The following is a 72,089-nucleotide window of genomic DNA, read 5'->3' as shown; positions in this document are numbered from 1 at the left end:
CAAGTCAATCCTGAAACTGTGCTTATTAATGATTGTTAACTGTGCACAATCTGTTTATGGGTGAAATGACAAAAGATCAGTGGAAAATGTTCAAATAAAAATTTGATGTGATATAGAACTTGCTTATACCCCTAGGTGGCATGACTTCTACTTGCCGAAAAAAGACATCCATGGACAAAAGAGACAAAAGAGTTAAGAAACAGCTGTTTCTCTATAAGTGACTCTATTGGCCAGATTTTCACTATTGAGGCGAGTAGCCCAATTCGGGAAACTTCCTGACTCAGTAGATCCAAATTGGTAGAAAGTGCCCCATCAGGTCCAGTTTTCATTCCTGGGGCTCAGGTGCAGGATAGACCGGGGCCTACCATCCCTGGAAGCAGATCAGAGACAGCGACTTTAGATTGTTCCTTGCTCTTCTCCGTTACTGATCTAAACCTTATGATGCAATGATCACTCTTGCCCAGGCGTTCACCAACATATAATTAGACCTCTTGGCCCAACTCATTTCTTAGTACCAGATCCAGCAATACCTCCTTCCTCATTTGTCCAAGAACATATTGGTCAAGGAAGTTCTCCTAAATACATTTCATAAATTCATCCCCCTCCGTACCCTTTACTCTAACATTATCCCAATTAATATTTGGGTAACTCAAATACTCTTATATCACCTCTTTATAGTCCTCACATGCCTCTGTGATTTCCATGCTGATTTGCTCCTCTATTTCTCTCTCACTATTTGGAGACCAATAAAATACCCCCAGTAGTATGATCATACCTTTCTCCTCAACTCTACCTAAATAGATTCTGCCCTTGCTCCCTGAAGGACATCCTTCCTTTCCAACACTACAATGCCCTCCATAATCAGTACCACCACCCACCTCCCTCCTTTCCTTCCCTATCTTTTCTCAACACTTCATCCCATAATTGCTACCACATCATATTCCTGAATAGCTATTTGTGCTTGTAGTTCACAAATCTTATTCACCACACTTTGTGCATATACAAGCACTCTAAACCTGTCCTTGCATTCCTCATCCTTAGTTTTCTATTGTTTAATATGACATTACTTCCTTTTTTAGCACTGTTTGGAGTAATGAAAACCAAACAAAGGATAATACCAAAGTTCAAATCCTACATAAGGAAAATTAAGCTATCAAAATCAAAAATGAAACCCTGAGGTTGGGAAAAAATGATCTAGTGGAGGAAACGGGAATCAGCTATGTAAACATAACCAAGAAAAGGGACATAATGTTGTTCTAAAAGGGAAAGAAAAGGAAACCAGTAAAAATAGATAATCATCAATGACAATGCTGGGAATTGAAATTTGTAAATTCCCTACCTTCTATTTCAAGGAGAGGCTTTGTACTGAATTCTTTCAATTTTATCTCAGGTTCAAATTCTTCCTTTATTTCACTTCTTGAGTCTTGTACATTATTATTAAAGAATTGCACTTTTGAAGCTATCCATTCAGAGGTCGGATCATTGCTATTAAAGAGTACATTTTTAATCCAAATGGCGGGTAGTCAAAACGTTGTTGTAAGATGTTGGATACTATTTGGTTGTTCTTAATTAAGTCTTCATAGTCTTAAGTAAGTTAACTGTATGTACTTATTAAATACAAGAACTGTGTGTATATATATATATATATATACAGTAAAGGGTTCAAGCTGAGAGTAGTCTCCATGCTTGCTTGTGCACACAGCTCTGTCCAACACTAGACTGACCCCTAGGTGTGGGTCATGTATTCTCTTACAACACTGTGTGGGCGATACTGCACTCAGTCCTATGTTAACCCTAAATATGCCAGACCCTTATACTTCATCTACCCCCAAGTCATTACCCAATGTATTTCAAGTTATTCTAGTTTACCCCATGTATTTATATCATTATTACTACCCCACCTCCCCCATTCAAGTCTCTGAGTTCACAGATTCAGGAGTCCGGAGGAGTTGTAACTCTTCCATATTTTGTTTGCACAACTGTTGGGGGGTTGGTGGGCTCTGTCATGGCAAGTAAATTCTGATAATTTGGAGGTTGTTCTGGCATTTGGGTATATTCCTCCATGTCTCTCCACTGTACTGAGTGCAATAGGTTGAGGAGGGGACTTCTCTTGTTTCACCTGACTGTACCCACTGACCAAGGACCCACTAGGACTGAGATTGGTTATCGTTCTTCCTGATGATAGTACCGTCCCTCTTGAGGTCTTTAACCCAGACCTTGTCATCCTTTCGTAGTAGTGGCAAGTACCTGGTGCGGTACCTTATGTTGTAGAAGCGTGTTTCCGCCTATAGAACTGCTTTCTTGCTTGGATGTCTCGGTAATCCTTGGTTACCAACCCTAGTTTTAATTTTTTTCAGCAGGATTGAAAGTTGGGTGCGAAGTTTCCTGCCTATCAGGAAGTTTGGATGGAGCCAAGCCGCATTGTAACAGGGTGGACCAGTAGGTTAGCAGTTCTGAGGGAAAGTCCTTATTTTTTTAAGGAGGGCTTATACACCAATGTGCACCCCTCTTTCGGCCTTGCCATTTGACTGTGGGTATCTCAGGGAGCTAGCACAGTGGTAGAAGCCGGATGTGGTGGTGAAGTGCGCAAAGTACTCATTTGAAAATTGTGGACTGTTGTCAGACATGATCCCATATGGAATGCCGTAGCTCAGGAACATCTTTCAGGGTTTTAACTACTGCGTCTGTGGTTGCTGTGTACAGTTGATTCACCTCAACTCATCTGGAAAAATAATCCACCACTATAAGGAACCGTTTGCTGTTGAAGACAAACAAGTCAATGCCCAGCCTCTCTCATGGCCTGGTAGAGAACTGTGTAGGGATGGGGGACTCTCTTTGGTCCTGCCTGTGCAACAGTTTGCTATGGTGTCCTCAGTCATCCTGGAAATGCCTGTTTGGCTTTTACCTTGGATGTATTGCGTCTCTTAAGCAAACCTCATGAGGCGCAAGTGAACCTATGGGTTCTGGGAAGCATCTTTGCTACCTCCTTCTCATTCAGTAATGAGACTAGTGGCTTATGGTCTGTTTTGATTGTGACCTAGAGGCCAATGATGTGGTCTGAAAACTTCTCACATGCCTCTGTGGCTGCGAGGGCTTCCTTTTCCATGACAGCTTATCTTGCCTCCATGTCCGACAGCCCTCTGGAAGTGTAGTACACCGGTTGGCGACTTCCATCCAGTTGTTCCTGGAACATGACTGCTCCAAGACCTGTGGATGAAGCATCCGCTGCTATGGTGGTGGACATGGATGGATTGTAATGGGCCAGAATGTCATTGGAGAGCAGCATTGCCTTGAAGTGACCGAATGCTTGCTCTTCATGTGAGTCCTAGCATCATGCCTGGTCTTTAAGCAGCTGCCTCAAAGTTTCTGTGAACTGTACCAAATATGGTAAAATTTTTGCCAGCTGGTTCACCATCCCCAAGAGTCACTGGAGGTCTGGAATCGAGGATAGAGTTGGGAACTTGCTAATAGGTTTAGTTTTCTGTGGATCCACCATGATGCCTTTATTGCTGATGATGTGGCCCTGGAAATGAATTGATGACCATAACACTGGCTCCCATGTCCAATTTCAAGTTTGTGAGATGTTCATTAACCGAAATGTCCACATTTCAAAAGGAAAATCCAGGATCTTTGACTGCACCCAAGGCTGTGTGTCCTCTTGGTGTGCAGTCTCAACCTCATGGGTGGAATCGTCCCAGATTTGCACTAAGTGCGGTAGCAGGCGGGAAAAATGACACTTTACCTGGTCAGCTGCAATGGCGCTTTTCACGCTGTATCGTCCTAAACCTGCTGCATTAATTATGCACTCCTGGGAAACACTCCATTTCCATGGTAGGCGGGCTCCAATTCACCTGTTTGCCATCACCTCACCACCTTATCATGCCAGGCACCATGTTTAAAGTACAGCCGCACTCAGTGCTTCCAGCCCAGGACTGCAGCAAAGACGACATGGCCTCGAAAGAAGTTTGCAGCCCTCGAGGCCTTTTGGACACCATGGAGGTCGACTGTGATGTCCTCCACCCCCCGGTCTGGCTGCAGGAGGGGCAGCTACATTACCACTCCGGCGTGATAGGCAATGGCAGTGGTGATCAGTGCCAATGCTGCACAGAATAGGCTGGCCATTCAAGCAGATAGAAAATGAATGATCTCATTCCTGCTGCCAGGGTATGGCAACCATCTCATCACTCTAAACTCACACTCAAGCCCATCACACATTGACTGGCATCTCACTCACTCCCAGTTCAAGGGACATCACCACCCATTCTCACACACACCCTCACATGTCCATCTGGCCTCAATTCCTCTGGAGATTGCCCTCACTATCTTGAGGCCACTTGCACAGATCTCTTCCTAAAATGGATCTGTGCTGCACATGGAGTTCAGACTGCCTAACAATCTGAATAGCTTTCTCAAGGGTTAGATCTTCTTTCGCTTGCAGTATGTCTGAGACTACATCATTCACTACTCCTACAACTATTCTATCCCTGATAAATTGAGATTTAGGTCTCTGTATTTGCAGCCTTCAGCCTTCCTGTACAGATCATTAATGAATGAGTTGACAGGTTCTCCTGGTTGTGGGACACACTTATTAAATCTAGCCCTTCCAAGGATTTTGTTACTTCTTAGGTTAAAATAAACATCAAATGATTTTTGTACATCTTCAAATTTAGCTGATGATTCGTTGATTCCTTGTCTAGTAGGAATGTTGTCAGCTATTGGGCCTATCAAATAAAGCAGTGTGTTAACCTATTCAATTGATAAGTCCAAATTGATCTGGACAAGTGGATTTCTGATTCATGGTTAAAAATTCTAAAATGTAGGTTCAGCTTTAAGAAGTTACTGAAATTCAAGATGGTGCCACCACTCATTTGAAGACAAACAGTTTCCCACACTTGCAGGTTTTGGCAGGCACCCGCTGTAATGGCATTCATGCTCAGCCTTGAAAAAGTTTTAAATAATCGCTGCTTGGATTGACTAGCTGCGGACCTTCTCGTTTTCAGCACTATGCTTTAGGATTGCGAAAGCTTTACATCCTGATCTTTGCTGGTCTTTAAAGCTGATTCTTTAGTCACAATTCTTCCAAAGTAATTAACTAAACATTTTTTTTTCTTTCCAGAGCAAGCTCCGGAGCCACGTTTTCAGGCATCATCTGAGGAATCTGATTTTTCCAACAGAGTTTTTAAGTAGCAATTTCTGACACTGAACTATTTAAACTTTTCTCAGCACTTTATCCTGGAATTTAAAAGTTTCAGCTCACCCCGTTAGGTCTGCTGACTCTGTACACTGGGAATTTAAGCTGGACTCCCAAGAAATTCCATGGAGTCTTCTGCTACAGTGAGGAATTTTTAAATGTCTACCTTCAGCTTGCAATCCTTTCTTTGGAGCTTTTCCCTGGTAATTTTCTACTGCGCATCTGCATCAGGTCAGGATGCTTTTTTAAATTTTTCTTTAGTCTTGCAGGATTTTAGTTTTTCTCTGCATTTTTTGCATGGTTTTTGGTTTTTGGTTTTTGCATTAACTGTCATTGTGTTATAGAGTGTTGGATATCTTTTGGTAGGTCTTAATGAAATCTTTGTATTTTTAAGTAGATTAATTGTATGTATTTATTAACTATAAAAACTATGTACATCTATGAAGGGCTCAAGCTAGGAATTGTCTCCATGCTTGTCTTTGCACATGGCTCTGACCAACATTGGACTGACGCCTAGTTGCGGGCCATATGTTCTCTTAAATTACTTTGTGAGCAGTGCTGTACTCAGTCCCATGTTAACCCTATATGTGCCAGACCGTTATACTACAAATATAGGCTATTAATTTGCTTCCACTCGACATTGAAGTGGTCCTTTCCCCCCAAAAATACACATATTTAAACCTAATAAAAATAATCCCTTGCATGTTCATCTGCTTTGCTTGAAATTGTATAAGCTGCTCTATTGCTGCATTGCTGTTTGGTATCTAACTAATTTCTTTCTCAATGTTATGGAAACAGCCTCTACACTGATCAAACCACTCACGTTATTTATGGACCACCCAAAAATTTCAAATTTTTCTCTCTCTTTCAAGTTATTTCAAGAACGTTCACAGCCCTTTTTACAATGGAACATTTTGGGCAGTATTTAATGGAGGCAACAGGGAGAGCCCTGTGTTGTCTCTTTTCAGGAAGGCTGGCCGAATTAAGTACCAATCAGGCACTTAACTGGGCAGCAACAGTCATTTCACTTCCCATAATCAAGGACCTTGGGGGATGGGGGGGGTTGTTGGGGGAGGGGGGGTGTGGTGGAAGACCCACTTGCTGAGAGCTGCCAGTCAATCAGAGGCTGCCAACATCATTAGGGAGGTGTTGGCTGCTGCCAGTTATATATTCATCTGAGTCCTAGGATCACTAATGGACCCAGACACAGGTGAGTGATGGCAATGGGAGGGGGTGGAGGGGTTGCAGGGAACAGGTGAAAGGTGTCAGCAGCAAGGGCAAGGGGAATGGTTCCTTCTCAATGTCAGTCCCTTGATCAGGCACTGAGTGCCTTTGAAGGAGGGATCCACCCAGGACCTGGCAAGAAACCCCAACAGGGGTGGCTTTTTGGGATTCCCGCATGATAAATCCCCCGCCTGCCATTGGGTGAATACTAATGGTGGCTGGGTAAGGCCTTTAAATGTTCCCCACCCAACACCCTCCTGCCTGATTGATAGTCATGGGGGATGGCATTAAATTCCACCTTTTAAGTAATCATGTCAGTATTGCTTCCCTATCAAGTTATTCAGCTGATGGATTTTCTTTACCTTGGCTATTCTATTTTTGGAATTTCTGTTTCTTTCTGTAATTTATGTTCTTTGTCCCACTCAGATTCAGAAATTATTTGTCTATGCTTTGAATGGAAGCTTTCATGACTGTGTTTATTTTTTTTCTAACCCCATTGATTATTCCAGCTGAGTATGTGGGTCCACCTCTTTTCTGCTCCTGGTAGGGAAGAGGAGATGTGAGCAGGTGGTCTGTGGAATATCCAACACAACTAACATTTTTTGCCTCTAAGCCGCTTCTCCCTCATTCTGAAATGTCTTCCTTAACATTGCGGTGTAACTATGTTTTAACTTTTGTTTTCTTTGCGACTCTTTTCAATTCCCAGAAATCTAATTATCTACTTTTGTGCCAACTTTCCTTCACATTGTGAAACCTCATTGTATCCCTATTGTTGTTTGAATTTTTATAAAGGGTTCCTGTTTCCTCTAGATTATTGTTTTTCCAACCATAGGGATTGACCTTCCAATTACAAGGCCTATTTTCTTTTTGTAGGATTTGAATTTTGGCTGTATACCTTGTTTATTCCCCATGACTTGAAACAGTAGAATAAGCTTCTTTTTTCAGCTTCTCCAATTTTACTTGGGGCCACCACAATGCTGAATAATTACCCTCTCCATTCCTCTTGCCAGTCACTCATTCTTCTCCAAATCCTGCTGTGTTTAATTTTCTCCCCACCACATCTTTCCATCTGGTCTTAGGCCTTCATCTTCTCCTTCCTGGGAGTTCCATCTTCATCATTCTCCCCACCACATACCCTCTCTCTCTCTGCAACAGATGACCATACCATGTCAATCTCTTCTTGGCTACTTTCTTCAATGACTGCACAATCTTCACTGAGTAACAATGTTACTGGTTCTTGAGCTTATTCTTTATCGTCACTCCACACATCCATCTTTGTATCTGCATCTCATCTGTATCCAGTTGTCGTTCCTCTCTTCTTGATGTTAGCCCAAGATTCTGCACTATATAATAAGGCTGATCTCACAGCGGTCCTGTAGGTTTTTTCTTTCATTTTCTGTGATACTTTTCTATCACACAACACCCCAATGCACTTCTTCCAATTACTCCAACCGGAGCTAATCCGTTGCTTAATTTCCATTCCCATACTCCCACCTTCTGCCACCACTGACCCCAGATACTCACTTTCTCCAGGTATTCACCCATAATCTTTACACCTTCACCCCGATCCTCTTCCCTAGGCTCAAACTGACAGTCCATCTTCATACCCCGGTCTTCCAATGCTTTTCTCCAGTTCTCCAGATACGCATTCATGTTCTCACCCTCCCCACCGCATAGTTCAATGTCATCTAAAAAGTATATTTGACCATGGCACTCCCTTTCTCAATCACTCAGTTTGAACCTTCATGATAGGTTCTGGAAAGGGAAGGGGCTCAGTGCTGATCCTTAGTGTAATCCAACTTTGTCTTTGAAAATCTCACTCTCCCCCACATTGTTTCTTACTCATGACAAGTACTCCTTGTGCTTGTCTTGAAATAGCCAGGGATTCCACGAATTCTAGCACATTTTCAGACTTCCTCTATATGTACCCAGTCAGAAATCTTCTCTAGATCAATGAATACAGTCTTAATGTTGTATTGGCCTTCCCAATATTTCTCCAATACCTGTCTCAAAACAAAAATGCCATTGGTGGTGCTTCTGTGCTTGAATCCAAACTGACCTTTATGGATTTACATGATTTTCTCTGCCTTTGATCTCAGCCATGACTCTCTCCCACATCTTGAAGGTATGTGTATAGGAGTTTAATTCCTTGGTAGTTTTTGTAATCTTGAATCATAAAGGAACAATCTTGGCCTCTCTCAAACAAGCCTCTCTTCCATCTAGTAAAGATGCAAGGTATCTTATCTAGCATATGAAACATAAAATATCAAACTGCTGCTAATTTAGCAATTCCTTCTATCTAATCCTTCATTTTTGCCACGATTCTTACTGTTCTGCTAGAGCCTGAAAATACCCTAAGTTCGAGTAGGGCCTGTATGTAAAGGAGTGGAGAGTGTTAGGGAGGGATTTCTACTTGTTCACTGCCTTCAGATCATTTACTCAGGAGGATAGAGTTGATGTTTACGGTTTGTACTTGCTAAAGAAATAGACTTTGGTTTCAGACATTTAAGATGATTAAAGTTTGGGCATCATGCAAGTAGATGGTGTGGTTGAGTTGATGGGGTCCACTTGTACAAGCTGACAAGAGTGAAATTGGATCTCTTCCATAAAAGATTTATTTTTGCCCCCAGTGTTTATCAACCTTTGGAGCAAAATTCCAGAGGAGGGTGGTGGAGAATTCTTCATTGCAGTGATTCAAGAAGGCATTAGATGGATTGTAAGAAAATAATGTGATCACAGCATTATTTTACATGCTGTTGATGGAACATTTGAAGTTGTTCAGAAGTTAGCTTCTCTATGGAGCTTCAGCAGAGACTATGCCAGTTTAAGAAATTCTTGAAGCAAGAAGAGCACGGGAGGAAATGTGGGAGAGTAATGTACCCCTTGCATTCATGGATGATGTTTTCCAACTGGTTCACCCATGTAACTACTGCTTGCAATATATTGCCATTGTATATTTTTAGTTGAGTAGGGTTATTAAGTTTGTTGAATGTAGCATTTTCCCAAATATTACTACCCATAACGCATCAAGAACTCCATATCAGGAATAATGCAGTTCAGATACAGGGTACAATTTAATTTACTCTGCCCCCAGAATGTATCTAAAGTCCAACTGCTGAATATTTCCAGCATTATCTGTTTTCATTTCAGACAAGACCCTCCTATTGCATCAGTTTGACCTTTCCCATTCAACAGTGCCCTTGACAGACTGAATATTTTGTTCATTGAACGGGGAAGAGCCTCAAGGTTGACACTGGAGAAACAAAGGAGCTCTTCTTTCTTAAAAAAACAAGCAAATGGCAAGACTCTAAAGCAGATATTGTTTTAAATAGGGAGTAACTGTTCACTTGTCAACATGACCAGTTCCATTCTTTAGAAAAATCAGCTTAATAGAGTTATAAAAAAAATTATGATTTTTGTGAATGAACCTCAAGTAACTTAATTTGGGGGTCACTTTGGGTTTAGAATTTGGTTAGGATCGTACTCTTAGTTGAAATTATAATGATGAATGTATTCAACAAAATAAATAAATGAACCAAAAAGGCTCTAGAAATGCTAAACAGTCTTTGACTTTGGTAACCAGGGAGATCACTATAGAAGTATGAGATTTAGCAAATGTTAGGAGACCCAGAGAAACCTATTAGCAGGAAAGTTAAGAATCAAGGATAATATGTCTAGAGTTCAAATGGTATTTTGAATTATATCAAGACATTTTGAACTATTAGGGGACTTTGAAGACTATATGTGATAGAATCACCCTTTATATTTGTCACAAATACCTTTTTAACTGGTAATTGAAACGTCAGGTCATCTAATGTACTTAGCTTGCGCAGAACAACAACGTATATTTATTTAGCACCTTTATTGTAATAAAACTTCCCAACGCATTTTACAGAGGCATGATGAAACAAATAATATTTTGAGCCAGAGAAGGAGGTAATAAAAAGAGAAGATTCTGAAAAAACTAAACAGGTCTGGCAGCATCCATGGAGAGAGAAACATAGTTAACATTTCGAGACCAATATCACTCTTCTTCGGATGTCCCGGTTGAAAATAGACAGATTTGCAGGTCACAAAAAATTTCGCAGGCAGCGATAATGCATTGCCACTGACTGGAAGATCTGGGTCAATAAGCAGGGAAAAAAATCAACAGGCAATTGGTGAAGTTTGAGTTATTTGAATATAGTTAGCACAGATTAATGAATGTGTGTGCGCGTGTGTGCATGCATGTGACTTAATTAAATTAAAGATAGCTGGTCTGAAGACTTTGATGTATCAGAAGAGAAGTTAGGTTTGAAATGTTAAATAAGTAAACATGACTGAAATTTTATAATGTGAGGTGTGAAGGAAAATTTGCATTTTTAGATAAACCAGAGTAATTTAAATTTCAAAGGAGAGAGTGAAATGTTACACTTAGCCAGAAGAAGCCAAACAGTGTGTTTATTTTTCCCAAAGCTTGCTGATAAAATTGGTACTATGGAAGATCTTTATTATTAGAAAGGTAAAATCCAAAGACATATTGGAACAATGGGATTCACATTAAAAAGGGAGAAACATGTATGAAGGAGATGAGGTTATGTGTAAGGAAAAGGAATTCTAAGATCTAACAAGTGTGAAAAGCTCCAGCCTCTATGTACCAAGCTGCTTCCTATAGGAACCAAAGCTAAGAGAATTCACTATGAATATCCCTATCCAGGGTATCATGTGCTTTGCCTGGGTCCGTTAAAATCTATTTTGTTTTTACTGTTGCCTTAACAGAGGTGTAACTGGAGTTAGATTAATTAGGGGAACTAGTAGTTATCATAGTAGCAATTTATAGGCCTCTGTATGTGCTTAAAATTACTTCTTTATTAATAAATGTTTAATTTAGTTTTGTAAAAATCCTCTAAGACTCAGTGGACTTATTACTACTGAATTCAAGGCATGCATCACGAAATAAAAATACAAATTGCAAAACAGTTGTGTGACATAACAAAATTGAGGGCTCTTTGTGGGATATATTTGAAATTCCTTGCTGGTTTGGAGCTGGTGAATCTTATGGTTATGAGTATGAGAAGCACTTTGAATTCAGGAGTTGGTGTAAGGTTTTTTGTTTAAAGTGGTGAGACTGCAATATGGCTTTGGCAGTTGCTAAGATTTGTCTGGGCATTGAAGTTAGAACTTTGGCTGGTTTACAAAAGGCAAATAAAGCTAAGTTAAGGGAATTGGCAGATAAGTTACAATTAGAATTACCTGCAGGTGTAAGGAAATCAGACATAATTGAAGGTATAGCAGAGTATTTGAAACTGGAAGGGAAACCTGAGAGACTGAGTTCTCCAAGGGGTGGGTTGTTGGAAGAGGCTCAAATTCAGTTGCAAATAAAAAAATTGGAATTAGAGGCAGCAGAAAAAGAAAAGGAAAGAGCAAGAAGTAGAAATGCAAGATTCTAAAATTGATTTTCCTCTAATTAAATTGGATAACGAGGGGGTACTTGAAAATTTAAATGTGTAATACTGAGTTACCTTCCAGACAAGTGTCAAAGTGTTTTGGAGAAGCTATTGCAGTCAAACAAATCTATTTGTGTGAATAAACTGGGGAGGACAAATTTAGCTATACATGATGTATGTGTAGAAGTTTCATCTTAAGGCAACATTCTTATAGATTAGATTCAGCAAAGTTATCACAAGTACAGAAAGAAATTGAATTCATGCTTCAAATGACATAATTGAGTCTAGTCGCAGTACCTGGAATTTGTCTATTGTGCTGTACTGAAATCGGATGGAACACAAAGACTGTGTGTGGACTATCGAAAGGTGAATATGGTGACAAAATCAGATTCATATCCTATAACACAGTTGGAAGACTGCATTGAGAAAGTGTAGGAGGAAAGAATTTACATTCCTGAGGCACTGGGGACCAATTCTGGGGAAGATGGGACTGTAGAAGCTGGATGGATTGCACCTCAGCAGGACCAAGACCAATATCCTCGCAGTGGTTTTTGCTAGCAGTGTGTGGAAGGGTTTAAACTAGAGTGGCAGGAGGATGGGAACCTGAATGGGGAGACGCAGGGAGGGAAACAAAGATAGGAATGGAAGACAGTAAAGTAGAAAGCAAAAGTGGATTGCAGAGGAAACAAGGGCTAGCAGCAAATAGGGCCATAGTACAAAAAAAATGTGTGAAAATGTTAAAAAGACAAGTCTAAAGGCACTGTATCTGAATGCATGGAGCATTCACAGTTAGGTAAACAAATTAACAGTTCAAAGAGATGTAAACATCTATGATATGATTGCAGTTACGGAGGCCTGGCTGCAGGATGACCAAGGCTGGGAACTGAATATCCAAGGATATTCAATATTTAGGCAAAAAGGGAAAGGAGTTGGGGTGGCGTTGCTAATTAAGGATGAAATCAGTGCAATAGAGAGAAAGGATATTGGCTCAGAAAATCTAGATGTAGAATCAGTCTGGATGGAGTTAAGAGGCAACAAGGGGCAGAAAACATTAGTGGGAGTTGTCTATAGGCCTCCAAACAGTAGTGGTAAGGTAGGGGATGGCATTAAACAGGAACTTAGAGATGCATGTAACAAGAATTCTCCAGTAATCATGGGTGACTTTAATCTATATATAGACTAGGCAAACCAAATTAGCAACATACAGTGGCAGATGAATTCTTGGAGTGTGTACTAGATGTTTTTTTAGACCAGTATGCCGAGGAACCAACTAGGGAACAGGCTATCCTAGATTTGGTATTGTGCAATGAGAAGGGATTAATTAATAATCTTGTTGTGCGGGGTCCTTTAGGGAACATTGACCATAACATGATAGAATTCATTTGGATGGAAAGGAAGTAGTCCAAACCAAAACTAGGGTCCTAAATCTAAAGAAAGGAACCTACGAAGGTATGAGTGGTGAGTTGACTATGATAGATTGGGGAACTTCATTAAAAGGCATGATGGTGGATAGGCAATGGCTAATATTTAAGGAACAAATGCATGCATTACAACAGTTATACATTCCTTTCTGGTGCAAAAACACAACAGGAAAAGTAGACCAACAATGGCTAACAAAAGAAATTAGGGATAGTATTAGATCCAAAGAGGAGTTATACACAGTTGCTTGAAAATGTAGCAAACCTGATGATTGGGAACAGTTTAGAATTCAGCAAAGGAGGACAAGAGATTGATTAAGAGAGTATGAGTGTAAATTTGCAAGGAACGTAAAAGTGGACTGTAATAGCTTCCATAATTAAGTAAAAAAAAAATCAGTGAAGATAAATGTAGGTCTCTTATAATCCAAAATGGGAGAATTTGTAATAGAGAACAAGGAAATGGCAGAGCAATTAAACAACTACTTTAGCTCTGTCTTCACACAGGAAGACATAAGTAACTTCCCAGGAATTTAAGGAAATCAAGGGTCTAGTGAGAAGGAGGAATTTAAGGAAAATAGTGTTACAAAGAAAGTAGTGCAGGAGAGATTAATGGGACTGAAAGCTGATAAATCCACAGGGCCTGTTAACTTACATCCCAGGGTACTGAAGGAGTTGGCCATGGAGATAATGGATACATTGGTTGTCATCTACCAAAATTCTATAGATTCTGGAACAGTCCCAGCAGATTGGAGGTTGGAAAATGTAACCCCACTATTTAAAAGAGGAGGGAGGGGGAAAACAGGGAATTACAGACCGGTTGGCCTAAAATCAGTAGTAGGGAAAATTCTAGAGTCTATTATAAAGGATGAGATAACAGGACATTTAGAAAATATCTCAGGGTTTGACAAAGTCAACATGGATTTATGAAAGGGAAATCATGTTTGGCAAACCTACTGAAATTTTTTTGAAGATGTAACTAGCAGAATAGATAAGGGAGAACCAGTGGATGTGGTGTATTTGGATTTTCAAAAAGCTTTTGATAAAGTCCCATATAAGAGGTTAGTGTGCAAAATTAAAGGGATTGGGATCAGGGGTAATACATTGGCATGGATTGAAAATTGGCAACAGGCAGGAAACAGAGAGTAGGAATAAATGGGTCTTTTTCGGAGTGGCAGGTGATGACTAGTGGGGTACTGCAGGGATCAATGTTTGGTCCCCAGCTATTCACAGTGGGCAGCATCTTCTGGTCGGAGAGTGGGGGCGGGCCCCACTCGCCGACTTGTAAATTGATGCGAGGATACGTAGGGCGTGCATCCCGATGTCACCATGCATCATTTAGATTTTCAGTTTGGCGGGCCGCAGCTGAATCAGCTGCACGCCCGCCGAATTGTCAACAGCCTATTAAGGCCATTAAAAAAGTAATTAAGATGACTAATGGACCTGCCCATCCAACCTTAAGGTTGGCGGGCAGGCTGGGAGCCCAGGCGGGCTTTGGAAAAAACATGAAACCACAGGACCAACAGTTTTGAGGAAGAAAGAGGTTTTAAGCAGTATGTAAAAGGAAAAAGGTTGAGAGGTTTGAGGAGGAAATTCCAGAAGTTACGTTTTCAGCTGTTTGGACACTAATTGCTTGTGCTGAGGCAAATGAAATGACAGATGCACAAGGACAGATCCACCAGAGGTGACAGCCCAGTGGTATACAGTGGGAGGGAGTGACATCAGAGTCCTCAAACTTGACTCAGCATGCCATGAAGTCTCATGGCATCAGGTCAAACATGGGCTATGAAACCTCCTGTTGATCACTATCTAACACCCTCATTCAACTGATGAATCAGTACTCCTCCATGTTGAACATCACTTAGAAGCAGCACTGAGGGCAGCAAAGATAGAGATTATATTCTGGGTTTGGTAGCACCACTACTGAATGAGTCCTGAAGGACATATCTGCCAGACTGAGCCTGCGGCAGGTCGTGAGGGAACCAACAAGAGGGAAAATTTACTTGACCTTGCCCTCACCAATCCACCTGGTGCAGATGCATCTGCCCATGACTATATTGGTAGGCGTTACCATCGCACAATCCTAGTGGAGACAACATCTCATGCTCAAATTGAGAACATCCTCCATCATGTTGTGTGGCATGACCCCTGTGTTAAATGGAATAGACTCAGAACTGATCTAGCAGCTCAAAACTGGTGGAAGTAGTGGCATAGTGGTATTGTCACTGGACTAGTATTCCAGAGCCCCAGTCCTCTGGGGACCTGGGTTTGAATCCCATGGCAGATGGTGAAATTTGAATCCAAAAAATCTGGAGTTAAAAGTCTGATGATAGCCATGAAGCCATTATCGATTGTTGTAAAAACCCATCTGGTTCACTAATGTCCTTTAGAGAAGAAAATCTGCTGTCCTTACTTCGTCTGGCCTAAATGGGCATCACTGCAGCCCTCCTCCAGCCTTATGACCTCTGAGAACATTGTGTTCCTTCCATTCTGGCAATTTTGTTTTATTCTTTCATGTACACCCTACTACCCACCACCACCACCACACACACACACACACAAGCACACACACCCCCCCCCGCCCCCAACCACCTCTTCACCCTAGCCACCATTTTTCCTCCTTCCAAGTGCTGCTGGGGAGTACTACCTGATCCCACTCTTGGGACTGTGTACTATGAGAGGATAGGGAATTCACAGTCTCAGAATAATTTCCACCCACAGTGCACAGTTGACTCCTGGGATGAAGGGGTTCTCTTATGAGAAAAGGTTGAGCTGTTGGGCCTATACTTGGAGTTTAGCAAAATGAGAGGTCACCTTATTGCAACATAAGATTCTGAGAGGGCTTGACAAGGTAGATCCTGAGAGGATGTTTCCCTTCATGGGGGAATCTAGAACTAGAAGGCACAGTTTAAGACAGAAATGAGAAGGAATTTCTTCTCTGAAGGCTGTTGGTGTTGACATTCTTTCCCCCAGCGAGCAGAGGAGGTTAGGTCATTGATTGTATTCAAAGTTTAGTTAGACAGATTTTTGATTTGCAAGAGAGTCAAGGGTTATGGTGGGCAGGCGGGAAAGTAGAGTTAAGCTTGCAATCAGATCAGCCATGATCTTATTGAACGGTGGAGAAGCTCAAGGGGCCAAATGGCCCATTCCCCTCCTATTTCTTATGATCTTAGCTTTTAAAATAATACCTTCTAAGAACTATATGCGCAAGAGTGGCAAGACGGGAAATGGAGAGGAGACTAAGAGACAGACTCAGAGACAGAAATAGTAATAGTAACTGGATTCTCCCAAAAATGTCTTGTAAGTAAGCTGAATTTCTGTAAATACATTCCTAGGAAGCAGCTGAAATCTTAATTTCCTCCTTTAATTCTTTATTAAGGGATTGTCTCAAAGTTTAAAGCTGGTGTAGGTTTAGGAATAAATGATGCCTGACCCAGCTTGCCAAACCATCTTGTGCTCAGCAGTTTGGGTCAAAATGAATTCATCTACTAATCCTGGATCAGGTTACCTTCAAAAGGCTACAAATCAATTAACTCTTTCTTGTCAAATCACCAAAGAAGATGGCAGTCCCCAATTCAGGCACTAAATGCTATGTAGGGATTACAAATCACAATTTAAATTTGGGTACATAATCACTTAAGGGTTATGGACATATTGGTGAGTTTACTTTAAAAGCAAATCCTTAGTTATCTAAGAAGTTAACAGCTTTGAATATCTATCAAATAGCTCAAGTTTATGTACTTAATTATACAAGGTGCCGGATTCCCTGTCCCTGGCTAAAAAGTGGGGGGTTGGAATGAGCCCTCCCAGGACAACATTAGCAGCCCTGCAGTCAATTTATTACCACTAATAGTACGGAGGTGGGACTTCTGCCCTTCTGGTCAAGAGATCCCAACCTGGAGAGCTGCCAGTCAATCAGAGGCCAGCAGCTTTCTAGCACTTTGTGTGTGCGGTGCTGGATCATTTTAATATGGTTGGGTCCAGGCTGGCAGGCCCTAGTCAGGGGTTAAAGGGGGCAGGGGTTTAAGAGGGCATGGAAGGAGGGCAACTTGGTGGGGTCCTTCGATGGTCCCCTCTGCCCACCACCAGCCCATGCAGGGAAACCTGCCAGGCTGGCAACTTGGTGTGGTCCTCTCCCATCACCTGTTAACTCCTGATGGTAGCCAAGATTGCCCACTTAAGGATTCCAATATGGCCACTGGCAGGCAGGTCACCTGATGCCACCCGCACCACTGGTATAATTACGATAGAGGCTGGGCAGGAGATTTAACGAGCCCCCCTCTTTCAAATGTGTCAGAGGGGGGAGCATTAAATCCATCCCTATGTGTGTGTTTAACAATATCATAAACTTCTACAACTTCATTGTCATAATCTTCCTTTCTTTCGATGCAGCCTAATTTAAAGAATTGAGACGATGAATCTCTTCATAGCAATGTTATCTTTTTCACTTGGATCTTCAGTTTCAACTGAAGCCATTTTACAAGTGATGACGTCTGAGTTGGCCTTCCTTCCAACAATTTCAGCCTCAGAATACTCGAAATTAAAGGACTCTCTCAAGTTTACCTGTAACAATCACGTGAGCACAATTTAGTGACACTGTCCTGAAAGATCCCTTATTCTGCCACTGAGACCTCTCTCACCTGCTAGGTAAAATTCTTACTAAAGGAAAATAGATGAAATCTGAATAAAACAGAGAGATTAAGAAAGGCTGTTACATTTGGCAAAAACAAAGAAAAATTACTTGCGAGTGACTCATGTTTCTGAATGACTTACCACATGTTCATCCCCAACAAGGCAGTACTGGATTTCCAGATTTGTTGCCCTATTCTTAAACACCCCATTTCCCTTAAGCATTACTTTCAATAAGTGTGGAGCACAGAGGGGGCGTGAAAGAGTATTTCGTTAACAGAGTGCTAAAGTCAGGAATTTGGTAAAGTGAGAATTTCTGATAAAGTATTTCTTCTCAGTTTAGCATTTAGAATTTGGCCTAGATCTTTAAAAACAGCACAGAGTTGTTGGGCTGGCATCTGAGCTGCAGACATTGTGGGGCATCAGAGAGGGGAGAGTTACCTGGACACTTCATTCCAGGAGGCAACCACAGCTCATGGGTTCAGTAGAACTTTAGAGTTGGTCAACGTTCAAGGACAGGAGAGTGAGGCAGTGAGTCAGACAGGTATGGGAATCCATGATGCAGTGATGGAGGAGCCTCAGCCCTTGACTTTGATAAATAGATATGAGGTGTGGATGAGAACAAGGACTGCAGAGTGATGGGCAAACTGTCAATAGCAATTTGATGCTAACTTAGTGTCATCTGCAAACTTTTGATTCACTCCCCAGCACTTGGTTCAACAACTGAACTCCATTTTTTTTTATTCATTCATGGGATGTGGGCTTCACTGACTGGGCCAGTATTTATTCCCCATCCCTAGTTGCCCTTGAGAAGGTGGTGGTGAGCTGCCTTCTTGAACCATTGCAGTCCATGTGGTGTAGGTACACCCGCAGTGCTGTTAGGAAGGGAGTTCCAGGATTTTGACCCAGCAACAGTGAAGGAACAGCAATATATTTCCAAGTCAGGATGGTGAGCGACTTGGAGGGGAACTTCCAAGTGGTGGTGTTCCCATTTATCTGCTGTCCTTGTCCTTCTTGGTGGTAGTGGTCGTGGGTTTGGAAGGTGCTTGGAAGGCAAATTTCAAAGGTAACTACAGGTACTTTGGCATATTTAAGTGACACTATTCCTACAGCCCGCACCTAAAATGTTAACTTACCAGACTTGGGGATATACAGGGCACAATTTAAAAAGAATGCAGGTGACATGAAATTCTGAGCTGCAGTAAATATTGAGGATAAGCAGACTTCAGGAAGGCATAGTCATGGTGAAATGGCAGACACATGGCAGTTACAGTTTAACACTGTGAAGTAGTACAGTTTGGTAGGATGAATAAGGAGAGATAATATGAACTAAATATTGGTATTTTAATGAGTGTCCAGACACAGAGACAAATCTTTGAATGTGGCAGAACAAGCGGATAAGGCTTTTAAAAAAGCATTTGGCTCCTTCCCTTTTTTCATGTGGGAATAGAATACGAAAGCAAGCAAGTTATGTGAAACTACTGGTTAGGTCTCAGATGGAATATTCTGTTCAGTCCAGAGCACCACACTTTAGGAAGGATGTCAAGGGCTGAGAGAAGGTGCAAAAGGGGTTTACTAGAAAGGCAGCAGGAATGAGGGGCTTCAGTTATGTGGAGGGACTGGAGAAGCTGATGTTTTTCTCCTTAGAGTAGAAATAGTTCAGAGAAAACCTGATAGTTTGTTGAGAATCAAGAAGAATTTTGATAAATAGGCAGAAATTGTTTCCATTTGGCAGAAAGGCCATTAATCACAAGGACAAAGATTCAAGGTGTTCGGCAAAAGAATCAGAGGCCACACAAGAAAGCTTTTTCCCCACACGGAGTTGTTGTGATGTGGAATGCGCAGGGTGGTGGAAGCAGATTCAATAGTAACTTTCAGAAGAGAATTAATTGGGTTGAGATATCCGCGTTTGGGAGGGGCTTACGTCAGTTTTAAGTTGCTGGTCATCTTTTTTGCGAGTTTTTTATGTTGGTTTATTTGATCCTTTCGTAAAATGCTTCCCGCATTGGTGAAAGAGAGTTGCGAAAGCAAACTAAATGTATAAGTAGCCGGAATTCTGTGGCCAATGTTTATGATGACCGACCATACGAGTTAGTTCGGCTGGGAAACAGCCTGAGGAAGGAGCAACCAATGAAAGTAAGGGGTGGGCCGGCGGCTTGGGGGTGTTTACTTGTGGCTGTGCTGATTGGATGGAACTTGAGCTAAAAAAGGTTATAAACCACCTTCAGAGGGTTTCGAAATAGAGAAGCCGGACTACATTTGTGGGAGTAAGTGGGTGGTGCAGTTCGTTGGGAGAATCAAAGACGTATATTAAATTGATCTGCAGAAGAAAAGCTGAAAGCTTTACTGAAGGGCGAAACGTGTTTAATTGATGAATTGACGCTCTGTAAATATTCCGCTGGCTGCATAAAGTGTAACGCAGTCAATAGCCGAACAGAAAGGCCCAACCAGTGTGAGCAGCTCGATCAACAAGACAGCCATCCTTTCATTGAGTGCTAGAAGGAGAAATGGCATTGGATTTCGCTGCAGGATGCCTGGGAGGTGAGGGTTTTACCAACAACAAAAAAATACACTAGATAGAAAATCGGCTTCAATTCAGAAAAGATCTGGCAAAGCGCCGCGTGCCTCGTTGGGAAGGCAATAAACCGAGTGTTTGCCACGTACTTACAGAGCGACCCGTTTTAGTCAAATGGTCGCCGGTGGGGAAATGTCCACTCGCCCTCGGCTCGGTCTGATTGGGGTTTTGGGTGGTGGTGGGGTGTGGGCTGGGCTTTAACCCTCAGTCTCTGCTAATCGCCAACCCAAGGTCAGGGCTAACCAAAGCGGATTAGAAACCGGGGCTGGAGGGCTGTCCAGACTCGCTACTTCCCTCCCTCCCTTCCTGGCATTGGCAGAGGTGACGCGGAGTCTAAGTTTCCCTTTCCACTCCGAGTCGACCCTTTCTCTGAATCTGAAGGGAAGTCAGCTTATTTCCAGCTCTCCTGCTATGTTACTGGGTAAAAAAAATCCAGTTGCCTGCGTTGATCATCCCTGTCGCTATAAATAGCAGCGCTACACGTGAAAACCCATAGCCTTAGCTGAGACATTCCTGGCAACAAACTGTTGACCAAGTGTTTGTTGCGTTAAGCTAAAGCTGTACATTGAGTAAAAATGTCTCTTTTAACAATCTCTTTCCCTGGATTCTCTATTCCCTTGTTTGCCCCTGTATATGCTGAGCAAAAGTTGATTTTTGTTTTTGGGTTGGACCGTTTACTCATAATGTGAATGTTTTTCGATAATTTATGCTATTTTTCAATGAATTGAATTTATTGCATTCTTTTACTCATACTTAGGTAAAGTCCAAATGTTACTATTTGTGCAGTGGGCCCTCGGAAGACTATTACTTCGCTAAGCTTATTATCATTGGTCAGTAATATATTGAAATCAGATATCCATATTGGAAATTAAATAAACCTCAAGGCATTGACTAGGGATTCTTAGAATGGAGATATAATGTGCATAAGATCAGAGGTCATCTTATTGAACTGTGTGTTGCGGGACAGGAATAATTAAAGAATAAGGGTCATCCTAGTGTACTTTGGTGCACCACCTCGTGTCTAATCAAGGCCATCAAATGATATCAAACCGCAAGAGCAAAGGGACAGTGGCTGTACCCTGAGCTGTCTGATCCTTCTTTAGTATTTATTTTTATTCAGGATGAGTTTGTATGTCTAATTGCCTTATCAACTTTCTCACCTTTAAAGCGTTCAGGCTCTATTTTTCAATGCTTAATGAATTTACAGGTTTTGGGGAAAGAATTTCAATGGTCTGAATAAGATTACATAGTTTGTTTTGCTAATAAAACTTTTACATGGATGGGACAGTACATGATGCTGAAAGCGTTCCACTCACTGAGGCTGTCTTCAGTCATTGATTACAAATTTTGAAGCACAGTTTTGAAGTAAAATACAAAACCTGTAGCACCCTTAAGCAAATTTAGTTTGATATCACAAACTGACAAACAACCTTCTGAATTCTGAAGTTATGTCATAGCTTTTTAGTACATGGTCCAATCAGTTGTAATGCAGTTATTTTCTTGAAAGGAATACTTCAGGTTTGCCCTTCTTAAAAACAAATCACTGCCACGCCACATTTGCAGTTTCATGATCTGAATTGGCCACTCTGACTGCTAATTCTTGCAGCATATCAGGATATTCACTGATATGTAAATATCATAATGTAACTCTATTAATAATCAAAGAGCAATTTCTCAGTTTAACTTTCATCATTTTAAGCAATGATCAACAATAGACTTCAGAGGCTTAATGCAAATTAATGTTAATTTCTTAAAAATACATTTACATCACTTTCCTGTTGTCTCATAAATGTTGTCAGTTACAAATAGTACTCATCCAGGTATCTGACTTTGTGAAAAAGTATATTGGCTGTCAAAGCTAGGGAATTGTAAACTCAGCTATTTCTTTGTCCATGCCCACAAAATCTAAAACGATCTCAAAAAATACTGTGTGGTAGTTCACAACCATTTTGTATTGCATCACTTTTTTTCCAGTTCCTCCTTTTTTGTAGTACTGATAGCAGATGTAATAGTAGGATTTTACCTTTGGCTTCCATTTCTTTCACTACTTATTGACAGGTTGTGGTAGAAATGATAGTGATCATAATTTACAATTACCAAACATTTCACATTGGCATATTGTGAAATCTTTTATCTATTTGCATTGAATTTTCACAAAATAATTTTAGGAGTTCGCTTGAATATTGTCAACAACCTTGTTGGAATGTATCCAGCCAATTTGTTGAACTTCTTCTGAAATAAATTCATGAAATAGCATTGATAATTCTTTTGTTGAAAACACGAACACGACAGAATGCTTAAACGGCATTACAACTATATCCTTTGATTCTTAAGTTAAAGAGCATATGGCACTAAACAGTAAGGACCCCTCAAACAAAATTGTGTTAATAACAAAGCCTAAATTAACCAGATTGAAATGGTTATTGCAACCAATGTAGTGACAACTGAACCAATAGCATTTTTGTTGCATTTGTGATATCATTGTGTAGCATTACTTTAATTCATATTCAGTCAACTTCAGTTTTATTTTTGAGTTTTCTGCTTCATCAGTGGTCTGAACATCTTATTCTGGATACGGTTGCAATCAGACCCCTGGAAATTGATTAACTGAACCCATGTCCCCCAACATGCTGTCCATTGGTGCACTGAAACTGTTCAGCAATTTCTTAAAGCATTTCGACATTAGGAAAGAACTTGTAGTTGTACAGCATCTAATCACAATTCTCATGACATCCTAAAGTCTTTCACACCCAATTAATTACTTTTTGCAGTACAATCACTTATATGGCTAACTGTAAGAGGTAATTTTCAGGTAGCAAGGTACAGCAAAAAGAAAATGAGATGCATGATTAAGTCATTTTCTTATCAGTGGGGCAGTTGTTGAGGAGGTTCACCAAAGAGCAGTGTTGTGGATCTGTTGAAAGCACACTCAACTCTTGAGTCAAAAGGTTGTTGGTTCAAGTCCCACTCCAGGGCTAGAGCACAGAAGTCAAGGCTGACACTCCATTACAGTACTGAAGGATCGCTGCACTGCCAGAAGTGCCATCTTTTGGTAGAACTGTCAGTGTTTGCTGTCGTTGCTCCACTGAAACTGACAGTAGCTTTGGAAGTCCACACATGCACAGAATAAAGCGGAAGCCCAAAAGTTGTTGCCAGTGATTCTGTTTCCCCAAGGGGTGCTTCAGAGTGCAATCCATAAACAACTAGTGAATTGATTAAAAGCTCCACTTTTGTGCTGTAAAAAAAAAATTGAAAAAGCTACACCTTGTTTTTTTTTAAAAAAAAGACTTGCATTTGTATAGTGCCTTTCACAACCACTTGATGTCTGAACAGCGAATGAAGTACTTTTTGAAGTATTGTTGTGATGTAGGAAACATGGAAGCCAACTTGGGTACAGCAATTTCCCACAGAAAGCAATGTGATAATGACTAGATCATTTTTCATTGTGATGCTGATTGAGGGCCAGGGCACCAGGGGTAACTCTTCTGCTCTTCTTTGAGTAGTGCCATGGGATCTTTTACATTCACTTTAGACAGGACCTTGGTTTAACAGTTCATCTGAATGACGGCACCTCCGACAATGCAGCACTCCCTCAGTACCTTTAACTTACACCCATGAAGCACTGTTTCAATTATCTTGATGAGCAATCTTTTAAAGATGGTGTGAAACAGCTATAAAAAGATGATGTGGATGAGAAATCAGACTGAATGTTACTGGCTTTACTAATTAGGAATGCATCTGGGTTCATGTTACAGTTAGCTTTCAAGTAGATAATGAAAGAAAGTCATTCGAGCAGATACCTATTGAAGTCTGCAATCGCAGATCAGTTCTGGAAATGCAGTCTACTTTTGGGAGACCACAGGATCATTTACAAACCCTGCACTCTGTTTTGCTGTAAGAAAACAGATGACAGTCCAGGGTAATACCATCTTAAAATGCCAAGATAAAAGCAACGTACTGCGGATGCTGGAAATCTGAAACAAAAACAGAAAATGCTGGAAAAACTCAGGTCTAACAGCATCTGTGGAGACAAAGACCAGAGTTAACATTTCGACTCTGTATGACTCTTCTTCAGAGCTCTCACCATACTTTAGTTGCCATTGCTTTGGTTGTTGTATGCAAGATGACAAAATATTTATGGATGGGAAGTTATTGGCCAATCTTAGCTCATCCATCCAGAAATATCTGGAAATCCCTCCATTTTTAAGATCAAACTGCTTGAAAGATTTCAGCATTCAATATCCTGTGACTTCTACTGTTTTGACAAGATGGTTTAACATTCTGCTGACGTTGTTGACTGCTACTGTGTTGGTTGGATGTGTTGAGAATCGGATCTTCTAAAACAATTAGGCCGCTTTAGGTTTCATCCTTGGCTTTATTACCTATGTTTCTCAAGTTTTTTTTCTTAAAATTGATTAGCGTATGAGGGAGAAGGGAATAGAGGATCATTCCGATAGCGTTAGATAAGAAAGGTTGGGTGGAATCTTGAGTAGAGAATAAATGCAAACAAAGCTTGGATGGGCCAAATGGCCTGTTTCTGTGCTTTGTATCCTATGTAGTTTTTGGATTGCCAGACAGAGGAAACTAGCTCCTAGAATTATTTTCATTTTTAGATTCTCGCAGGATTAAAAGACAACTGGTGTTCATTCCCAACTATATCCAAAGAATTTTCATTTCATTCCTTGGCTAATTTACCCAATTGAAACCACAATTTTGCGCATTTTTTTTATAGCTAAGCTTGAAATAATATGACCAAAATTTATCTTTTTTTTAATTCATTCTTGTGGGTGGCACAGGTAAGGCTGGCATTTGTTGTCCATCCCTACTTGCCCTTGAGAAGGTAGCAGTGATCTGCCTTCTTGAACATTTGTAGTCCATGTGGTGTCAGCATGCCCACAGTGCTGTTAGGTTGGGAGTTCCAGGATTTTGAGTGAGCGACAGTGAAGGAACAGCAATGTAATTCCAAGTCGGGAAGTTGTGTGACTTGGAGGGAACGTGCAGGCAGTGGTGTTTCAATGCATTGCTGCCTTAGTCCTTATAGGCAGTAGAGGTTGCGGGTTCGCAAGATGCTGTCAGAGGAGCCTCGGTGTGTTGCTGTAAAGCATCTTGTAAATGGTGCACACTGCAGCCACTGTTTGCCAGTGGTGCAGCAGGTGAATGTTTAAGGTGGTGGATATACACAAGAACATAAGAAATAAGGGCCAGGAGTAGACAATATGGCCTGCTGAGCCTGCTTTGCCATTCAATACGACCATGGCTGATCTTGGGCTTCAATTCCACTTCTCTGGCCATTCCCCATGTCCCCTGATTCCCCGAGAGACCAAAAGTCTGTCTATCCCAGCCTTAAATGTATTCAGTGATGGAGCAACCACAACCTTCTGGGGCAGGGTATTACAAAGAATCACAACCCTTTGAGTGTGAGTTGCCGGTCAAGCTGGTTTCTTTGCCTTGGATGAATGTTGAGTTTCTTGAGTGTTTTGGAGCTGCACTCGTCCAGGCAAGTATTGAGTATTTCATCACACTTCAGGCTTCTGCCTTGTAGATAGTGAACAGGCTTTGGGGAACCAGGAGGTGAGTTACTCACTGCAGAAACCCCAGCCTCTGATCTGCTCTACTGTATTTTTTTGCTGGTCCAGTTAAATTTCTGGTCAGTGATGACCCCCAAGATGTTGATAGGGGATTCAGCAATTTAAATGTCATGGGAGGTGGTTAGACTCTCGCTTGTTGGAGATGGTCATTGCTTGGCACTTGTGTGACACGAATGTTACTTGCCACATATCAGCCCAAGCCTGAATGTTGCTCAGGACTTGGCTGCACGTGAGCACAGACTGCATTGATATCTGAGAAGTTACAAATGGTACTGAACACTGTGCAATCACCAGCTAAAATCTATACTTCATCCCTTTATAATGGAGGGAAGATTATTGATGAAGCAGCTGAAGATTGTTGGGCCTAGGACACTACCCTGAGGAACTCTTGCAGTGATGTCCTGGAACTGAGGCGATTGCCTTCCAACAACCGCAGCTATCTTCCTTTTGTGCTAGATGTGACTCCAGCCAGTGGACACTTTTTTTTCCTCCAGTTCATAATGATTTCAGTTTTGCCAGGGCTCCTTGATGCCACACTCAGTAAAATGCAGCCTTGATGTCAAGGACAGTCACTCTTGCCTCACCTCTGGAATTCAGTTCTTTTGTCCATTTTTGGACCAAGGCTGTAATGAAGTCAGAAGCTGAACTCAAAATGAGCATTGATGAGCAAGTTATTGGTAAGTAAGTGCTGCTTGATAGTGCTGTTGACTATACCTTCCATCACTTTACTGATGATTTTGAGTAGACTGATGGGCAGCAATTGACCAGATTGGAATTGTCTTGCTTCGTGTGAACAGAACATACCTGGACAATTTTCCAGATTGCTAGGTAAAGGCCTGTGTTGTACCTGAAGATGCACTGCAGGAAGTCACCAGGAACCCTAGATGCTCCTGGCCGCCTGGATAAACGTGTGCAGGAGATGCCTCTGACTGGAGCGACTTGCTCTGGGTTTTGGAGGTGAGCGGCAGCTGAGGGCACTATGATGTATTCACAATAGTTGTTTTGTGATATCACATGGAGCGAATCATGGGGTGGAATTTAATGAAGCCGCTGGGGTGGGCAGGGTGGCAGGCCGGCTGGGGGAATTGCATGGGCGGCAGGAAAAGTGTATTGCATTTAATGAGGGGTGGAAAGGGCCTGACACAGGAAACCTACCCCCTAGTGGTGGAAAGGCAATTAAGCTCGTTAAGGAGCCAGTTGAAACCAATTATCTTTGAGTCCATTGGGATTTAATGGTGACTCAGTGATTTAGCTGGATACACACGGGTCTTCCGTACTCACAGAGCCTCCAAGTAAATCCTGCCTGGGGCTCCCTTATGGCATTGGGAAAGAGGGAGCCATTGAATGCCAGCCTCCTGCCTTTGCATTGACCCCTCCACTTTCCTCCACCCCTCACTCTGGTGAGCCCCAACCTGCCCCGTCACCTTTCTCCAGGGATCCAGTGACGAAACCTATGAAGGCCTCATTGTATTACTGGCAGTGGCCACCACTCTCTGGGAGTCTCTGATTGGCTGGCAGCTCTTGGGGGTGGAGTTTCTGCCCTACTTGGGCTTTAATTCAATGTGAGGCTCGGCGCTGTCCAGGTAAGTGCCTGATTACACTAAAATAGCATCGGGCCTCCCTTGGAAAGGTGACACAGGGCTCCCACTGGTTCTTCAAACAGTGGGGTGGGACCCCATTGCCTAACTAAATTCCACCTGTGTTGTCTGAAGATTGACATCTTGGGGACCTCAGGAGGAGGCTGAGATGAATAATCCACCTGGCAATCTTGACTGAAGATGGTTACAAAGGCTTCAGCCTTGTCTTTTCTACTGACATGCTGGGCTCCCCAATTACTGAGGGTGAGGATATTTTTGGAATTTCATCCCCCTGTTAATTGTTTAATTGTCCAACATTATTCTTAACTGGATGAGGCAAGACTACAGAGTTTTGATTTGATTCTTTGGTGTGGGATTGTTTTGCTCTCTCTATACCATGCTGCTTCTGCTGTTTAGTATTCATGTGGTCCTGTGTTGTAGCTTGGCACCTCATTTGCCTGCTGCTGCTCCTGGCATGCTTTCCTACATGCCTCATTGAACCAGGATTGGTTCCCTAGCTTGATGCCAGTGCTAGAGTGAGGAATGTGCCATACCACGAGGTTACAAATTGTGATTGAAAACAATTCTGCTACTGCTGATGGCCAAACAATGCACTTCATGGATGTCCAGTTTTGAGCTGCTGGATCTGTTCTGAGTCTATCCCATTTAATACAGTGGTGGTGGTGCTGCACAGCACAATGGAAGGTGTCCTCATTGTGAAGATGGGACTTGTCTCCACAAGGACTGTGCAGTGGTCACTTCTACCGATATTCTCATGGACAGATACATTTGCGAGACATAGATTGTTGGAATAAGAACAAGGAGGTTTTCCCTTTTGTTGATGTTCTCGTCACTGCCTCAGGTCCATTCTGTTAGGTACTTTAGGGCCTGGTCACTCATGGTGCTACTGAGCCACTCTTGTTGATAGACATTGAGGTCCCCTGCCCAGAGTATATTCTTTATCTTTGCTACCCCCTGTGCTTCTTCCAATTGGTGGTCACCTGGAGGAGCACTGATTCATCAGCTTAGAGAGGATGGTAATCAGAAGGAGATTTCCATGCCCATGTTTGACCTAATGCCATAAGACCTCGTGGTGTCTTTAACTTCAAAATGGATCTTGTTCTTTATTAAGAACTAATAATTAACGTTGTAGTGTTTTGAAACATTTTGCTTCACAAATTTTACCCATTTACTTTACTCCTAGTCATATGGTTGTCCTGTTTATTCCCCATGTGAAGCAGGTTTGTGGGACCCTCTGGCCTACTCCTCTCCTGTTTCTTATGTTCTCCTGCTTAGTGGCACCCAGATGTGTCTCCAGTTTGGAGTTTAATCTTTGGATCACAGATAATATATTTTGTACATATTGATGGAGGGTAGTTCTATTTATTTTAAACTTACTTGACCTGCCCAAGTTAAGTATTGCTGTTAATGGTAAAAGGACTCGGCATTTCTGTACTTGGTACTTTGCTTGCAAGATGGCTTATAAACTTACGTTTGGACCATAGGCTTATGACAGGGAAGTTGGTAATAACCAGTGTTCAAGGATATCGAACCTTCAAGAATGAGAAGTACATTGCCTTTAAATTGTAGCCTTTATTTCCAAAAGAACACCATTCGATTAGCCATCTAGTGTGACCCTTCACTGCCTTTTCAGTAAAACTTTCGTGAACTCCTTTCATCAACAATTGGTAAGTAATTTTGTTGAATTCAGTGGTGGTCATTGCTACCTGCATCTTTCTGTTTGCATAAAGATTTTTAAACTTCTTCCCCCATGTAGTATCTTCAGTCAGACCAGAAATGACATTACATAACTAACATTGGCTCCTTAGCAGACCCCTCACTTTATTGACCTCTTGTTGCATGCGTCATTGGGCAATATTTGTTAAATGTTTCCCTTTTAAAATTATTTTATATTAGATTACTTCAACGTTGTGATTCCATGCCAGATGTCTCGGTAACCATTTAATTCTTGGACGGAGAATTTTCCTGCTCCTGGTTCTGGAGCAGACAAGACATTGTGCTTTTGACAATGTATGACTTGGCTCCTACTATGCTTAATTGCATTTATTTTCCTTTGCACACCATAATATACAATTTTGATTGTTAAATTAAGAGCTTTCAGGTATCAGTGTCTCAATTTTTAAGATTTGCTTTTAGGTTTACAGTGCATGATACATGAAACACTTTATGCAATCATTTTACATGTAACCTTTCATTCAATGATCCACCCTTTGTACAATTTGTGGAAAATCAATTTCTTAGGCAAACTGCAATCTTTCCAAAAGCAAATGCCAGGGTTGTTAGCTGCATATTTAAAAAAAAAATCTTTTACGAAGTCTTATTTTTGCAGAATGCAATATGTTATGGATGGGAAAGAAATGATGGGATAGCTTTTCCCCTTTTCCCTCACCCATTGGTTGTCCACAATCAGATGTGTATTTTAGAGGGAGTGTTGTAAACCTTTTGAGTTGTGATTTTTAATAATAGGCTCGTGACATGCTTTCTGGTAGGTTTAAATCAGGAGAAAAGATAAATGTTTATTCAAATAACACCCCGAAATGTAAATGCAACCAAAACATTTAACTCAAATGCACGCAGGCATACATAAAGATGAATTCTAGAATTAAAGCATGCATTTAGGTTATAGTAAGAAGCAAATCACGTCTTTAAGTAGTCCTTTTAAGTTGCAGGCTTGGATAGGTTCTCTTGTTTGGAAATGAATGGAAGTTGAAAGTCTCTTGGTTTCTAGATGAAGTTGTGGCCAAGTTTCTGTGGAGATGAATCTTTGCAAGTGAAGACAAATTATCCCCTGTCCTGCTTGCTGAGTGGACTGGTTGTATTAGACAGGATTCCTTTCTTCTTGGAGGATGATCCCTCTTGTACGGTTGATCCTTGTCTCTGGCAGGTCCTTGGAGTAATATGATTTGTTACCGGAAGTCAGTTTCGATCGTGTGACCATATTATCTGTAATTCTATTGTCCACAAAGGATTCAAAGCTAGATGCCATTGCGACCATATTTGGAGAATGAATGGTGGCTGTTCACACCAGCTTGTGATAAACTCTCCACACCTCCGTTTAACTTTCAAGCTCGCAGATCGAGTCTGGGGTGGGGGCATGGTGGTACTATTGAATTTGAGTTTTGTTAAATACCCAGACAATAGGTGTAAATTCACAAGTGGACTCTTGTTTTGAATGTCTTTCCTAGGGAGAGACTTTTAATGACGTTCCAGAAGCATTTTCAGACATGAATTAACCCTTGTTTGTCTAGGAATCACAAAAGGTCACCTGATCTTCAGGGGCTGTCTTTGAAGCACACTGTCCACTTTTTAAAGGAAAATTTAATTTCAAAGAGTCCTCCTTGAATAAAGTCTGCATCTTGAAAGTTAGGAATATGATCTATCTTTACTGGGCATGACTAATGAAACTGACAAATATTGGGACATTTTAATCCCACCTTATCAACATTTGTAGAGAAATGCAATAGCATTTTAAGTAGTTTTAATTTTTCGTACAGCATGGACCCTTTCCCCAGCATTCTTAAATAATAGAAGTTAATTCCTTGTGAGAACTTATATGGTTTTAAAATAAAAACAAGCCCAGCTCATTTGCTCTCGGCCTCAATGCTGTAGCATTCTAGAATTCTGTACCATGTTATTCTCAAAGAGCGTCAATTCTCATACACATATTGATCTTGCCATTATTAATTGCAATTAGCAATATTTTGTGAGTACAGCAAGACTATTTGAAAGCTTGCTTAAAGAGAGATTTTTTTTAAACCAGAGGCAGGTCCTCGGGCTAGTTACGTCCCTCCCTTTCCACCTCCAGTGTTTTCTTTTAGAAAAAATTCTGTTTTCATGGCCCCCTTGTAAGATTTTGGAGATCTGCAATAAAATTGGTGGCACCTTTATTATTGTGGTGCTTACAGTAGTTGATATTTACCTTGGTCTGCGACGAAATGGAGATTTTCTATTGGTGTTACATTGTTAATGCAAAGGAGTGCAAAATAAATATTAATAGAAATTTTTTTCTTGTAAAACAAATATCGTTAATTTACTTTAGAGATTATATTTGCCAAACCCCTTTCCTTGGTACTGCAAATAGTAGTTTGGAGAGAAGAATACAGAAAATTGTTTGATTCAGGCCAGTAAAGCTAATGTAATCTACTTACTAGATCTTTTTGTTGGCATGCTTAATCTTTGCTATTCATGAAATAGCTTACCCAATTCTCATGCTCAGCTTAACGTGGCCATGAAAACGTGACCATAGTTATTTCTGTATTTGTGTTTTGTCATAATAAAATATTCAAGTACAATTGATAAATGGGTCCATATGATTTTATGATTAAATTCATCAAATACTTGACAGTCTTTGACAGGTCCAGTGAATGAGTGATGTAGATCAGTTATGTTAGTTCAAATTAATGCCATTGACACAATGCAAGAATCTAGTGATGCTTGTAATGGGTCTTGAGCTTAAATGGAACTTTATGCATGGTTGTATTTTTCTTTCAGCTTTGAAAGAGAGACTGAGAATGTTTCTGCATTCTCCCCCACACCCCTATCCATATGCTTATATGGAATGGTCATTATTTGACTTTCACTCCTCTGTCTCTTACACATTCCCGACAACCCATTTGGTTATATGAAAACTCAGTTAGATGGTAATGGATTTTAGACTCATTAGAAACATGCTTCAGCGCAATGTTTGTTGGTGCCTGTTCTCTTAATTCTTGCATGAGCTCAAATAGCTGCACAAGTGCTGATTCAGAAATCTGAAATTGTTAATATCTGCTCTCCTTGCATGTGTAATTTAACTCGAGACCACAGCCTGTAGAGTGTCCCTGTTGGTGAATGGCATAAACGTACCAGAGTCAGTGCAACTATCGATTTGATATTAGCCTGCCATTTTACTTGGGTGGTTTTGGTTGAGGAAAGTTTGGACCTGAACTTTCTTGCCTACATAACAGCTGTTATATTTCAACAGTAATTCATTGGGTGGAATTTTACGACCCTGTCATGGTTGAGGTGGGGGAGTGGAGAGCAGGGTCATAAAATGTCGCGAGCCATTCAAAAGTCCAATGACAGAAAATCCTACCAGCGGGAGGGGCCAGAAAATTCCGTCCATTATGTGAGAAATTTATTTATTATTTCTGATGTGTCGGGTGTATTGCTATGAAATGTGTTGTAATTCTGCACTTCTGCTGTAGCTGTCTTCCTGCATTACATGATACAAGACAGCCATTAATATTGCTGTTAGTTCTACAGTGTTCATGTTGTTTTATGTTCAAGAGTAACACCAGTGGCTACTGGTTTTTGGCACTGTTACTGGCAAGAGTGTTGTTAGAATATTTAACTATCAAGGATATTTTCAATGTAACGTGAAAATATTCGTGCTAGCATAATCCTGCCTTTTTTAAGTGTAATTTCCTAAAATTCTAATAATCCTAGTAACAATTAGAATGAAAAATATGCTTGCATCTCTCAATATATTGGGAGGCACACAAAATATGTGTTGTTTCTTGGCTTTTTGCATCTCAACATTTTTGTAAAATCTGGCTTATAATGTCATACAAGATGCTATCTAAAATATGAATGCCAGTCAGAACAGGAGTTGCTTTACAAATGTAGAAAAGAAACAGATTATGTGCACAGTTAGACCTGAATATAGAAATCAGAAGAAGTTGGTGCCTCAGACATTTGGACATTGCTTGTATGGCCCAAGCTTTCACATTTGAGCTCAGCAGTGAGATTTGCAAAATGCACATGACAGACCATGAACATTGAACTCTGAGGAAGAGACTTCAAGCCAATAACTTCTCTTGAAAAATACCCCTGCAGAAAATGGCACTTCCTCTTCCAAGGTAGCACATGACTGCTGCAACACTACTGTTGCAAAATCATATTGAAAAGTTAAAGAGCCAGACTGAGCAACAGAAAAGTTGTACACAGCCAGTGAGCTGTGTTGAACACCACTGTTTTATTAGCAATTTGGAATGTTGCTATGGCTATACCTGGTTTTAGTACATGAAAAAGATCATACAGCTTCTCAAGTGTCATGACATCCAGGTATATTGTGTATTATTCAAAATCCTCAACTGTACAATGTGTTTTGTGCCTAAAATGACCAAAAGCTAGGTAATAAGTTAAAAGAAAACTACTGGGAATACTGAGCCCAAGAGAAACATGCTGGTCTTCTGGTTCTGATTTGCAGACTTCTTCATCAATTATATTTTTATTATCTGTAATGATATGGTGTCATAAGCTGTTTTAGCTCCACCTCACATTCTCACTTTATTTTGATTCTTTTTGTAATCCCTGACTGTTTTATAAGATATGATGTTGGAAAATTTTGTAGTAAAATTTGAAATGCCCATTTTAGTTGGACATGTGGCTTTATAATTTATGTTCGACTATTTAATTTGAAGACCGCAGGCTAGAAAAGATATTGACTGATAAAACATGAATAATTTTTATTCAGGATATTTACACGAACTTATTTTGCATTGCAAATGGCTATAATAGTTGAAACATCATAAGTGAAGCTGATCATAGTATTGTCAAGTCACATATACATAGAAAGAGATACTGTTTCCCCACCTCCCCAATCGGTTGAGTTCAGACATTGCATACGGCAGTGTTGTGGTTATGGTATGAGGATTAGTAATTTATGAGTAACTGGAAGCAACATTTGAGTTTCTTCCAGCCAACATAAAGTTACAATGAGCATAATGTTGTCTGACCCCTTGGGGCATTAATGCAGGTCTATGCTGACTCATTTCTGTCTATGTTCCACACTCTCTAGATTCCTTAAGAGAAATGTACACGTGCGATTGCTGCATGATTGGGAAATGTGTAAGATTTGATTAGTAAAAAGCAAGAAATGTAAACACTAGAGATGTGCTGGAGTTTATAGCAACTATAGAACTGAAACATTAATTCTTCCCTCAGCTAAACCCCTGCTTTCCCGCGTCTTTTTGCTTTTTATTTAAAATCTTACAGGTGTCAGGATTAACATTTTGAAGGCATCTTGCCAAATTTCATTGAATCTCCTTGATGCTCTGTGTAAAGAAGGAAATCTTGTAATGCTAAGTATCAGTGTCAAGTGGAAATTTTAGGAATGAGCTCTAGAATTGCAGTAAGATTTCAGTGCATCAAAAGCTCGTGGGAAAGAAAAATAATAACATTGACTAAAAGTGCATAGCATATCCATCTTGTTTAATTTCCCCATGCTTCCAAATCCAATAATCCAAAAAGAAGGACTTGGACCCAGATTTTTGTCCCCAGGTCAGATTCGTCGAGTCAAGAGATTTCCTGGCTTGGCCAACCCAGCCATTAAAAATGTCCAACCGCAGGTCAAATTTTTGGTTGGGGGTGAGGGGAGGGGGGGTGGGGTTGCTGAAACAGGAGTCAGGGTGGGTGACCCTGGAATGAGTGTGCAGGCTGCTGGGTGTGGAGGCAGGCTGGGCACAAGACTTGTTTCTGTGCCCCACCACTCTGTTTAATTAAATAAAAAATCCCTCCTACCCTCATCCACACTCACACGCTTTCTGGACAGGTTTGACGGTTCCAGTGATTTCATTCATAAGGAGTGTGTAATCGTGTTCACTTGTAACACTCTCAAAAGGTGCCTTACCTGTGCCAAAGGTGTCCTGGGGCCCTATCCCAAGTGCAGACCCCCTCTTGCCTGTTCTATCCTGCACACTCTGGATTCCATACACCTGTTCTTCCAAAATCCCACAGCAGTGGGGGCAGCTGGTGATTTAAAAGTCCAGCTGCCTCTGCAAATCCCAGCCCAGTCCTGTCCTGCCCCTGCGAAGAATGGAAATTCCAGGTTTGGGTGCAGGACTTTGAATTTTTAGCTATTTCCCGGATTTTTGCCCCGGCAGAGAAGCTATCCGTGGCGAAAACCCGGGCCTTAGATTCAGATAGCACTCAATGCGCCAGTTTAATTCAGTTGGTAGTGCTTTTGCCTCCAAATCAAAATGTTGTGGCTGCAAGCTCCACTTGAGGATTTGAGCCTATCCTCCAGGCTGACACAGCAATGCAGTTCTGAGGGAGTGCTTCATTGTATTTCAGATAAAACATTAAATGGGGGCTCCATCTGCTTTTTCAGAAGGTGCAATATTTTTTTATGTAGGTAAATAGGCACACCAATGTCTGGTAAACATCAATAAGTTAATGGCTCATTTGTTGTTGTAGAACCACACCTACCGACATCTGTTACTTAGACGTGCCTTTGCATGTTTAGGCTATTGCATCTTTTGTATGGTAATTGTTATAAGTCCAAACTGATAACAGTGCAGTTTGGAAAGCAATTGGGTATCAACTTAACCAATCAGATTGAAGGAATGTGACAGTTAACAGCCCAGGGATTGAGAAGGAAGTGTAAATTAAAGTGATGAATTCAACATAAAATCAACACAATGAGAATTAAAGAGGGGCAGAAGGATTGGATTAACAAGGAGAGTGAGAAAAATCTCTACCAAAGAGCCAGTATAGCCATGATGACTGAATGGCCTCCTCTGCAGTATCATTCTATGATGATGGTGATGACCATTAGTCTCTGTTATTTTAATAGCATGTTCTTCCCCAATCTGGTTTACATGTTGTTGCTAGGCAGAGCTCCTATATGGCATTGGGATAGTAACCACTTGAAATTTGGTACCTATGAAAATGCAGCACTCCCTCAGCTCTACCTGGAAGTGACAGTCTCAATTAACTGTTCAGGGCCTGGACTTGTGGCTCGTATTACAGCCTTCCAATCTTCAGGCAAGTGCTACCAATTGAACAATCCTGAGTAATTCTCGAAAGAACATCTACGTTTTCATAACTACAGTAAGTTCATTTCAAAGAACATCTATTGTAAATTGTTACAAACGTTCTTTAATTTGCTTTTTTAAATTGATATTTTCTTGCAATGCCAATTGTCACAGCAAACACCAAATATTGTACCTTACTTGGAATAGCTGGCACAGAAACAGGCCATTTAGCCAACTAAAGCTGGTATTTCTAATCGAAGAGCTGCCTCCTATTCCATCTACTTCATCTCAGCCTTTCAGCATATCTTTTGTACAGTTATCATCTTTTTCTCTAAGTGGTTTGCCTTGATCATTTCCCAACATAGTGAATTTAATTCTGAGCAAAGAATTTCCCTATTGGATTTATTAGTTCCTGTTTATGAACTCTAATTTTGGATTCTCTCAATAGAAACATTCTCTCCACATCTACCTTATCCAACCTATTCATAATTTCAGAGACTTCTATTTGATCATCTCTAAGACTTTTATCTTTTCTAAAGGGAAAAGCCTCAATCTGATCAATCTTTCCCAATAGCTGTAATCTCTCAGCTCTGGTATCATCCATGTGAATCTTTTTTATTTTACACTTTCCCTAGTGCATCTATGTCCCTCTTTTTAATAATATCAAAACCAGAGGCTGAATTTCCAGGTCCCAACAAGGCTGGGAGTGGAGGTGGGTGTGTCCCAAAAATACCAGTGCCTCCAGGATATGGAGACACTGTTCCCAGCATCGACAATGTTCGACAGGGAGGGGGGAGGCCGGGACAACAATCCCAGCTTCCTGCTAGTTAAATTTGTTAACGAGCTCATCATGAGCTTGTTAAAGGGTGGTTGGGGGTTGGGGGATGGGGTTGGAGGTTGGGGGATGGGGTGAAATTTTCACTGGAATGCACGGGTTGAATGCAGTGCCTGGTGCTGACCAGCTGAAGGGTGGGAAGTCAGTCATAGCAGCCCCAGGACATTAATTTGGCTGCATTAAGGGCCAACGGTGCAGAGGGGTCTTGACTGTTTACAAAGAAGTGCCCTTGGAGCTGCGCATGTAGTAGGGAAAGGAGGCAGTCAGCACTCAGACACTCAACAGGGCTGTCACTCCCTCAGCTTTGTGGGCAGAAAAGCAGGGTGCAAGGCTGCCAATCACAATAGAATGACCACATGTCCACAGGGAAGGCTGCAGCAGGCAAGAGGCCACAAATCTCAGATTTTTGGCCTGGTGATGATGTGCAACAACAGCCTCTGCTGGCAGGGCAGAACCCCAAGTGGCAGGAGGACTCTGGAGAGGAAAGGGGACAGATGATGCTAATCAGAGAGGTGCCGTATTGCACAGGAGCATGGCGTGAAGATCTCGTGAGGCTGCTATGAATGTCAGGGATCACCTGAATCCAGAACATCTCAAATTGAGCCCCTCTGAGCCAGGTTGAGGGGCATAGCATGTAAGTGAGCCTGAGATACCTGTGTTAATACTTCCATGCAAGACATAGCCTCAAACATCTCGTCATTTACTGCTAATGGGAAAAGCACATCTACCCAAAGACTTTGCCCTCACTATGTAGGAACCTGTGATTTCCTTCACTACCTTATGCAGGAAATGTCACACAGCAATGAAAGGAGTCCCAGATGTGTCGCTTAAAGTGCGAAGAAAGGAAAACAGTTGACAAATAGTAAGAACACACCCTAATGAACCACTCAGTTTTGCATGCGATGTGGTGGCTTTGCTCTTGGCTACTCCCTGAGCAGTGCTCCCTTTGTGGCCTCAGGATTCAGCCTGCTCATTTGTCTAGACACTGATGCACTTGCATCGTTGCAGGGCAGCCTTGGTCACTGAGCCCTGCTGCGCATTACGCTCTCTCTGTTAAAGGGATCAAGGAGGCTGACAGTGATGAAGGTTGGCATCCTTGTCCTCCTCTGTGGCATCCTGAGCTCTTGCCTGGTGCTCCAGAGATCTCTGCACCACCAGCGCCACTGATCAGTCCATGCCACCCAGCGTCTCATGCATCCTGACTATGTCAGTGTGCAGTTCCAGCATGCACTCCAAATACTGCTGCATTTGGCTTTCCATGAAATTGGCCCCTCTGTCCATGGCGAAGTTTATGCACTCAAGGCCCTGAGCTATTGTGGTACACATGAGCTGGATGGATGCCTCCATTCTCTACCCATGACCGCGCACTGCCTCAGGGAACTCCAACATGTGGGAACAATGCTGCTGCTGCTGATCTAAGTAGAGCCTCCTTACCAGTGACCTCTTAAGGTCCTGCATCTGTGCCCAACTGGCAGGACTGTGTCTGTTCTCCATCCTCTAGGGGTAACCGCCCACAGTTGCCTCAGCCGCTGGCACCTCCTCCTGCACTAGTGCCCTGCTTCTCACCCAGTATCATCCTATAAACATATGCGAGGACTTACTGAGGTGAGTGTATCTGTGTTAGTAGACAGTGTGCTAGTAAACTGTGATGGTGCTTTTTCTCTTCGTGCTGCTCTGAGCCTGCGGAGGGAGAGGGCTCTGGAGTCGTTGAACATCTGCGCCTGTGGGATTAACAGGAGAGATGATAACAGCTAGCCTAAGAGTAGAAGTCACTGCAGTGCTGAACCTGCCCAATTGAAATCTGTGAGACATGCTTTCAGACCAGGTGGAATGCACTGTATCCCCTTACTGACCAAATTGCCCGCTGTAATCACCAGAAGCTCCTATCTTGTCAGGGCCATGTTCCTCCTCATTACTATCCTGGGTATCTTCATTGCTGTCCCCTCCATTGGAGTAATGTGGCAGTCTGAGCCTGCTCTCTGTGCCTATTTCTCCTGCAAGGATGAAAGAGTGAGATAATGCATTGTTGCCTGCTGTGGTCACTGTCACTTTTTCCTATTCATTAGAAGCTGCAGCCTTATGGCTCAGAGCCATCCTAAGGGGTTACTAACAAGTGCCCTGTGTGCACACCTCTTCCATGTTCAGGTGCAACATGTGCCCTGAGGCTCCTCAGCTGGTTTGTTTGCTGGAGGTGAATACCCAGAGGCCTGTCCTGTGGAGCTGGAGCATAGGAGGTCATTAAGCCTCTTCTGACATTGGATCCTGGTCCTTCTAACAATGCTCCAGCCACTCACTTACATTGCCACCTCCACCCGCACCTCCTTGGTCTGGGTGGGTGGTCTCCTGTGGCCACCCTTCATGGAGAGGACACCCCCACCTCACTCATTGAGCATGACATTCGGGTTCACATCTGAGTACCATGTGCCAGGTTTCCGGCTTTCCTGTGCCATCTGGTTTCACTCCAGTGCTGCCCAAGGCTCTAACAATCTCTACCGCTCTTCCTCCTATCAAGTGGCAGCCTGAGTAATAGCTGCCGTGAAGGCCTGTATGTCCTTTTACCCAGCTCCATTTCTGTCTGCGCAGCCTCCAATTGGACAACAAACCCATCTCCATATCCGTGAAGGGATCACCCCCATGAAAATCATGATGCAAATCAGTTTCTCTCAGGGACAGGCTTGGGACCCAAAAACAGCCCTGACTCCTGTTTCTCATCCACAGAACTCTGCATGGTATTCCAATGGGCACCCTGACCAGGGCCCTATACAAATTTCACTTCACTATCCTTAGAAATAAGTGCTGGTGTTTTGTTGGCATTTTTCATTGCTTTGCTAACCTGCAATGCTGCTTTAAATGATTAACTGTATCCCTAGATCCCCAGTTTTCTGTTATTTGATGCTCCTAAAGAGGTGTTTGGTTTTTAAAAAAAAATTATTGGGTTGAGGGGGTGGGTCATAAGGTTTAATTTTCAAATTTTTACCATTATAGTGATGGACGGACAGGATCTAGCACATCTCTAGATTTGAAATGTGGCTGAATTGGTGTGCTCAATTTAGTTCAAACTGCAGCCTTTTGAGACCATTGGAAAGAAGGAAGGATGTTGGGTGGGGATTTAATGGAACATGGAAGGTAGGCAGAAGATGGTGGCAGGTTATTGTAGTGATGCCAGGTTAATATGTCCTTTTGTGAATGTTGTAAGGGTTTGTTCAGTAGGTCTCATAAAGAGATTCAGAGGCTTGTAAGGTTGAACAGCAACTGTTTATTGGTAACATACAACTATATACACGTGTACAAAGTATACCCCAGACTAGGAGCTTAGTCTGTGCTTACTTCTATACAAGTCCCTAGATCATGTCTGCTCCATGTTTTAACCTGTCTGCTGTGTGTGCAGGTCTGTTGTCACGTGACACCTTACATCAGACCATGGGTGGTACTGTTCTCCAGTCCCACATTAACCCTTGCTATGCCAAACATCCTTGTAGTACAGTGAAGAGGATGAAATGTGAGGAATGTACTATAACAATCCCAAGGATCTGGAACCAATGGTTTGGTTCACGTGGGTGGTACCTTTTACATCCTCACTTAATAATGGAAGTAAACATATTCAAAATGTTTGTTCCTGTTTTGACAGGAATCCCACTTTTGGAACAACATCCTGAATGTTATTTGTAACATCCATTAGTTCATTTTACAAAGCATGTATTCTCTTTGGTGTTGGCATACATTGCAACCAAAATGAGATGCAACGCCATGTTTTACCAAAACAAGCTTTTCTGGATGAAATTATATCAAAAACATGCTTGTATATCCTGCACAAAGCCTTGAAGTTAGCAGATGGTTAGTCTATTAGACTATGTTGATTCTTGGCTTTGTTCCAAACATGTCAGTAATGTTATGGGAAAAGTTAACTTGAGAAATCTCATTTCGACCTTGACCTCATTGTCCTTTTTACTAAAATTACGTCTCCAGTTAGTGTACCATGAGAAAAATTAGGCAGTTAATTTAGTGCTTAAGCACAGCTACTGCAATAGGAAGGATGACGTTCAGGTAAGTCTAAGTAAACCCAGCCATATTTTCCCACTCTTCTGAAAGTGCTCATGTACTGTGGTGTGGCTCATTTAGGATCTCACCCAAGTGGCCATTTTTCATGTCCAATAAGGAATAGGGGCAGGTTGTTCAGCCATGGGTGTAACACAATTGAAGAAAATCCTTTTCTCATCTTGTTCACAGCACATTAAATTTTCGATGATTGAGAGTGAGACCTCTGATTAATTTGTCCCTATCATGGAGAGGATCACACAGTGCAGAAAAGGCCTTTCAGCTCATCGAGTCTGCACTGACACGTGAGAAACACCTGACCTATATGAGAGCCTTCAGAGTATAGGAGAGATTACTAGAAGGCTTTTTTTTTAAGGACCGTCTCAGTATGTCAAATCAAGAGCAATGGATTCAAACGCATGTTATGCTCGTTATGAAGCTGTGAATGGGATACAAGCTACCATAGGGTTTGTTCTGTACTATATCCTGCTGCCAGATGATAGTAGTTGATACTGCTGGAGTCCTGCCCCTTTTTAGGCTTTTTGGAAATAAAACCTTGTCTGACTAGTGTTGAAGGCCTGGCTCTGATTTGCAGAACTCCCCAAAGAATGGCAAGCCGTCTTACACTGGCTAGGTGATATTTTTGACATCAAAGGTATAATGGGTATGTAGTTTTTCCAAGCCATAGGAAATATATTGGGTTTAAATTCCTGTTATTTTTAATGATTTGATATAGAAATTGAATCTGTATATTTGCTTTTCCTTGAGCTGGCCAGCAGGAGTTGAACAAATATGTTAATTTGGTTGCTGTTTGTTTGTTGCAGGTGTTGCAGGGGTTCTTGTAGGGCATCCATTTGATACAGTAAAGGTGAGTTTTCTGATGTGGACTTGCATATATCTGTGGTGTTAAACATACCTGAGACCTATGAAATCTAAAGACTACAATTTCAAAAGTGTTTCTTTTTTAAAAATAATATTTTTGTAATACAATTTTGATAATTTATTCAAAACCTTTTTTCAGATATTTTATAATCAAATATTTAATATTTTCTAATTAAAACAATTGTAGCAAAATTAATTTTAGCTTTCATTCAAACACTTTCAACCTATTCTAGGTAATGATTATCTAATCTGATTGGCTGCACCTTTTTGAGTACTGCTTTTAACCATTAAATATTTAATTACTGTTCTTGATGGATTTTGACCTTAGAAATGACCAGGAGAGTTTGGAAGTCACTGAATGAAAGAACCTGCCATTTCATTGAAATAAAACAAGTGATTCTTTGCTTAATGGATTATGCTTTGAGGCCGAAATATGTGGGCTTTTGGAAAAGGTTATTTAAATGCCTTGTTTTAATTTAATTTGGCAGAAATAATTTTCATGTTTATAGTGGGCTATTTTTAAGAGTGAGAATGATTAGAGTGAAGGGTCAGTTTGGAAAAAAGGCTGCATTTATGTTGTGGGACCATTTCACTGGAAGTAAATCCTTATTATTGCCAGGCTCCTAATTTCTAAAATTTCCTTCTTGGGCAGCAGATTTCAGAGCAATATTGGCAAGTGTAAGAACTGAACATGTCAAAGATTGAGTATATGCAGTTGTTTAAAACTCTATTGCAACTTGAAGTTTCTGGCCATAGACTTCCTGATGCCAGAGGAAAAGTGCACATGGCCTATTGCAAAAATCAGACTGCTGGCTTCTTCAAGCAGAAAAAGAACATGAAAATGGCAGCATGTGAATCTGATGCTACCTGCATCACCTGTTTATGTTTGCTTTCAGCAGACCAAGGGAAAATCACCTCCTGAGCTACATCTGTCCCCAGAAGCAATAGCACCACCTTATTTATACAGCAGCAGCACTGTAGTGTAAGTGCAGCATAAGGTAAAGGGCAGGATACATTATTTTTACTGAAAGTGTTGGCCATTAGTGGTCCCTAAAGTAAAATGGCTTGAATTACTAAGCTCACTAGGTATGTCTGCTGTAGCTTGGATCACTAATTGGAACACTTTGCAGTAACATGTGCCTTGGAAATTAGCTTGTCCAGGCTTGCCTTGTAAATGTACACTATACATGCAGTTTATATCTGCCAGTTAGACCAGTATTTATGGTAGACCTGCAGAAGTAGGAAACCCTGGCCTTCTACCTCGAGGAACACATTTGATGGCGCTCTTTGAGGAGCTAATAAATGGGCATGTTGGGGGGAGGGAGTAATGCAGGGAAATATAGAAAAAGATCTTATGTTGCATTCCTATAAAATGATGTTGAGTTTGCGATGGTGCTCCAACATGTGTCACTGCATCAATACATGGTACCTATGGTGGAAACACAGGCTCAATCTCCTCTGTGCTGCAAATTTGCTGGTCTCAGCTGCAGTACTGTGACGAGGCACTGAGCAAAGTCTGGGTACTCCCTCAAAGGGGGAGAGGGATAACAAGGGACGGTCATCTCTGTGCTATGTCACTTGCTTTGCTGCATCTAGGATAGAGTGACATTTGGCTGAGGTCTGGGAACAGATTGCTCAGCCACAGGAGGTGCGAAGCCCAAGGAAACTAATGGGATGGTGGGTAGTGATCGAAAGATTCCTAAGACTCCCAACAGATTTATGATATTTAATTTGGCATTGACATTTCAGGAAATCTAATCACTGTGTTTACTCTGACTATAACTGGCACAATGTCAGTGTAGGTAAACAAGAGATCAACATTATCTGATTGTGTTGTGTTTAATGGCTGCCAGAAATTTTTAACCAGGATTCTGACGCAATCATGTCAGGTTAGGAGCCACATTTTCTTGCTATTTTCATGTAATGTATGAAGTTTGTTGCGTTTAACTACTTCTACTTTCTGAGCTAGGGGCTGTCCTCATTAACAGCAAAAGTGTTACTTTGTGATGAGAGATAAGCCTCATCACGGGATTCCTAGTAAGTACAGAAAAGGTGAATTTATACATTCTCAGTTTCTGTCCAGTTTGCCTGTATACCAAGTGACTATCACTTTTCAGAAAAAAAAACAAAACTGGAGTTTTAAAGACACATAGCATGTTTTTTTATTTTTTTGTATAAACTTTGCAGAATGTAAATGTTTAACATAGGACTTTTAAGTAGCTGTAGAAATAAATGATTGTTATTCATATCAAACTATGCTAAAACTGTAACTGCAATTGTGGAGTGATAGATTGAAAAACAAACTGTCATCTTGTTATTCCTGCCCAACTAAGTCTCTTCCTTTTCTAGAAGTATATTTGTTTTGTAGGTTCGCCTTCAAGTACAAAATCCTGACCAGCCACGTTACCGTGGGACTCTACATTGTTTCCGGTCCATCATCAAGCAAGAGTCTGTAAGTAGTAAGCACATTCATTAGGTTGATTGATTGATTGAAACAATTTGTTTTGGGTTTGGTTCAGCTTTCTGGGCTGTTGTACCAATGTGGGAGTTGTCACACCACACCTCATTCCTTGTGAGTAGATTAAATAAGACTTAAAAAAATAAACAGGTCTCTTGGCACTTTTTCTCTTCCACTTGAATAAAGATGGACACGCCAATATTGTGATTTAAAAAGAAAAATTCCCTTCAGTTTTCTATGCCCCTTTTCTTTAGAAGTCAGGATCTTCAAGGTGCTAGCATTGAATTCCATGGGCACTAGGCATAGAGATTCTTTAATCACTGGACCTGTGGGTTTTCTCTTATTTGCCCTTCCTTTTTAGCAGTTTTATTTACAAGGGAAGGGCAATGTTATGGGATATAGGTACACTGCCTCAGTTGAAGAATTATCCAAGATGCAGCAAACTAATTGGTCTCTGCTTGTGCCGGTATTTAAAACAGTCTTTCAGATTTTCCTTTCCCCTGTTCTCGCCTGAAGACCATTCAATTAGTTACAGCAGACCTCATAATACCTCATTCAACTCACTGTTCATGTATGAGTGGAGAAAGTTGAATGTTGGCTGTTTGATGAAAGAGGAGCATCATAACCAAGAACATTTATGTCATCACCGGCTGTCCACAAAGTTGCACTTTTCTGGTAGGGATCATTGCCCTGAGCTTGAGCAATGAGCCAATTGCACCACTGACCTGGCCAATGTAAACTAGCTCCACACAGACTGCAGATCAGACTTGGAATCTTGCTGATCTGTGTGACTGGCCGATGTGTTCGTTACCCGAGGCATTGGGGAAACCTCTCGAGATCTTTTGTGAGCCTATTCTAAACTGGTTTGTGTGTGTGGGCTGCACAGAATACAGGTTACCCTCCTGTTTACAAACCACATTAACAAATTTGTTTCACTTTGTGATGACACGTGTTGTGCTGCAGGCTTACGTGATTTAATTTTGAATCACAAGTTCACATTCTTTTGCACAAATCTTGCTTAGCCACAAATTCCTTTCCCACTACTTTTCATCTCACAATCTGCTTAGTTTCCAGGGTGAAACATGTTGAAAATCTAATTTGCAGTTTCCGCTTCAAAGACTCATTGGGTGTGCAGTTAGAAAGGACAGATAATCTTCAGTGTATTTTGAGCATTCTTAGAACTCTAATTTTCTAGTATTAATCTTGCTGAATAGCAAAGTGTTAGTTTTCAAATCCTGCCCCTCCTTGGCCAGAACTTTTCGTTCGGCAAGGTGCCCGGAGGATTCAGACGGTGGGGCCATTACAGGTATCAGACAGCCTTCTGTTATCCTGGTAATGGTGATTGTGCTCTCCTAAGGAGTAAAGAGAGGGGCAGAAGGGAGAGGAGGCCAGGTGTCTCAATGCAGCTTGCAGGGGAGGGGCCTGTGGGAGGTGAGGCACAGGCATAAGGGGCGCAGGGCCAGCTGGCAGTCCAGGGTGGAAGGTGCCGCAGAAGACATCACTATCCTGATGCCAGGGTTTACAGATGGCAATGCAGCTCCCTTAATATGTCTGAGGTGCACTGCCAAAGAAGGCTCTGCCTCTCAAGGGAGAGCATGATCTCCATCTACCAGATGATTGGGCATGGGTGGACACCCCATGCCAGTGGCTCTGAAGATCACAGTGGCCTTCAACTTCTTTGCCTCTGGCTCTTTCCAGGGGTCAGTGGGGGATCTGTGTGGAGTCTCTCAATCAGCTGTCCACAGTTGCATCAAGCTGGTGACAGAAGCTCGGTTCAGTCAGGTATTGACTTTCTTTCATTTCCATACGGACGAGGCCAGCCAGGCTGAGCAAGCCAGAGGCTTTTCAGCGATTGCTAGATTCCCCTGCATCCAGTGTGCAATCGACTGCTCACCTAGCTATCAAAATGCCAGCAGGTCAGCCGGGTGCCTTTTGTCAACGGGAAAGGCTTCCACTCCATGAACGTGCAGATAGTGTGTGACCACAGGACGCTGATTCTGTGCAAGATAACCAGGCAGCTCCCATGACGCTTACATCGTGAGACGCTCCCAGGTGCCGAGGCTCTTCACTGCTCCAGCCTAACTCGGTGGATGGCTGCTAGGTAACAAGGGCTATCCATTGAAGAGGTGGCTTATGACGCCTCTCTGCCACCCAAGAACAGAGGCAGAGCAGCATTATAATAGGAGTCATGCCTCCATAAGGGCCATGGTAGAGAGGAACTTGGGTCTTCTCAAGATGTGATCCCAATGCTTGGACCATTCAGGGGGAGCACTACAATACCCCCAGAGTGGGTGTCACTGATAGTGGTCACATGCTGCACTCCTCAATCTGGCACTGGCAAAGAGGGGTCCACTGGAGAAAGAGGATCTTGACGCAGCTCCACAGGCCACAAATGATGAAGCTAGTGGTGAGTCCGAAGAGGAGAATGCTGAGGGTGTGGAGGCAGGCCTCAGTAACCTCCAGGGAGGCAGGGACGCCTTGATCCAACTCTTCTTCAACTAGGCTACCAAAGATCTGCTTCCGCCTCATGCCAGAGCTGCTGCCTCCTTGGATGTTTGAAATGACCCTTGCACCCAAAGTCCACCCAGTGCCTGTGCAATAAAATATCCAGCCACTCATGTCCAGCATTACATACTGGTGAACCCTGCACCAGAAAGAAAAAGGGTGAAGCATTCTCAAGCCTTCAGAACCAAAGCAAATTTGATGTCGTTGTCACATTGAAAGCATAATGACGTTATCATTACTGGTGTTGATGTCCACATCAGCAGACATATAAACTCAAAGTAAATTAATAGAAAATCACCCGTGAACTGTCCCCTCTTGTGCTCATTTTTTTAACTTAATGTTTACGAGTTCTATGTCTTGGTGCCGCCCCCCTTCGTTGGCACCGGCATTGGAGACAGCCAGATGATTCTACTGTCTTGATGGCCAGAGGACGACAGCCCTGGTCTTCAGTGGAGCCTGTGCTGGCCCCGCCTGAGAGGAAGTGGCCAGTGCCGCGGCTGGCATCACAGCCTCATCAGATCACTGGTGAAGGGGTGGAGGAGCTGCTGCCGTCATCCAGAGCACCCTGAGAGGAACCCGTAGAAACAACAGGCAGCTCATGTACCAATGTGAGGACACGCAACCTCCCTGCTCACCATTGATGGATGAGCACCTAGCTGGGATATTGGATACCCCATCCATCTCCCACACTGATACTGACCACCTGAGATCATTGCCTGTGAGGGCCTGCAGGTCCGAGCGCAACCCCGGGAACCCCCAATTGTGTCCCTGGAGCAGCCTCTCCATGAGAGTTGCCACTCTAATGCGCACACAACCTCATGGATCTCCGCCAGATCCTCCTGCACATCTTGCTGGACATCCAGTATCTGCCACTTAATGGATGACTCCAGAAGCTCATCATCCTAGTGCCCAGCATTCGTCCGACTGCCGGCACCCTGGGCACTCTCTGCCTCCTCCTGCACCTCAAGCGAGTGTGAAGTGCCCTCACCAATGTACACTGACATTATAGCCAATGATCTAATGCCCACCGAGGTGCTGGTATCTGTACTTGTGCCCGGTTCAGCGAGTGGGTTTGACGCAGGTGCAGATGAAGCCCGGTGGCCGTTTAGCGTCGGGGTGGACCTTTGGGGTCCATCCAGAGGAAGATTCGCCAGCACGCACTCAAAGGGAGAGGAAGGACATGTCATTAGCTAAAGTCATCACTCCGTCACTGTGCATGCCAGGCACCCTGGTGAAACAATGGAGATCTGCATCATGGTGCCATCGTCTTTCAATGATCAATGCGGACGCCAAGTTTGAGGCTCACATCAATGAAGAGACTACACTAAGATGGTTGCACAATCTGAAAATCTCACCTCTATGCATTGTGCTCTTACCTTCGTCTGGCACCCCCATCTCCTCACCTGGTTGCATGTGGAGCATGCCAGCTCTCCAGCTCAAGGGTGTCCTGCTCGAACCTGCTGTGCTGTAAATATTACGATCATACTGCTCACGCCATTGAGAGATCAGAACCATCCTGGTGGTCGTGTGTCATGAGTAGCAAATGAGCACTGCCAGTCAGCTCATGGGGAATCAGTCAGCTCGTGCTCATGGTGGGGGGCGGGGGGGGGGTTTGCTCCACAAGGATTGGTAGTAGATTTGGGGGATGATATGGCGTAGTGGTACTGTTGCTGGACTAGTAATCCAGAGACCCAGGGTAATGCTCTGGGGACCCAGGTTCGAATCCTGTCATAGCAGTTGGTGGAATTTGAATTCAATTTAAAAAAAATCTGGGATTAAAAATCTAGTGATTGACCATGAAACCATTGTTTGTTGTAAAAACCCATCTGCTTCACTAATGCCCTCTAGGGAAGGAAATCTGTCGTCCTTCCCTGGTCTGGCCTACATGTGACTCCAGATCCACAGCAATGTGGTTGACTCTTAAATGCCCTCTGAGCTAGGGCAAGTAGGGATGGTTAATAAATGCTGGCCTGGCCAATGACACCCATATCCCATGAACAAAAAAGATGGTGGAGAAAATTAGGACTGAGGAAGAGTACCGTTCAGCAAAAATAAAATCAAAAAATAATTTGGCACATTGGGTGCAGGCTGGTCCAAGGATCAGTGGACCAGTTAAAAATTCTTTCATCGTACGTGCCTTTGCTTAGATGAATTTGGATATTTGACTCCAATCTTTTTGAAAGGGAGCCTTACCTAGCACTTATGTTAATCACTGGATTGTGATGGGCAACTTCTAACCATTGTTGGGGGGGAAGTTTGAGGCAGAATTGCTGTATGTTACATTGCTAAAATATTAACCTTTTTTATTTTCATTTCTTTTGCTTTAGGCCTTTGGACTATACAAAGGTATTGGTTCACCAATGATGGGTTTGACCTTCATCAATGCTATTGTTTTTGGTGTCCAAGGAAATACAATGCGTTACTTAGAGAGGGATACACCACTTAACCAGTTCCTTGCAGGAGCTGCAGCTGGGTGCATTCAGTGTGTTATCTGTTGCCCTATGGAACTGGCAAAAACAAGGATGCAGCTTCAAGGCATGGGCGAATACCAAGTTAAAAGTAAAGTCTACAAGAATTCACTTGACTGCTTGGTTAGAATTTATAGAAAACAAGGAATCTATGGAATCAACAAAGGCATGGTGACCACCATTTTAAGAGAAATACCTGGCTTTGGCTTCTACTTCCTTACTTATGATTGTCTGACCAGAGCCTTAAACTGTGAACCGGATGATAGTCTTATAATTCCTAAACTGCTTTTTGCTGGTGGTATGTCTGGGATTGCATCTTGGATCTCCACCTATCCCATTGATGTGATTAAGTCCCGAATACAAGCTGATGGAGTCGGAGGGATAAATCAATACAATGGCATTATGGACTGTGTCCATCAAAGTTACAAGAAGGAAGGGTGGCACGTGTTCACTCGAGGGCTCACCTCTACTCTTCTGAGAGCTTTCCCTGTCAATGCTGCTACTTTTGCCACTGTCACGCTCTTTCTCATGTACTCAAGGGTTGATGAGGGTTGCAAGGAGCTGGAGGCTGCCCCAGCAATCCAACAACCTTCAAGCCTCTAAAGCCAGTGTCTTCCTCATGTTACTTGTGCAGAGTAACTGCTGTGATAACTGAATTTTACTCTATCCTATTTTTATAAGTGTAGTAAAATAATACAATGTTTCAGGGTGTAAATAAGTTCCATGTAAGAATTAATTCTTTATAAAATATAACCATGTGTTTTACTTTTAACAGAATTCCATCAGTTTTGTTGTTTTGTGAGACTACAGCTTCATGCCTTATTAAATGAATGTATATATTGTATTTTAGTTAATAAACATGAGTAAGGAAAATGTGATTTTTTTTCACCCATTGTAGTAGGCATGTACTGTACAGAAAGCTAATTAACAGGACTGGCTGTAGAATAAGTAAGTCAATAGCACAGAGGGTCCAAGTTTGGATAATGATTTCAAAAGAAATTGCAGTAAATTTTCATTTTTGCCTGAGTGGTTAATAGTGGATTGGCCACCCATTTTACACCCCACCTGTTGCCCATTTCCATAGAATTCAATGGTAAATCAGGTACAAAGTAAAATTGGCAGCCAACCTATTACCATTTATTTTCCACAAGGCAGTAAAAGTAAAGTTTCACCTCATTAAATACTGAGAAGCATGCAGCTAAAACAGTCGTGATCCATTTTATTGTTTGTGTTTTCAACATAGTGGGGCAATTTTATTGGTGATTAATAGCTTGTATTCTAAGTAATGCACTAAAGCTTGGTTAGGTTTTCTCAGAAATGAGCATTTAAGGTGACTTGAGACATTAATCCTTAGTGTTTCCTCTGTTCTAAGTAACCATAATGTTAAGCTCAGTACCTAAATGGCCATAAACCTTGAGTACTTTGCTCACTTCTGTTGCGCACTTATATCCATTGCTACTATTGTGTGATGTCAGGATCTTGCAGATTTTTGCCCTTTTTCTTTTGCAGAGATCTGGTGTAACCTGAATAATCCACCCCTTTTCTAGCCAGTCCAATTTCAGCAAATCTATTGGTAGTATTTTATGATCATTCTCTTCCCAACTCCACTAGTGTTCGAGCTGTAATGATATGTTTCGTAGCCCTTGTTCCCTAATATTACTAAGTAATCTGGTATATAAAATTAGATTTTACTTGGAACCAACCATGTTACAATTAAGAGTTTTCAGGAATCAGACCACCTCTGTCATTTTAGTATGTTGTGATACCTTGTTCATATTAATTATGATTTATGTGCAGTACACCTATGAAGTTTTTTTTGTTTTCTGTTGCTTGATGTGTTGGTCAGGAATTGTTACTGTGAATAAACCAATCCGGCAGGTCACCAGTCCTAAAGGGATTGCTGAGTTAGTCGATTCACAGATGGATAGCAAGTTACTATGATCAGGGTCCATGTAGATTATTTTATTTTCCTAACAATCAAGTAGGTTCTTCAGTGTTTGAGCATAGTATGTGCTATAATGCTCCTGAATGTATGCTGCCTCTTGCCTCTCCAGAGGTTGCAGTATTGGAAAGCCTCATAATGGGGGCCAAGTGTTAAGATCCTGGCGACATTTTAGCTGCATTAAGTGATTGGTGGAGCTAGTATCAATTGGTAGCCCTGTGGCTTAAAACAGGCTAGATGTTCAGGTTTGCCATCCAATGACGTATGGAAACAGAAGTTGCTCTTCTTGCTTCAGATTTGTGCAGCAGGCCCTTGTGTCAGTAGGCTTCTGACATCTATGTGGAATTTTTAAAAAGCCCAAGCAATTAAGTAAAGGTATATAGTGTACAGCAGTTTTATGCTTTACTATTCAAGATGAAATTTTAAAGTATTACTAGTTTCATCTACCAAAGGTTAGAAGTTTTTTTTAAGTTCCATTGCTCCCTTTTAATGGATTACTTTCATGCATTAACTCCCACCTGCCCATTTTTATGTAATTTCTGGAAAGCATATAAGAAACTGCCTTGATTTACCATGGGGCGGTTGATGTGGCATTGAATGACTACAACAGGTAGGGATTACAGAATCCAATCTTCACTGTAACTTGGGACAGGTGCAATACATATTAGTCTGAGATGCTGATCAACAAAGATTCTCAATTTTTTGCGCCATTTCCAGGACATTTTTTAACGGGCACAGAACACTTTATTTCACAATGTGAGAAAAGAAAACATTTGTTTGTTCCTAGCACTATGATCAACTTTTCAACTATCAAGCAAATTGCAGTTTCAAAGTGAGTGTTTGTTTGAATCTGGAAACCTTGAATGTCTATATTATTATTATCTGAACAAGTTCCATTTCTGAATTGAAAATGCATGCTTGATTAACAATACAGTACAGCTTTGACTTTTTGGTCAATTAGCTTGTACTGTGTATTGCTTGTTTCAATGTGTTTCACATCATGTACCTTACTATGTAAAGTACCATATGCAGACTGGAAAGGAAAAAGGGAAAATAAAATCCATATCCAGATCAAATTCCTGTTAATTTTGATTTACTTTGTATATCTGAAAAGCACAAAATTCTGTGTTTTGCATTCATTCCCTCACACTACTGAGCTTTCTAATTTTGCCTTTATTATGAGTCACTCTTTTTATTCCAGCCTTCGTACAACATCCTACATTGAAGTGAAATATCACAAAACTGAGATTTTTTTTTCACAACGGACTGGCAATTTCCATTCAAACACAGGAATGCAATCTTAAATTCTCTGGGTGACTTGCTTGTCATTGAAAATAAATGCAGTGTTGCTTTACTGGCTGGCAACCATCATTTTAAGAACCAAAATGTTGCAAACATTTAAAATTTCAGTTTTGTTTATTTTTGAAATCTTCAAGCCCAGTGTCTGAAAGCACAATGCAAAAATTAAGAGTTGATATTAATAACAGCCACTTGAATTCATATTTTGCCTTTAACGTAGGACAACATTGCAAGATGTTTCATAGCTGAGTAATCAATTGAAGAATCCCAAACAAAAAGAAATATTGTCATAGGTGACCATAAGCTTGATCTGTTTTAGGGAGGATATTCAAGGTGCTGCAAAAACAGGGATTTAGGGAGAGTGAGTGTGGGCCCCAGATGGCTGAAGGGAGGTGGGTTTACACAAGAGGTCAGAATTGGATTTTAAAATGATGGCTGTAGCATTCAAAACTTTGCCATAGGAGGGATCTGCCTTTGCCACCAACTGTCAGACAAGAAGCTCGTGCAGGAGCACGAGGAGGATGGTGGAGGACAAGGAAGAGGTAGAAGAGGAACAGACACTGCAACCAAGACCGTCTCCTTCTGCCTGGGCTGTATATGATTAATTAATTCAACAGCAATACCAGTAACCTCAATCCCAGTTCCCGATTCACCAAAAATCTCACTCCTTTTCTTCTTCCGCCACTGACTAATGCACTATCTTATCCACAATGGAAAAATAAATGCCAATAAAAAATACACATTCTAATGCAAATTTATAAATTAAATCATGCTATATTGCATACAAAAATATATTAATTATCCTTGTTCTATCCCTTTAATGCCTTCCTTCTGTTGTATGTTGCACTAAGACTGACATATGCTCAACTGTAGGCAGCCATTATTGAATTAACTTTAATTACACCTCCCCAACAGAGAGCAGTATAACAAAATGCTCAACTCTTGCAATATACCACACACCTTCCCCACTTAAAAACATACACCATTTTGCTTTTAATGTATATGTCCATAATTTCCCAGAATACAATATAACAAAACCAACATCAATGATACCTGAAATTTAACAGGTTGGGTTGCATATGTGTTTTTAGTGTAATCAATGAAAACACATGTAGCTGACACTAACGGTAATTTCTTTCCTTAACACAAGTATGTCTATATTTTTGTCAATTATGATAATTTTGTTAATGTCAATAACTATTTCTTCCTCCTTCCTTCATACTTTCAGTTAACCATCTGGCTTCTTTCTCTTTCTATCTGGATATCTTCTTCCAATTCCTTTTCCATTAACTTGATTCTGCTCTGTCAACATCTCTGACTGTGTCAACGCTGAACTTGGACTTTGATTACCAACTCCACTTAATGGTTGGGACTGTTACATTGATGGATTAGTCTTAATCAAAGACCATGGTTCATTTTGCTCTACCAGTGGATTCTGTAATACCAGCAAATTCAGTTTCTTTATGTCTTCTGCTTTCTTCCTGACTTTCACGTGGGACTGTAGGAGGTTTATCATGCTCTCCTTTAATTGGATTTACTCTTTCAAGAAAATGATCCTGATGGACTCTCTCTAATCTTCACTAAATTGTTGATTGCACCTATTTAAAATGACTCCAATCACGTACTTCACCTTATCGCCTTGGTGGTTTTCACCATGACCATCTGATCAGCACTGAAATCAAGTTTCATACCTTGCGTATCATGGCTTATTTACACTTTGTCTTGCTTTTTTTTCTTGCTTTGCTATTGACGTCAGACTTAAGTAAACTAAACCTTGTCATAAGAGCATGTTTAAACACTCACTCCTAAGGTGAGCAACATCTTGTAGAGGTTATTCTGTAAGAGAACAGAAAATTGTCTAGCCTGTGTCGAATAGAAACATGGAAATTACTGTCTAACTGGTTACCTAAAAATACTTCTGCAAAGTCCTCTTCACAATCTGGACACTTCTTTCTGCAGCACCATTCGATGCTGGGCGATTATGGTGGTATTAGAATGTGTTTGACTCCAATCTTACTTAAATATTTCAAACTCTTCTGACATAAACTGACCCATCTGACATTAACAATTCTGGCAATTCATAAATTGCAAACCAACTTCTCAAAAGCTTGTTAGTTTTGGCACTTGTGTTGGGAATGGACTCAACATTTATTTATTTGCTATAGCTATCGACCAAAACAAAATACTCTCTCCCACGTCAAAGAAATCGACATGTACTCGTTCCCATGGTTTTTTGTGTTTGACCACGGAATGAAAGGAACTTTGGTTGAATCATTTCTCATACTGAGATACACCACAATGTTTCATCAACTCTTCTTTATCACTACCTACCTTTGGATACCAAAAATAGCTTCTTGCTACTGCTTTCATAAGGATTACCTCTGTGTGTTCTTGATGAAGTTCCTCTATCACTCTCTAAACCTTGGCAGAATAATGACTCTTAAACCACATAGGAAACAGCATTGATTTACTCTACAATCATTTCTACAAGTGAGGTATTCCTGTAATTTCTCTTAATTACACCAGCCATTCATGACATAATTGAGCACTTTACTGAGCAGCACATCTTTGAGTTTCTTCACTAGTTTCTCTGGCAGACATTGGCATATCATTAGAGATAAAAACAAAAAAACTGCGGATGCTGGAAATCCAAAACAAAAACAGAATTACCTGGAAAAACTCAGCAGGTCTGGCAGCATCGGCGGAGAAGAAAAGAGTTGACGTTTCGAGTCCTCATGACCCTTCGACAGAACTGTCGAAGGGTCATGAGGACTCGAAACGTCAACTCTTCTTCTCCGCCGATGCTGCCAGACCTGCTGAGTTTTTCCAGGTAATTCTGTTTTTGTATTGGCATATCATTTGTGTATGTAAAGTAATTCACAGGTAACTCGATGGCTAAAAATGAATCATTCCTCTTGGGAGATTTTGAAAGAACATTTCATATTTGCATGATCTGCTGATTTCTGATATATTGTACGGATGGGCCATCAAAATCAATATCCATCTTTAAAGCCATGCTGTTGCTGGGAATGGACCAAAGAACTCTTCTTTGAAACAGATATGATTGTAAAGGTTTGGAGTTCAGGCAACAAAGTGAACCACCTACTGTGATGAAGCCAAAAAGGAAAAGAAAGTAACTTACCTCATCTTAAATCAGAGATCGGGCCTCAGAGTTTGGAAACTTCAGTTCCCAGCAGGTCTCTGCTTATGCGCTGGTCATAGAATGGCCACACATGTGCAGTTGGTGCACTTTTTTAGTTCCAGGCCGGTAAACGGCCCTGCACACGTGTGTCCATTCATTTGTTTATATTTTTAGATGGAAACTGTTCCTGCATGCCTGTGCAGAAGGGAAAGAAGAGGAAGAAAATGAAACAGTGCGATAAGAAGGTTAGGTGACCTTTTGCATCACAGAGGAGCGCCATGCAGCAAAAAGTGCTAGCTGAAGCAGGACAAGGGAGCAGGTCCCAGAGCAAAGACGAAAGTTCCCAAAACCAGGGAGTGGGACAGAAAGAGGTTCCAGGAAGACAGTCAAGTCAAGAATCTGAAACAGGTCCTGTTAAATGGAATTGAAAGTAAGGATCAGGAGTTAAGACAGAGTTACAGGGAGCAGACTTAAAGCAAAATGGGATTGAGAGAAGCCAGAAGATCCAAGGAGGCAGCCAAAGGTTGGTGACTCCTTATTAGGTGCTTTTGGAAGATGGTGTTCTGCTTGGCATGACTGAATATCTGAGAGTGCATGTGGAAGGTGTAGCTTGAATGTACACAGAGATCCAGGGGAAAAAACATCAGAAAGAGAGGTTGAAACCCTGGAGGTGGATCCTTGTTGGAGATGTCCAAGTGAAAGCATCGTTTGCAAGAGAATTCCAAGGCAAGTTCTTCGAATGTGGAGATTGGAAGCCCTCATGAGAAAGACAGAGTTTCGGTGAGATCAGTTGGCTCAAGGTGTGACAAGCATCCGAGGGTTGATGAGAAATTCATAGAAACTTGTTTTTGGAGTGTGGTGTATCCGACCACAGTTTTCCTATTAGTTTACGTGCACTTTATGCTTGCTGTGAACATTGGGTATAAAATAGATTTTGTAACTTATGTTAACTTTCTGAATTTGTACACATCTGTATAGTTGAGGTAAAGGAGTAGTGTAATATCATTCATCTTGTTTAATAAGTGTTTTGTTCTTTTGTTAAAAGAACACTAGTAGACTCCTGTGAATATGTTCAATAACTGCCCCTCCATGGTTTCTAAGCAAAAAAAAAAGTCAGAGCCCATCAAGCCAGGTTCCAGTCTTAACATCAGCTGAGATCATAACACTACTGTACAAGTATTTGTTAAAATTAGTCACATCATCTATGATTGCCAATGCCTCTTTTTTTAATTGGATATTTTGCTCTGACTTCGTTAAGGTACATGAAGCATATGCCACAGGCTTTTCCAAATCATCCTCTGTTGTGTGAGATAACATCACACCTAACCCCTGTGGTGGGGCATTGCAAACTAAAACCAATTGTTTCTCAGGATCATAGTGGTCAAAGCAGCAAAACTAACCAGTGCTCTCTTCACTTCTTCAAATGCTTTCTGAGACTCCACAGACCACTCACAATTTATTCCATCTTTGAGCAGTTGATGTAGTGGAGCGAATGTATTAGCTAAGTTGGAGATGAACTTAGAATAATACACCACAATTCCTAATTTGTAATCAGTAATTTCCATGTTCTTCTTTGTTCTCTGCTTTCTTTGCTTTCAAAATTCCCACAACCTTATCCTGCATTGGGTGGATACCTTCCCCATATGTTTGGTGGCCCAGTTGTGTTACAGATGAAACCATGAAGCAACACTTATGCTTTTTCACTTTGATGCCATATTCTTGAAGTCCATCTAGGACGTTGTTCAAACTTACAATGTGCTCTTTCTCGGTCTTATTGCTAATTAGAATGCCATCTGAGGAGCAGCACAGTCCTATCATCCACTTAGTACCAGATCCATGACGCTCTGAAACACTGAACAAAATAAATCCTAAATAGTAACCTTTTGTACAGATGCAACCCTTTGCATGAATAGTAAGCAGTTCTTGGTTCTTGTCAGTTAATTCTAATTGTAAGTATGCATTTGACAAATCTATATTACTGAACATCTTCTCATTTGCTAAATTAGAAAATGAATCTTCATTGGTGGGCAGTGGGTAAGTATCATTCTCAATCACCTCATTTATTGTTTGTTTATAATTTACACAAATCCAAATAGACCATCTGCTTTTTGAGCTACCACAATGGGTGCAGACCATTCACTGCTTTTCACCTTCTTAATATCTCCTGTTTTTTCTAATCTAATCTATTACTGCTTCTAACTGCATAAGGCACTGGCCTAGCCTTGCAAAATGTTGGCTGTACATTGTCCTTTATCTTGACTTTAGTCTTATGATGCCTAATTTTACCATTTGGTCTTCCCTGTTGAAAGATCGCTTTGTGCTCTCTTAGCACTTCCTCAATTTCAGATGTATTCCTGGTCCCTACTGTAAATAACTTGGCTCAGTTTAAACAAATTTTCTTAAGTCAATTCCTTCCCATCAGAGAGGCTTTGTTCCCCCCCCGCCCCCCACTACTATCAATGGCAAGTAATAGGATGCATCATTGTATTCCACTCTAACATTAAGACTAACACATGCTCAACTGCAGGCAGCCATTATCGAACTAACATTATTTGCACTTCCCCAACAGCAGAGGGCAGCAATATAACAAAATGCGTAATTCTTGCAATATACTGTACCTTCTGTGTGCATTTGCTAGTCTTTATGATCCTACGAGATGCTACCCTTGTAGCTACAGTATAGCTGGGAGGCTGCTGATCTTCCTTGGAGATTGCAGATGGCCTTGGAGGATGCCTTTGAGTAGCTCTGGCCTTCAGACTGCACATCCTGCCATATTGGCTGATGGGCTGACTTGCTGTATGGGCACTGGGGTCTGGCAAAGGTGAGAGTACAAATGCCATCGTCCAAAGAGATGCTCAGAGGTGGCTCTGTGAAGAAATTGACACTTTCCTGGGGGCAGTCCCTCTGCAATCCAAGTAATCTATTGGAGAACAAATTGTTGAATTGGTGTGATACCCTTGAAGACTAATCCACAGCTATGATAGTAGCAATCTGAGCTGGCGTGGCAGCACTCAAGATGTTCAGTGGCTGCTCCTTGGCCTGCAATGGAAAGTGAGACATTGTCCATCAGATGCTGCATCATGCTTGAATCTACAAGTGTGCTGATAGAGTTGTCTACCATTTCAATGCTGGAGAGGATGGACTCAAGGTCTGAGCAAAACCCTGGGCTATGATGGTTCTGGACTCCTCCAAGCTCCTTGACATTGAACGCAGGTTTCTGGCAGGCTTCCCAATGCACCAAGCATTTTGGTATGTACACCAGTTAGCCTTCTGCTGTACGCTAGCCCATTGATGTCCTCATCTGAATCCTCTGCAGCAGAACTACTGTACATCCATGGCGAGCAGGCACCTGGACTACCCTATCCTGCTGCCCTGGCTGTGTGCCACTTACATAGATGTGCAGTTACCACCTGGAGGCCAGTCTTTATGCTCAGTGTCAGTATCTGAGCTAGTGGTCGCAACTGGACCACTAGGACTGTGTCCTTTCACCTTCACTATTTTCCTCCTCTTCCATGGCAGCCAGGTTGCAGTTCTTGGGCATCTAAAGTGAAAATGAGACAAGAGTGTGGTTGTGGTGAGAGGAGCTGAAGAAGTAAGAGGTACATACTTAACAGCATTTGCAGCTTGTAAGTCAGAAGAGTTGGGGATGAGGGAAAAGTGGAATGAGAAGGAGGATTAAGTATGAGGATACTGTCCTTGTTAATGACTTCAGCCTCATTGGTGGCCACGGCCTCAATCATAGCCAGTCCCAATAATGGCTAGTATCACCTTCTCCATGGGGTTTGGACATGTAGGCACACCTCTCCCTTCCGGTTAGTTCCTGCCTCCAGTTGTGTGCCACTTTCTGCAAGAGAGAGGGAAGTGTGTCAGTAAGTGTTGCACAATTTGAGTGATGTGGCTGACATAATTGAAAAGCTGGTTCTGTCTGCAAGTTGTGAGGTGTGGGTGTGAGGCTTATGGCAGTGCTGAGTGTATGGGAGTGTGGCAAAGTATAAAATGTTAGGTGTGAGTCCTGTTTGATAAAGATTTTTGGCAGTTGAGCAGTAAAGGCATGGTGAATTGAGCAATGCCACAAGTTAGTGATGCAGTTGATGAGATATAGTTTATGAAGATACATTCACTGATGTCGACTACCCGTGGGAGATCATTCAACTGCTTGCAGGTCTTTTGAGTTGCACTCCTGGCATCAATCTCCACAGCTAATTGTTCCCAGTGCCTTTTAACCATTTGTCTGGATGGCCTTCTGCCACCATGACACCCTCCCCACACCACCCTCATACCCCACCCCTGAGGACAGAGGACATCTCTTTTTCTTTTCACCTCTTCCACCAAGATTTCCAGTAAAGATTTTGGAAACCTGTAGGCCTTCTCTTTCTAAGCTCAGCCATTGTTCCCTTTTTCCCACAGTCAGAGTGTCAGCTGTGGCTCAGTTGGTAGCACTCTTGCCTCTCAGTCACAAGGTTTTGGCTTCAAGTCCCGCTCCAGAGCTTCAGTATAAAAATCAAGTCTGACACTCCAATGCAGTACTTAAGAGAGCACTGGAGTTCCAGTCTTTCGAATGAGACATTAAACTGAGGCCCCTTCTGCCTGCTTGGGTGGATCTAGAAGATCCCATGGCACTAGTTTGAAGAAGAGCAGGGGAATCATCCCCAGTGACATGGATATTTATCCCTCAATCAATGTCACAAAAGTGGACTAACCGACCATTATCATGTGGCATCTTTTGGGAGTTTTCTGTGTTCATATTTGCTGCAGTGTTTCTTTCATTATAACAGTGACTCCACTTCAAAAAGTACTCCATTAGCAATAAAACACTCTGAGACATCCAGTGGTCATGAAAAGCGCTACCTATATCAATATAAGTCTTCCTTTCTTTATTTGCAGAACAACTCCCAGCAGCCACTGCAGTCATAATGCACCTCCTCTTTAAGAAGTACAGGCTAGTTTTAAGTAGTTGCAGGCTAGCTGTAAGAAGTGCACGTTAATAATGATGCTCAGCCCCCTCTGCAAACAGTGAAAAGCATGTGAAATACTGGCTACATATAGAAATCATTATAATTGGCAGGCGCCATGGAATTTGTATCTTGTCTGCATTCTAGTCTTGATAATCCCTTTGCCCATTTTCGGGGGCTACCCAAATTTATATCCCAGGGAGCAGCAAGGCTGTGATGGGCTTTAAGCACAAGGAAGTGAGTTTTAAGTTGGGGAGAAAAGAAATCAACGTGGTTCAGCAGGACAAGACTGGCAGGAGAACGAGATGGTCCGGAATAGGCTCCGGGAGGTGTTGTATGATGTTGTATGTGCCTGAATGCTACTGTAACGTAAAGGTGCTCAGCAGAGTAAGGGTTACTGTGGGACTGGAGAATAGCATCGCCCACGGTACAATGCTTACAGTCACATGGCAGTAGACTCCAAGAACAGTCTGGAGAGAACACTGCTGCACTGAAGTCACAAACAAAAGAAATCAATAGAAATTGGCGGGCAGTGTCAAAAGTTTAGGGAGAAAACCTGCAGAATAAAGAGGAAGCTGTTGAAGAAAAAGAGAAAGCTACCTAAAAGAAAAAACAAAGGGCAGGCAGTGCAAAGGAGAAAAGTGCTGTCGCTTTAAATTAGAAAAGGCCTCGATCAGGTCATGGGCCCACCAAAACACAAAACAAGAGCACTTGCAGAAAAAAATGAAAGAATCACAGAGAAAAGCAATACTCCTACCTTGAAAGTTTAGAAGTTCAAAACAAAAGCAGCCACAATCACCGGAGAGCCTGCCAAAATTACAAAGGTGCAGGAAACTTGCAACAAAGAAAGCCAACATCTGCTGGCAGTCTGAGTGTAAAAAAAAAGTTACTGTAATTAGTCTTAAAGAAGCAACACGATTTAAAGCTGTAACTACAAGAAAAGAAACAGCCATGGACAGAAAATTGGAAGTGACTCCAGAGAGAGAGGGCAGCTCGGCCAAGGGAAACAAGAGATCTGAGAGGGAGAGAGGGAAACTCCCAATAAAGTGCCAAGCAGGCAGAAAAGGCACACAAAGAAGTTGCAACCCTGAAAGACTCCTTGAAGAATCAATATATAGCCATGGAAAAGCATGAGCTAAAAAAAATATTGAATATCACTTCAAAAAAGCTGCATTGGAATTATAAGTAGCAACGAAATGGTGGACTGAAGCCCAGAGTGTATTGACAAGAAAATAAACAGTTGAAAGACCAGCTGATTGTCCTTCAAGATCAAAGGCAAAAGGAATGTGTAACCATTCAGCAACATGAACAAACAAAGACTGTCTTAAACAGCAGAATGGAAGCACAGCAGAAGAAACTCAAGGCGACTATGCTGAATTACAGGAAAGCTCAGGATGAAACAAGCGAGCTTCACAAAGAAAAGGAAAACCTGTTGATAGACCTTCACATGCTACAAGAATTCCTTAGGACAAAGTTTAGTCCTCTGGAAAATTACAAAGAGAAAGAAAATGAATTTAATGTCACTCTGAACAAACTGAAGATCCAGTTGGCAGAGAAGGCTCAGCAATGTTCTATTCTCCAGGAGGAAGCTGAAAGCTAAACAGACTGAAGAGCTGAAGAAGCAGTTGAATGAAAATTAAGAGGCATTGAAACGAAAAGCCATAGGACTTTCCAAGCTGAGAGCAGATAACAAAGCCATTAGCAGCACAATTACAGAACTGAAACAAGAGACAGACCTGGCCAACAATGAAACCAAAATGAAAGACAAGGACAAAGTTCTGTTGCAGACAGAGAAAGAAAAGGCAGAAATGGGATCAGAAAATGTAAATCTGACACTGAAATGCAAGGTACTAGAAGAAGAAAAAGCACTGGATGTCCCAGACATGCTGAGAACCATTGATCTGAATGAAAAGATTCATAAGCTTGCAAAATGATTAGAAAATAAAACAGCAAACAAGTGTTTGGCTGAGATTGTGAAACAAGTGGAAATGAAGATTCCATTTGTGAAAAGTCAATGTCCAGCAAGGACATGGCAGACACCACGGAGAAAGAAAATTCGAGTCCATTCTAGGAATGAACGGAGTCCACATTCCCTTCCGAAGGAGTAGGACAAACCCACAGTGTCCGAAAAAAGCAGATGGGTTGTTAACAAAGTGAAACGTAACTTGAAGGAGCATGAAAAAGCAAATCAAATGGAGATAACCAAGTTCCAGAAACACAGGGTACTACTACCAGTCCTTCAAATATGACAAATGAGATGTGGAAGAACTGTCAAACCTCATGAGCATCTAAGTTTGGAAAGTCAGAGACTTGGGGTAGGGGAGAAGGGATTGCAAGTAATGATTGTATTGTTATACTTCACTGGAAGGGAGGAATGTTTTTATTTGGTATGGAAAGGGGAATGTTGTATGTGCCTGCATGCCACTGTACTGTAAAGGTACTTGGCAGAGTAAGGGTTAAAGTGGGACTGGAGAATTGAACTGCCCATGGTACAATGCATAAAGTCACATGCATAGTACACTCAAGAGAACAGTATAGAGAGAACTCTGGAACCAGCCTGCATTGAGGTAACAGCACCATGACATGACAGTAACATGGAATCTGTAAATAGTTAAAGGTTAACAATGAATGGTTCATGTTTAAATATACAAGTCTCAAGATCTCATCATTGAGACATCTAAGGAATCCATATTATAACAGATGGCAGTATTTTAGTTGAGCTAAATCCAGGGGATCTGGATTTAGTTTTGGAAAATGTTCAATCCAAAGTTTAATAAAGTGTACTAATATTCAGTACTGAAAACAAATTAATAACTTCTCTAGGAGTGGCATGGTGGAACACTTCGCTTCCCCAGCACTATTTCTTCAGTAAAAGCTTCAATTATACAATCTCTTGTTAAATGCATCCATGTGCAGCACCTGTGTGATGTATATTGCTGTTAGCTCAATACTTATGCATACCACCTTGGTACATGAGCATCAGTGTAGATCATCTCACAAATACCATCTTCTTAATGCATGTCATTAGTTTTGCAGGAGAGCATTTAACAAGAGGGAGTGCATAACAGCAGGAGGAGGACTGACAAACATACATCTAATTTTCAGAAGCAGGCCCTTTAAGTACAGAATGAGGCAGTCTGTGGCCAAATTACATTTGTCTCCACCTACTGACATTTAGGACAGCAGATCCATGCCGGTATTGTAGGTCAATACAGCATAATCACCAAGTTATAATGAGGATTTGTTGGATACACTTTCTGTTTCTATAGTTTTGGCAGGAATCACTGACGAGGAACAATGCATCTAGCAAGATAGCGCTGCGCCCCCACTTAGGCCTCCAACTAAAATTACAGATCGGGTTCAGAAAGCATCATCAAACCCTCATTTGCATATTTAAAGCGGATCCCACTGTTTACTAACTGACACCTATACAGTTATTTCATATAGGTAACTGAATAAGATGCATGTGAATTTGCCCCAAGACATTTACTATCATCTATACCAGTATCTATCATTCCCCTGCTGCTTATCTTGTGGTGAATGTAATCCCAGAATGCTGTTAGGCAGGGAGTTCAAAGATGTTGATCCATGTAGTGATAACAGCAATTCTACTTGCATTTTCTCCCTCTCACGTGCCCTGTATCAATTTATCCAACTCACTGATTGTCTTCCCTGGAGTGAACATACAAACATATGAAAATGTCAGGCATAACAGGACTGGCTGGTCCATCTAGCTCTCTCATATATCACGATGCCTTATGTATCATGATCCAGACAACCCCTATCCACCAGTACATGCATATGTGCTGCTATTTGTCATTGTATGTGCCAGTTGTGACATAACATTTGGCCTTTAGCACCTAAAGAGACAGAACATTTTACAAGTTATCCCTTGAAATAGAATTTACATGATAATACATTCCAGTGTATAACACCATGACACTGCAGTATTTGGTTGTATGTGGAAATGAGTGAGTGAGTGATTATGGAGAGAAGAAACACGATGAAAAGGATTATGCTCTGATGTCAACCTTTCCACTCAATTGCTTTCCGTGTCTTGTTGCAGGCAGTCATGCATTTTACATGAGGTGACAATACATTCCCACTTCTGCTCAGCATGCACTTTCGCTGTTATGCCAGCCTTCTCCAGCAAACAATTAGGGACATAGATTGGAAGGTGTAATGTGAGAGAAGATTTTGCCACCTAAGTGTCCAGGCCAACAGTTACCATGCAGATAACTTTTCTTGATTACACGCTTGCTATTTGTCGCTTGTTACATTTAATAGTTCACAGAACAAATCCATTGACTTGGCAGCAATTATAGAATGTTCTAGTAAAACCTAGGCGTGCTTTGTGCTCTTAAAAATTGCATGGCCATTCTCCGCATTGCTGGACATTCTGTGTGTGAAACTCCAGCTCGAAGTGAAGTGCTGTTCAGAGATACAGTATTTAAAGGCATCAATATGCAATTAAGCAACATGTGCTGGTTATCCTTAATGATCATGCTTAACTCCCAACCTTTGAGACTGATATATTCTTTCTTGCTGAATCCAGAGCTGAGAAAACATTCACTATTAGACTGCTGTAATGCTACTCTTAATGATGACCCTCAATTCCTTCTTTTCAGAAGCTCCTAGGGCAGGATGCCCTGACTTGCACCATTGATCTGGCTATTGAAACTGATGTTCCATAGCCGGACAGCTTTAAGGCTGACCAATAACCACTTAAAAGAGTTGCTGGTAACAAACATATAACTGCAGTTGCAGTGTATCACATGCCGCATACCAGAACCACCACAAATTTATATGAATAAACTGACCCTGCATTGCAGCAATAATTCAGCTTGCTGCATCACAGTCATAGTTGGCAGGGCAAGGGTATCACTTGCGTAAAGCTAGTGGGTGCTTGTGCTGCAAGGCATACAATTCAGAAATCCTGCCTGCCCTACGCTACCAGAAGCTCTGCTACTGGGTCACCTCACCACCCCTGCTTACCAACCACCCCCAAGCATCCTGTCTCTTCCTGTGCCCAAATCATAAGCTCTGGAATTCCTTCCCTAAATCTCTCCATCTATCTCTCCTCCCTGTAGAAGCTTCTTAAAACCTATCTCTTTAAACAAGCTTTTTGTGATCTGTCCTAATACCTCAAGTCTTTATGGCACAGAAGAAGGTCATGCGGCCTATTGAGTCCATGCTGACTCTCTTTAGAGCAATCCTGTTAGTCCCATTTCCTGACTCTATTCCCATAGCCTGTAAATTTATTTCACTCAAGTGTCCATCCAATTTCTTTTTGAAATCATTAACACCTCCATTCCACCATCCTCATAGACAACGAGCTCCAGGTCATTATCAATCGCTGCGTAAAATAATTCTTCCTCACATTGCCCCACATCTCTTGCCCAAATCTTAAATCCAAGGCCCAATATTCCTTATACTTGCAGCCAATGTTAACAGCATTTCTTTATCTACCTTGTCTACCTGTCATAATCACTATCAAATGTCCCCCCAATCTCCTTTGCTTCAAGGAGAATAACCACAGCTTCTCCAACCTAACCTTGTGGCTAAAATCGCTGGAACCATTCGAGTAAATCTCATCTGCACCCTCTCAAGGACCCTCACTTCCTTCCTAAAGTGTGGTGGCCAGAACTGGACACAATACTCTAGCTTAATCAGAGCATTACACAAGTTCATTTTAACTTCCCTGCTTTTGTACTCAATACCTTTGTGAAGCCCAAGATCCCATGCGTTTTGCTGACTGCTCTCTCAATATGTCCTGTCCGTTCAAAGATCCATAAACATGAACCCCCAGGTCCCTCTATCCCTGTACCCAATTTTTGGAGTGTGCCATTTAGTCAATATTGCCTCTCCCTATTTCTTTTGTGAAATTGCATCACCTCACACTTCTCTGTATTAAGTTCCATGTGCCACTTGGCTGCCAATTCTACTAGCCTATCTTTGTCATGTTGTTGTAAATTGATGTCATCCTCACTATCAGCCACATCTTCAACTTTGGAATCATCGGCAAATTTTACTTCATATTCCAATATCCAATTCATGTGTGTGTGTGTATATATATATATATATATATATCTCAAAAAAAGCTGTGGTCCTATCACTGACCCTTGGGGAACACCACTGTCTACCATCCTCCAGTCTGAAAAACCCATTTTCCATGACTCGGTGTTTTCTGTCATTAAGCCAATTTTTTTCCAAGCTGACAATGATCCTCCTATTCCATTGGCCTCAATTTTGTTAACCAACCTTTTTTTGATACTTTGTCAAAGGCTTTCTTAAAATCCAAATAAACAACATTCATTGCTTTCCCTCCATCAACTTACCGTCAAAAAAATCAATTAGATCAGTCAAGCAGAATCTACCTTTTACAAATCTGTGCTAGCTCTCCTCAGTGAACTCAAACCTCTCCAAGTGCCCGTTGACTTTTTCCCTGATTATTGTTTCAAAAACATTATCCACCATTGATGTTAAATTGATTGGGCTATAGTTAATAGGAATGTTCTTACACCCTTTCTTGAATAAGGGTATAACATTTGCCATTCCCTATATCTAGGGAAGATTGAAAGATTATGGTAAGCCCTTCTGCTATCTCCACTCCTGCTTCCTTTAGCAACCTGGGATACAAGCCATCCGGGCCAGGCAATTTGTCCACTCTAATCCTAGCCAGCCTTTCCAGTACATCCTTTCTATCCATTTTGACTCCATTAAAAAATCAAGAGCAATGGGCGAATGGTAGCATCATGGTAATGTTACTGGACTGATAATCCAGAGGCCTAAAGGAATGCTTTTGAGACATGAATTCAAATCCCACCATAGCAGAATGGATTGCTAGCTAACTTCAAGGCAGAGTGTGGTAAGTTTAAATTCAATTAATAAATATGGAATAAAATGCTAGGCTCATTAATGATGATCACAAAACTAATGATAGTCATTAAAAAAACCCATCTGGTTCAGTAATGTCCTTCAGGAAGGAAATCTGTTTTCCTGGTCTGGCCTATATGTGACTTCAGATCCACAGCAATGTGGTTGACTTTTAACTGCTGTCTGAAATGGCCTAGCAAGGCACTCAATACTTTATAGTACATCAATAAAAAAAGGAAGATTGTGATGGGATAGACCATTAAAGTTTAGACAGGATAATACTCCAGGTAACAATAGTGAGATGGCAGAAATATTAAACTCCAGAGGTGTAGGGGGCGGTGGTGTGTGTGTCAGCTTCACCTCTGACTTCTGAGCGGTTTGGATCGCTCCCACTCCCTGGGTTCTAGACCTTGGACTTATTTGGGGGTTGTCACAAAGTGCAGCAGACAACTGGTTTTGGTGCAAGAAAAAAACTGGGTTTATTGAAGTCACAAATGAACTTATAACAGTAGGATTACATTGAGATTATACAGACTTACGAAGTACACTTAGTTAAGAATGGGGTACACACGGCATAACAAGGGAAAATCACGCTACTAATCCCCTTACACTTGTCCCATCCCCAAAACCTAACTAAATTGAACTAGGAGAGGTCAGGGATCATGCTCACCAACCAGGGTTTGAAATCCAGCCAGGTATGCCGGTTGCAGTTTTGGGGTACGCTCTTTGTGTCCTTTGGGGCCTGCCGTCCCCACATGGTCCTGGTATGTGGAATCTGCAAAGATTCTTCAGTTGGGTGGAGGGCGCGATTGTGGGTGGTCGATCTTTGTGGAGGGCTGCAGTTGCGGCCTTATTGTCTTCAATTGAGTCTGCCACCCCGTGCCCCTCACTGTGATGCTGCCTGCAGGCCTGCAAACCTCCAGATCGCCTTGGCTCAGCTCCCTGCTTAAACTCGGCTTCCCTCCTGTGTCAGCTTTCAAAACTGCTCGCCCTTCTGTGTCACTGCCCAAAAACTGCTCACTTCAGATCTCCTGGCCCAGTTATACTGTTTTTTTTTCAAATTTCTTATCTCAATTCAAATCAAGGTTAGTTCTTTGTTTGATTTTGGTGGGATTCCCCAGGTGATTGTTGTCTCGTTGTTTTTAATGGACTCGCATGATGTTTATCATTGTCTTCCTGTCCCCGCAACTAGTCTTGAACGGAAAGCCACTGTATGCGTGGAGTATTGATGGGTTCGCATAATTGCATTGATTGTGGTCTTCCTGCCCCCGTAATTAGTAGCGATTATTAATGCAAGATTTTGATGGGCTTTAGTTTTGTGTTGATTGTTTTAAAGGGAAGAATGTGTATTGTCTCCTCTTGTTGTCTGGTTTCAAGTAAAAGTCCAAAAGTCATATCCTTGTTGATGATATGAAAAATGTGGGAATTTTGAGAACCCTTCAGGGGTGAGGAGAGAATGATTGCCCTTGACATCAAGGCAGCATTTGACCAAGTGTGGCATCAAGGAGCCCTAGCAAAACTGCAGTCAATGGGATTCAGGGGAAAATGCTCCACCAGTTGGAATCATATCTAGTACAGAGGAAGATGGTTGTGATTGTTGAGGGTGAATCATCTCAGTTAGTTCCTCAGGGTAGTGTCCTAGACCCAACCATCTACAGCTGCTTCATCAATGATCTTCCTTCCATTATAAGGTCAGAAGTGGGAATGTTCAATGATGATTGTGCAATGTTCAGCACCATTCGTGACTCCTCAGATACTAAAGCAAATGCTGCAAGACCTGGACAATATCCAGGCTTGGGCTGACAAGTGGAAAGTAATGTTTATGTCACACAAGTGCCAGGCAATGACCATCTCCAACAAGAAAGAATCAAACCATTGCCCTTTGACATTCAATGGCATTTCCATTACTGAATCCTGCACTATCAACATCCTGGGGGTTACCATTGACCAGAAACTGAACTGGACTAGCTATTTAAATATTGTGGCTACAAAAGCAGGTCAGAGGCTAGGAATCCTGCAGCGAGTAATTAACCTCCTGACTCCCCAGAGTCTGTCCACCATCTACAAGGCACAAGTAAGGAATGTGATGGATACTCTCCACTTGCCTAGATGAGTGCAGCTCCCCCAACACTCAAAAAGCTTGACACCGTCCAGGACAAAGCAGCCCGCTTGATTGGCAGCCCATCCACAAACATTCACTCCCTCCACTACCGACGTACAGTGGCAACAGTGCATACCATCTACAAGATGCAATGCAAGAACTCATCAAGCCTCCTTAAGACAGCACATTCCAAACCCACAACCACTACCATCTAGAAGGACAAGGGCAGCAAACACATAGGAACACGGCCATCTGGATGTTCCCCTCCAAGCCAATCACCATCACCATTCCCTCATTGTCACTGGGCCAAAATCCTGGAACTCCCTCCCTAACAGCACTGTGGGTGGACGTACACCACATGGACTGTAGTGGTTCAAGAAGGCAGCTCATCACCACCTTCTCAAGGGAAATTAGGGGTGGGCAATAAATGCTGGCCTAGCCAGTGACTCCCACATCTCATGAAAGAATAAAATAATTATTTCACTTCAGTATTTACCAGAGAGATAGAAGAGGTAGATATTACTTTGAATGATCAAATAAGCGATGAGATGATAATATTTAAAAATAAAAAGGGGGATATATTGCATGAACTAAGCAAACCCAAAGAGGATCAAACCTCTGGTCCAGATGGATTGCATTCACATATTTTAAAGATCACTAGGGAGCAGGTAGCAGAGATATTCATACACATGATTAATAATTTGTTAAACTAAGCTATATTGCCAGGGGACAGGGCAGAACATGTCCAGGGTATTAGTGGCCAGTTAGCTTAACATTGGAGGTAGGAAAACTGATGGAATCCTTACTGAATTATAAGGGTCTGGCACATATAGGGGTAACTTGAGACTGAGTACAGTACTGCCCACACTGTGATGTAAGTAAAGGTATGACCTTTGAATCCTTTATTGTATATATGTACATAGTTATTGCAGTTAATAAATACACAGTTAACTTACTTAAGGTTATGAAGACTTGATTAAGACCTACCAAGCAGTATCCAGCACCCTACAACATTTGCTATAGAAGAGAATAGAAGAACATCTGGAAATGAAAAGTATATATTTTTTATTCATTCATGCATGTGGGCATCGCTGGCTAGGCAGTATTCATTGCCCATCCCTAATTGCCCTTGAGAATGTGATAATGAGCTACCTTTTTGAACCGCTGCAGTGCATGTGGTGTAGGAACACCTACAGCACTGTTAGTGAGTGAGTTCCAGGATTTTGACCCAGTGACAGTGAAGGAATGACAATATACTTCCAGGTCAGGTTGGTATAATAATGAATGGTCAATGTGGATTTCAAAAGGGAAAAACTTGCTTGATCAACCTTCCTGATTTTTTGAGAAGGTAAAGCAGGAGACAACTGTAATGCAGTAATGTAATTAATTTGGATTTTCAAAAGGGTCCCCATAATAATAGACTACTGAATAAAGTCAGAGAATGTGGATTCATGGAACAAGTGGCATAACGGATTACTAGCTAATGTTATGGTGCAGTTATGATATTACAAGTTTTAAGAAAAGGTCACATTCTGTAAATCTTGGATTGATTTTAAAGAATGTTTCCAAAATAGACTCCAAAGGTGACTTGACTTTCTCCTTGTGGATTCAGGCTGGAAATTCTTCAGCCGGACGGAGAGGATGCATCCACAGGCATATACGTTTAAAATTCAATGAGTTCCAAAAGAGTAAACAGAAACTTATTGACTTGATGGCTTTTCCACCAAACACAAAGACTGATATGTCACTCTAAGGTGTGAACAACTTTGACCCTTTTGATCACTACAAGGAGTAAGACAACTTTGAATCACTGTAATAGAACTACCACTTGCCTTGTACGTAAAGATGACTTGGCATTTTGTACATACCAAATGATAACAGCAGCCATCTTAGCTTACATGCTAAAAGCATTCAAAAGGGTAGGAGACGGGCAAATCAAGAAACCCATCTTACACTTTCTGCTGTAAGTAACAGGCAGTTGAAAGTGCCATGCCTGCAGAACCAGAAGAAAGGCATCTTCTCTCCTCCCTGTACGCCCTGATTCCACCTACTAAACTCACCTGTTACAGCAACCTCTGGCAATTCAACAGTGAAAGCCATCGCAGCTGCAGAGACAATTCAACAACTTCAAAATCTTCACTTCAAACAACGCAACATCTCAACTTCAAAAATATCAGGCCTGCACTGGATGTGGACTAAACTGATCCAAT

The 72,089-nt window shown here is 41.6% G+C and overlaps 1 protein-coding gene across 1 annotated transcript; it reads left to right on the top strand.

The window, feature by feature from the left end:
* Positions 1 to 20,111: 20,111 nt before the first annotated feature.
* On the top strand, positions 20,112 to 52,585 carry LOC121292623 (mitochondrial basic amino acids transporter). The gene is made up of 4 exons (XM_041214839.1): positions 20,112 to 20,426; positions 42,079 to 42,122; positions 44,505 to 44,588; positions 49,427 to 52,585. The coding sequence occupies exons 1-4, from the start codon at positions 20,393 to 20,395 to the stop codon at positions 50,168 to 50,170; spliced, it is 906 nt and encodes a 301-aa protein (XP_041070773.1). The 5' UTR covers positions 20,112 to 20,392; the 3' UTR covers positions 50,171 to 52,585.
* Positions 52,586 to 72,089: the final 19,504 nt, after the last annotated feature.

This window comes from Carcharodon carcharias, chromosome 20 (genome assembly GCF_017639515.1).
Source record: "Carcharodon carcharias isolate sCarCar2 chromosome 20, sCarCar2.pri, whole genome shotgun sequence".
NCBI classification, from domain to species: domain Eukaryota; kingdom Metazoa; phylum Chordata; class Chondrichthyes; order Lamniformes; family Lamnidae; genus Carcharodon; species Carcharodon carcharias.
This window is presented reverse-complemented; position numbering and strand designations above follow the sequence as displayed.

Bases quoted from the DNA above. Each gene is read 5' to 3' on its own strand.
- LOC121292623 (XM_041214839.1), top strand. From the start codon at position 20,393: ATGGCATTGGATTTCGCTGCAGGATGCCTGGGAG. The intron at 42,123-44,504 runs GTGAGTTTTCTG...TTTGTTTTGTAG, and splicing joins ATCCATTTGATACAGTAAAG to GTTCGCCTTCAAGTACAAAA. The intron at 44,589-49,426 runs GTAAGTAGTAAG...CTTTTGCTTTAG, and splicing joins CCATCATCAAGCAAGAGTCT to GCCTTTGGACTATACAAAGG.